Here is a 67,526-nt window from a genome sequence, read left to right on the forward strand (position 1 = left end):
TGGCTGCTTCCGAGAGAAGGTCCAAACTTTAACCTGAAAAACCTGTGAAGGGCAAGGTTTAAGGGCCACATCACCCTCCGGTGTTCTCTGTTTTGATTAGTGGCCCTTTCCTGGCTAGCCCCTTTTCAGTCTGAGCTCTAGCCTCGTAAGCCCTGACCCCTCGGACCCACCCAGCACTGCCAGGACACCAGCCTTTGGCTCACATGACTCTCTCAGCCTGGAACGTCTCCTCCGTTCCACGGAATTCCTTGAAAGCAAACACCGAGTCCGTCACCTTCACACACCCTCTGTCTCCTAGCTTTGTGCCTGGCCCATCACAGGGACCTCCTGAATATTGAACGAAGAACTCCCAGTTCTCAAATGTCACTTCTCCGCTGCTTCTCCTGACCACTGCACACCTCCCATCCCAGTGAGATATGCTTGTCCCTTCCAGGTCCATTCCCTAAACAAATATTTCACAAGTTCCTGCTGCGTTCCAGGCACTGTGCTGAGACGGATGGATAGGAAAACCTTCAGTCTAGGGTAAGAGACCATCAAGTAAACAATTGTAACACTGCGAGAAATGCCGTGTTGGGGGTCCTCTGTCATACACCTTTCCTGTAGAGAAATTAACATGGAAAGCCAAACCATGACCATCATGCTAATTGGGGAGCATGGTGTCTGGGCAGAGTGAAGAGGGTTGGATACATTGCATGTTCCATAATATCCCAGTCCATTCAGGCTGCTATAACAATGTGCCACAGACTGCATGCTTATCAACCACGGAAATCTATTTCTCACCGTCCTGAAGGCTGGAAACCCCAAGGGCAAGGCAGCAGGATGGTTGAATTCTGATGAGAGCCTTTCTTGGTTCATAGCTGACAGTCCTCTCTCTGTGTTCTCCCATGGTGGAAGGAGTGAGGAAAAGTAGGGTCACTTTTACGAGAACACTAATCCCATTCTGGAAGGTTCCAGCCTTAGGACCTAAGCACCTTCCAAAGGCCTGACTTCTGATACCATCTTTGGGGATTAAGATTTCAACATTCAACAAATGTTGGGGTGCCAACATTTGGACCATAGCACGTGATAACTAGATGGGCCCATTGCGCTAGAGGGTTGCACCTCCCACAGGCCAGAGAGCCCCTTTCCCTGAACAACAATGGGCCAGTCACTCCCAACACCTTGTTTATCTAGTCGCCTCCTTCTCTTTCCTACTGACCATCTCCCACCTGCAGAGACATTCTCCTTAGCTGTCTTAAAACAGTCTTGTAGGTTCTATGCAAACTTGCCACCTTACCCTAGTTCTGTGTGGAGCAGACGAGGAAGAAGAGTGTCTACCCATTTATAGCCTCTGAATGCCCTGTTTTCTCTTAGAGCCATTTGTGTCCTTGGAACGGGGACCTTAGTTTCCCTTGCCGTGCAGAGTGTGTTATACAACACAGACCAGCATGTTTGGTTGGACAAATCGTCATCTTTTCCTCTCTTCAGACCCCACTCTTTGCGGCAACTGGCCAGCCTCTACAGCCTCCCGTTGGAGACTCTCAGGGTGAGCGGTGCTTCGAAGTAATGTAGATCAACCATTCCTTGTGCATGGCTCTCCTCCATGACCTGCACCGAGTGCTGGTCCGGCCTGGCTTCCAATGCCCTGAGCCCCGACCTCCCTCCCACAGCAGCCTGCTTCCCCTCTGACTATCAGAGTGGGTATTCACAGAGCCTTTCCCAGCCCTGCTCTCTGGAGAACACAGCACGACTGCACTCCTGCCTCCCCAGATCAGCCCTCTGGGAGCCCAGGAAGGCTCTCCAGCCTCCTGAGGAGTCTCTGGCCGAGCTGAACCCAGCCCCACCCCCGGCCCCTCCTGCACATGATGGGATTTCAAGCAGTTTCACCATCTCGCCCCATCGCCCTTGCTCTAAATAGGAGGGGAAGTCACTGTACCTGACAGAACGGGGCTTTCTCTTTCAAGCTCTTTACCCAAAGAGAAAATCGATCAGAAGTGTCATACGAGGGCGCCTGGGTGGCTCAGTGGGTTAAAGCCTCTGCCTTCGGCTCAGGTCATGATCCCAGGGTCCTGGGATCGAGGCCCGCATCAGGCTCTCTGCTCCACGGGGAGCCTGCTTCCTCCCCTCTCTCTCTCTCTGCCTGCCTCTCTGCCTACCTGTGATCTCTATTAAATAAATAAAATAAAATCTTTAAAAAAAAAAAAAAAGAAGTGTCATATGAGCAAAAAAAGCAAAAACATTCATTGCACCTAAGGTTTGAAAGTAGGCTACTGGTTGCCTCGCTGCTCCAAACACCCTACCACCCACTCTACCCACAACACATCCCAATGTAACTAGGAAGGCAGACGGCCGTGCGCTAAAAATGTTCTCTTTAAAAAGATGCAAGCGTTCCTGCTAGAAATCCATATTTTTTAAAGGATTCTATTTATTTATTTATTTATTTGACAGAGAGAGAGAGCGGGAACACAAGCAGGGGAAGTGGGAGAGGGAGAAGCAGGCTTCCTGCCAAGCAGGGAGCCCGAAGCGGGGCTCCATCCCAGGACCCTGAGATCACGACCTGAGCCGAAGGCAGATGCTCAATGACTGAGCCACCCAGGCACCCTGAAATCCATATTTTCAGGTTTTCTGTGAGTTCACTGGAATTAAGGATGGGGCCAGCTCCGTGCATTCGCTGCCCCACCCCCCCCAGATACATGCAGTCTCCGCTTCCCAGCCTAGTGGGGCGGGCGCTGCTCTGAGCCAGCTCTCAAGAGCCAGCTCTCAAGGAGTGAGGCCTCCGGGCTGCCCCGTCCTTCCTGTCCCCTGTCTCCCATTGTCCTCAGGACCTCTTCCTTTCACTTTTAAGAACTAAAGCACGCCAGCTCCAGCTCTGCATAGTTCTCTTCAGCGCATCTCCAACAAGGACCTCCAAGAGGGTAGGAGCTCTTTCGTTCCATCCTGTAGCCCCGACCTCCCCTTCAACAACCGTTCTTCAGATAACAGCAAGTCACCTACGTTCTCCTACGGTATCAGTACCTCATCTTCCCAGGGATATTTGCATCTTTTTTTTTTAATTTTATTTATTTATTTGACAGAGAAAGAGAGATCACAAGTAGGCAGAGAGTCAGGCAGAGAGAGAGGAGGAAGCAGGTTCCCTGCTGAGCAGAGAGCCGGATGCGGGGCTCGATCCCAGGACCCCAAGATCACGACCTGAGCCGAAGGCAGTGGCTTAATCCACTGAGCCACCCAGGCGCCCCGGATATTTGCATCTTAAGTCCTATTTCTAATGACTGTCTCCAGTTAAGGGGATTATGAGCATCCGCTAAGAGGGGAGCGTGGTAAAAGGTGCAAGCCCTCCTTCTGGGGTTTCTGTGTTGTCACCTGTAAACTCAACTCAGTGGGATGTGTTTGATTTCGGGCTCTGGCACCTCTGAGACCCTGATTCGCTGATTCAGCCGGTGTTAATAAAACCTCCTTGCGTTAGTCACTTCTCCAGGGAAACACAACCAATAGAATGCACCTGGAGGAAAAGGCGTGTTACAAGGAATTGGCTTCTGGGGCGCCTGGGTGGCTCAGTCGTTCATCGTCTGCCTTCAGCCCAGGTCATGGTCCCAGGGTCCTGGGACCAAGACCCGCATCGAGCCCCGCATCGGGCTCCCTGCTCAGCAGGAAGCCTGCTTCTCCCTCTCCTATTCCCCCTGCTCGTGTTCCCCTCTCTCGCTGTGTCTCTTTCTGTCAAATAAATAAAATCTTTAAAAACAAACAAAAAAACCCAAGGAATTGGCTCCAGACTGTGGAGCCTGACAAGTCCCAAGATGTGCAGGTGGAGTTGGTGAGCCGGAGACCCAAGAGAGCCGGGTCTGAGGGCCTGAGAACCAGGAGCACTGAGGGGAGGGTCCAGTCTGAAAGCCAGCAGGCTCAAGGCTCAGCGAAAGCCGACGTTTTAGTTTGGGTCCAAAGGCAGGAAAACATCAATGTCCCAATCTGAAGGTAGTCAGGAAGAAGGAATCCTGTTTTTATGTACTGTTCAGGCCTTCAACTGATTGGACAGGGCCCACCCACATTGGCTTTACTCTCTCCAAATTTAAATGCTAATCTCATCCAGAAACACCTTCACAAACACAGCTAGAGTAATGGTTGCCCAAGCGTCTGGGCGTCCCATGACCCCGTCAGATGGACACGTAAAATTAATCGTGAAAGTAGATGATGGATCAGGTTTGAGGTTTGAGAGGCTGGGGTGGCTGTGAAGGGCATAAAGAGGTGGACGGAGCCCCCGGAGGCTGTGAAGGAGCTTCCCTGCCATACGCAGGAGAGTCCGCTGAGGCTGCTACCCCCCCCACCCAGTGGGGGCAGTGAGTTCAGCGCTCTGGGGAGGACGCAGGCGAGGGCCTTCCCAGCAGCGAGTGGGTGGAGAGAGGCCACGGGACGGTGGCAGTGAGGTTAGCGGTGAGGTAATCAGCGTGAGCACACTTAGGATGCAGGATCAATAAGACTCCGTGGTTTTCTTTATGACTAATGCATGGAGACCGAGAAAATCCATGTGCGATTGATTGAAATGTGCATTTCACGTGTTCATTAGGTCAAAACCACGTTGAACTTGTTTCATAGAAGGAACTAGCCTTGTCCTGATGGTGCTTTCTCCTCCTCTCCTCTATACACTCCTACGCTTGGATGGTTCTTGTCAAACCGCCTGCGCCGTTAACGCCAACTTCGCCGAACCCGTCTTGTCTTCCCGTGGGCAGACCTGAGCGCTCAAAGAGCAAGGACCACACTTCGTACGTCTCCAGATGCCCCCACCCCGCCCCACGTTGTATGCCCCAGGGCGCCTCCTGCCTCTCGGGTGGTCTGTAAACAGAAATGGTTCATTAGTTGACTGGTGCGTATCAGAGGTGATGAGTCAAAAGTCCTTCACTTTAAAAAAAAAATAATAGGGACGCCTGGGTGGCTCAGACATTAAGCGTCTGCCTTCGGCTCAGGTCGTGGGATCGAGCCCCGCATTGGGCTCCATGCTCGGTGGGGAGCCTGCTTCTCCCTCTCCCTCTGCTGCCCCTGCTTGTGTTCTCTCACTCTCTCTGTCAAATAAATAAATAAGACCTTTAAAAAATTAAAAAATAAAAATAATAAATAATCATGACCTTTTTATTTTGGAATACCATTAGACTTACAGAAAAGCTTCGGGGATAATGCGGAGGCTCCTTGTGGACTCCTCACCTGCACATTTTGCAATCAGTGATAGAATAAACCCAGGCCTGGAGTCAGTGAGCCCTTGGACACATCACACCTCCTAGCTGGCCCCAGTTCTGTCACTGGTGAAAGAGGTTACAAGTGTGTGCTCTGCCCCACACCGTCCCCATGTCACTGGAATAAAGTCACTGGGATGAGGCCAGCCTGTGGGGTGGTCTGTGGGTCCAGCCTGCTGACCCCAGATCCTGCTGCCTCCCCCCACCCCCTGGGACCTCGGGCTCCTGGCAGCCAGCGGGCGGCGCCTAGGGCGCGTCCTCACCTCCCCGTCTGAGCTGCCACCATGTCTTTCATCAGCACAGCCCAGGGCTAACATAGGCCCCAGCACACAGGAAGGTGGACAAACACTATTTGATGAAAGGAAGCGAGAACATTACCTGGGGGCCGTCCAGTGCTCAACAGTTTCCGGGAGAGGGGGGGACACAGGGCAAAGCATGATGGAGAAGTCAAATGCCGGGTCAGGGACAGATGGGGTCTGGTGACCCTGTCTCCGGGGCATGCCTCCCACTGTGTGCAGAGATCCAGTGACAGTATTGGGTGTCAGAAAGTCCCCTTCTCAAACGGGCCTCCAGCCAGTATGGTGACGAGAGGGCCAGGCTGCTGTAATCAAATCTGACCCTGGAAACCAAGGGTTTTTTCCCCAATGGCACAAGCGGTAACCCGAGATCCCAGCCGCCCACCGGCTGTTCCCCACTCTCCTCCTTCTGCTCCCCGATCCCACTGGAACTGGCTCTTCAACCACAGGCACCCCAAGCCCAAAAGAAGACCCATGAAGGCACAAGGGACGGGGCACCACCCACCTAACCCCATCCCCGCCCCCCTTTCTCCAATTCCTAGGTCAAACCACAAGCTAGCACCCAGGGCTCCGTCCCTTTCTGCGGGGGAGCCAGCTGTGGAATAGTCCAGCCCTTCCTCTCTCCACCCCAGAAAAGATCTTACTTTTCCCTCCTCTAAACTCTCCGGTTTCTGCTCTGTATTTTCCACTCATATCCTGCCCCATACATGGTGGTACATCTGACTCACAAGTGCTTGTTCCTCTCACCTAAATTCAAGGGTCTTTTTTTTTTTTTTTTTTAAGATTATGTACTTATTTGAGAGAGAGAGAGAGAGAGAGCAAGAGAGCACAAGCAGGGGGAATGGCAGGCGGAGGGAGAGAGAGAAGCAGACTCCCCACTGAGCAGGGAGCCTGATGACTTGGGGACTCAGGTCCCAGAACCCTGGGATCAGGATGCTTGACCGACCTAGCCACCCAGGTGCCCCCCAGTGGTCTTTACGGGCAGAGCCAGACTGCAGTTGTCTAAGACCCCCAGTGGAGAGGACTGGGTGACTCCGGTGGGGAGGTCTTTGAGGCTACTTGCTGCGTCCTCCTCCGTCCACTCCAGAGTCCCCTTTCTCCCTGCTTCTCTCCTCCCCTGGCCTTCCTAGCAAGTGTGTTTCTGCAAGGAATGTAGTTGAAAACCTGAGGAACTCCCAACGCAGGGCCCAGGGCCTGAGAGCTGGCGTGGCCAGTCCCAGATATGGAATACTTCAGCTAGAAAAGCCCCGCAAGGGCGCCTGGGTGGCTCAGTGGTTAAAGCCTCTGCCTTCGGCTCAGGTCATGATCTCAGGGTCCTGGGATCGAGTCCCGCATCGGGCTCTCTGCTCAGCAGGGAACCTGCTTCCTCCTGTCTCTCTCTGCCTGCCTCTCTGCCTACTTGTGATCTGTCAAATAAATTTAAAAAAAAAAAAAAAAGCCCCGCGAGCCCCGGTCTCCTGCTCCCAAGTGTTGCAGTCTCCTCCGGTGTACTCTGGAACGGTTTGTACCAGCCAAGGAGGGCTCCCAGCCGGTGGGCCAGGCTCTGCGCTCCAGCACAGACAGGCTGACATGGATGGATGGGCGGTTCTTTCTGCTTCTTCCTACATCCCCCACACACCGGCAGACTCTAAAAGCCTCTGGGCCAGGCCTGTTTCAGCGTGGGAGAAATTAGAGAAGTAAATCATGCGGGCGTGTGCGTGTGTGTGTGTGTGTGATACAGTCTTGAACTTGAATTGGAAGTATCAGTATAAACTCGCAATGTGTTTACGTTTTAAAATTTTCCCCAGCTTTGTCCACTGGAAAGGCCTAAAACCAATGATGCACCCAGTAATGGGCACTCCTGAGGCAGATATTATGGTCCCCAAAAACCTTACCCCACAAAAAGCAATCAGAGACCCTCAGAAGAGATAGCTCATTCCGAGTCGTGGCAGGAAACATACAAGATGAGCCTGGACATCTAATCAGGCCTGAAAACGAAAGAAGCTTTTGGGGACCAAATAAGATGGTGTGGAGAAAGGACTCAGAAATCGACTTGGAGAGGCTCCCCCCGGCCAACAGTAGGAGCAACACGGCCGTGCACAACAGCTGTGGGGGGCTGAAGGCCGGCAAACATGCTTAAACCCACGAATGAATAATGACACGAAGGGAACAGACCTCCCTGGCGGCATCCGGGAAGTTGGGGAATCGATTCATTATTTTGAAAACTGGTAAATACAAGGGAGGAGTCAAGCACTTTTTGAAGAAATGTGATTTTCCACTGTCTGTGAAATAACGGGCATAAGTAAAGAAATCAGGGACTATGAACATCAAAAAAGAAAAGACAGCCAGACAGCCCGTGCTCCCTTCTGTGGAAGTACACACAGCTGTTAGGTATTCTTTTTTTTTTTTTTTTAAGATTTTATTTATTTATTTGACAGGCAGAGATCACAAGTAGTCAGGGAGGCAGGCAGAGAGAGGGGGGATGTAGGCTCCCTGCTGAGCAGAGAGCCCAATGTGGGGCTCGATCCCAGGACCCTGAGATCATAACCTGAGCTAAAGGCAGAGGCTTAACCCACTGAGCCACCCAGGCGCCCCCCTATTAGGTATTCTTACAAAAACAAACAAATCAGATCTGATCTGGTCTCTGACTTTACCAATTTACAGAAAATACAGGGGCAATAACATGTGAAATGTCACTCTGGGAATGTAATCCACAAAATCCAGAGGATCTGTAGGAAAATAACCCGGTTTCTCTAACAATTGACAAGGAAAAAAAAAAGAAAACTTGGAGGTACCTGCGGATTACAAGAGATCTAGGAGACACATCAGCCAATTGGAACATCTGGAACTTAATTTCGGTTCCAATTTGAGCAAAAACTCTACAAAATCATGAGACAGGGAAATGTGAACGCTAGATATTTGATTACACTAAGAAATTATTTTTTTGGTCTAATTATAGTAATAGGATTATATTTTTTGTTTTAAAGTCCTTACCTTGTAGAAAAACTTTTTTTTTTAATTTTAGAAGATTTTATTTATTTGACAGAGAGAGATACAGCAAGAGAGGGAACACAGCAGAGGAGTGGAAGAGGGAGAATCAGGCTTCCCACTGAGCAGGGAGCCTGATACGGGGCTCGATCCCAGGACCCCGGGATCATGACCTGAGCTGAAGGCAGACACTTAATGACTGAGCCACCCACGCGCCCCAAAAACATTCTGATGTACTTTAGAATGAAGTATGAGTGAATGGAATGAAATCTGCTTCAAAATTATGTAGAAGTATACAGAGGTATTGTTAAATGAGTTAAATATTTAAAGGCCTGTGTCCTTTTGATGCAACAATCAAACACGCATCTAATCAAGCCTTTGGATCTTGTCACCAGCTCAGAAGGGAAAAAAGGAGAGAAAGAGGAACATCTTCAATAACACCGAGGATACAGTTACCCAACATAGAATGTGGACAACTCTGGCGGAAAACATGACGCTTTCTTCACAAATGCATGGCATAAAGAAAAAAATTAAAAAGAGGGAAATTGTTACAGTTGAAAAGAAACCAGAGATACGGCTGCTAGACACACGTTTTCCAGTTTGGATCTCAATTTGAACAAACCAACGGGGAAACGCCATTTTTTGAGCAAATGGGGAAAACTATACATGGATTGGGTAATCAGTGATAATAAGGAATTGCTGTTTGTTGGCTATGTTCATAGTATTGTGAGTTGCTAAAAAGTCCTACTTCTTAAAACACATGCTGAAGGGGCACCTGGGTGACTCAGTGGGTTAAAGCCTCTGCCTTCAGCTCAGGTCATGATCCCAGGGTCCTGGGATCAAGCCCCGCATCGGGCTCTCTGCTCAGCAGGGAGCCTGCTTCCCTCTCTCTCTCTCTCTGCCTGCCTCTCTGCCTGCTTGTGATCTCTCTCTGTCAAATAAATAAATACAATCTTAAAAAACAAAACAAACCACACGCTGAAGTATTTACAAGTGAAATGAAATTGTGTCTGCCGTATGCTTTAACACTACCTCCCCCTCAATGTGTTGGGGAGGGAGAGTAGATAAAATTAAAATGGCAGAATGCTAATAATTGTTAAAATTGGGTTCATTGTACCGGGCTCATTATTCATGTATGTTTGAGATTTTCCAGAACACAAAGTTAAATATAGAATATTTTAAAGATTTTATTTATGTACTTGAGAGCAAGAGCACGGCTGGAGGCAGGGCAGGGGTAAGGAACCGAGGGACAAGCAGACTCCCCACTGGGCCCCAGGACCCTGAGAGCATGACCTGAGCTGAACTCAGACACCAACTGACCGAGCCACCAAGGTGCCCTCCCACTTTTTAAAGATTTTATTGATTTGATAGAGATCACAAGTAGGCAGAGAGGCAGGCTCCCCGCTGAGCAGAGAGCCCGATGTGGGGCTCAATCCCAGGACCCTAAGATCATGACCTGAGCTAAAGGAAGAGGCTTAACCCACTGAGCCACCCAGGTGCCCCGGTGCCCCCCCCTTTTTAAGATTTTAATTATTTAGGATAAAATATAGAACATCTTAAAAATAAAGCTAGTCCTTAAAAAAAAAAAAATGTAACTTCTGCACCCAGTGTGGGGCTCAAACTCCCAACCCTAAGATCAGGAGCCACGTGCTCTAACCACTGAGCCAGCCCAGTGCCCCGAACACAGATGCTCCTGCACACGGTGTTAACTACACTGAGGAGGTGTTAACTACACTGTTCCAGGAGGACTGGGAACAGGAAGGCCAGCCAAGTCTGGAAAGGTGAGAGAGATGGCGTAGCAGGGAAGACTCTGAATCCACCCTCAGCCTGGCAGGAAGGGTGAAGGAGACAGGAACCAAGGCTCAATGACGTTGAAATCCGAGCCCGCACAGGCCAGGTTCCTTCCTTCTTCCTATTGCTGCTGTTGATAGTGGGTGCTTGTTCCAACTTTTGGCCACATTATGAGCCCTTTGAGAAAGATAATGCTCCCACTCTCCTGCACTCCATGTTTTCCCTGCCCCCCACCCCCAAATTCCCAGCAACTCTCCAATCCAAGGGGTAGCACATCCAAGCCCAAGCGCCAAAGATAGGACGAGTACTGGTCTATGGCTCCATCTGCTGGTGACACTGGGAACTGAAGCTGCCCACACAGAATCCCTATTGAGAAGGAAGCTGAGGATAATTTGAGAGAGATCTGATCCTTCCCCCTCAGGAAAGATAAACACAGGCCAACGAAACATATAAGAAGCCTTTAATTTCATCACCATAAACATTATACTCTGATTGCTCACAAACAGTATAAAATATTTACTCCACTAAATAAATAAGACATAACATTATTGCAAACGGCACTTAAACCCCCCAGAGATAAGACCTCCTCAGCCCAGGCAGGGGGTACTCCTGAGTTTCCGTGCAAGATTCCCCAAGCACGGATATGCCCTGGGGGCTGAGACGGATAAAAGCTCGAGGAGCCACACTCTGTGCTTCCGGTCCTGGAACAGCCCCAGGGAGAGGGTTATGGAGTCAGTGGGGAAAGGGGGTGGAGGGGTGAGCAGCTCCTTCATCAGTCCAGCCCTGGAGAGAGCAGAGGGGAGGAGTGGGGGTGGGGGGGGGGCTGGGCCAAGAGAGGAGGGGAGGCTAGGGGGGCTGCTGAGACCCGGAGCCCCACCTTCCACTCACCCCCAGCTCCCCCAGTCTTGGGTAACATGATTTGGGGTATCAGCTGGGTAAGCAGAGCTTCCAAGCTCCTGGGTTAGGCAGTTTTAGAGCCAGACTGATCACCCAAGGGAAGATGATTCTGGCAATGCTCAGCCCTATAAACCAGCTGTCTCCCGGGGCCCACTGGGGATCTCACCTCTGAGACACCAAGATGGCAGAGCTGGGAATTGATTCCCCTCTAGTTAGTTAAATAAATAAGTTAAATATTTAAAGGCCTGTGTCCCTATGATGGCACCATAGGGGCCAACAAGCCATGTCCTGATCAAATGTAGTTGTTGGGGGATGGGAGAAGGCAGTGCCATGCGGCCAGGCGGCTTCCTCTCTCCCCACAAATAACTTTCATAGTCTCAAATCCTGCAGAGGAGTTTCATACTAGAAACTTCCATGCAAGACAACATCAAAGGAATCTATGGGATAAGAGGGCTTGGAGATGAGAGACCAGGTGGTCGAGGTTACTGAGCTCTCCAAATCCCTTCTCTGGGTATGTCTTCACCAGGACACTAGCAGTTAACCCTGCCTGGGTCATCTCCCTGCAGAGTCCCGCATTCCAGTGCACGGAGCTAAGGAAATGCCCTACCCTTCTGGCCTCCCTGGAGAAATCCAGACTGAAGCCCGTTTGGACCAACAGTCAGCCAGCCCGGAAGACTGGAGAGAGAGAGAGAGAGAAAGAGAAGCCCCAGTCCCCTACCTGTGCAGCTCTGCACCTCACCGCCACGGGGTGGCAGCAGAGAGCCACACCACTTTGGCAGGGACAAACTGGAAGGCCCCCCCAGGGGGCCACCTGGATCCACTGTGGGGGGTGGGGGAGGGGTTGGGACCCAGGGAGGCAGGGTCCTCAGTGGGTCACAGGGATTCTACACCGAGTATTTGGTCAAATCGCTCTTGTCAAATACCACCTGTGTAGCAAAATAAATGGCCACAAAACCAAGGCCCGCAGCTGACACCATGTAGGCAGTCACAGACTGGCTGAGCTGAACAATGGAGCCCATAAACAGGGACGGGGCCACCTGCGACAGCAGGAAGGCACTGTCCAGGATGGCAAGGTCCAGGCAGATGCCCCGGCCCGGGATGACCCTGGTCTCAGGCGGCTCGCCCACCACCACCCGCGTGGAGATGTCGCAGGCAGAGGCCCCACAGAGCACAGGTGAAGAAGGGAGGAGGCCGCCGCCTCCAGCACCCATGTGTCCATTGGGGAAAGGAGATCCGGGCTTGGGGCCAGGTGGAAAGCTGGGCATCAGGCTGTCCTCACTGACACTGCTTCCGGCATCTCCTCGGTATTTGGGCAGGAAAACCTGGGGAGGAGGGGAACAGGAGAGGTAGGAATCCAAGCACAGGATCCCAGCTCTGAGAAGAGACCCCAGCATTCACACCAGAGGCTGGAAGAAGCCAGGCCACCAGCCTCAATGACAGTTGTGCAGCAGGCCAGACCCTCCTTCGTCTGGGTCTAATGAAGACTCTCCTTCCAGGGCAGGGGATGGGGGGCACAGATCTGAATCCAGAAGTCTAGGTCTCCTCTAGCCTCTCCTGGAACCAGAAGGGGCAGAGAAACTTCAATTGCAGGTCAGGAAGAGAATGGAACCCCAAGGTAGAGGGAAAAGACAGAATGAAGACAGGTGAGAAGAGAGATGTGTAAGAACAGAGGAACAAAATCCAAAAATGGGACCCCTGAGGGCCCAAATGCCCACACACGGGGTTAACCCTCCTACTTTCTGCCCCTCACCACTCTGCCTTGGGACATACTCCTCAACCTCGCAGAGAGATGCTCTGCTCCCACTGGGGTCCCAGGCCGTACTGTGAGGCACATGGCCCCAGACTCAGGACATGGAAGGTCCAACAGACTCAGCCTGGAGGAAGAGAGGAACAAGAAGAATCTTCCAGACTTCTTCAGCCTAGATGGGCTAATGTTGAAGCCCTTCTTACTTATTTCTCACTGTGTGTCAGAACCCCCTACTTAAGGATAGGGCCAGAATTCATCCCCTATGTCCCTGTGCCCACTAGCGCCTAACGTGGATGGGTTCTTGAGTCGGCTGCACTGAAGCTGGGACCCCTGGCAGAGCTCAAAAGGGAAGCAGACACCTCTTGGGGTGGCCAGAAGTAGGCAAGGCAAGTACAGACGGCGTACGTGGCCAAGTGTGCCATCAACTGCTTCTTGGAGTGGGCGTCCCGGGACCTGTCCTCCCCGCCTGCCACCCCCAGAAAGACCAGTGGGCCTGGAGCCTCAAGAGGCCCCAAGGCTAGACACACTCCACGGTTCGAGGGGAAGACCAGCCCGAGCATATTCCCTGAGTACGAGTGCACGTGCCTAAGCCTGGCCTCTGGACACCAGCCCCAAGCTCCCAGCCGGGGCAGCAGCAGAATGGGGGCCAATGAAGGTCATCCGTGTGCTGACAGGGGCCTCAGAGACCGGGCTACCCCAAGCAAAACCCTGGCCCCTCCGTCCACATGCCCCACCCCTGCAGCTGCCTAATCAATTAACCACCCCCCTAGCTAGCCATTTCTCCGCTACCTCACTCATGTCCTCCGGTGGACAAACTTCCTCCCTATGGTCTGGAAGCTCTAGGAGGGCAGGCCTGCATCTCCTCCCTCAGGACACTCCAACTTCTTACCCTCTGGGCAGAGCTCCCTGAGGCCTGTGAAGGGGACAAAGGTGACCACACAGCTTTGGTCGAGAGGCTTCCCACAGAACGGGGCCCCTGGAGGGGCTGGCTGGCATGGGGCCAAGCAGGAAGGAGGCCCCCAACTTACAGTGGCCGGGTGAGCCGTGCCAGGTGCATTGGGCTCAGAGACCCGCTGTCGGGGTGGGGCAGGGGACAGAGGCAAGGGTGTGAGGCAGGAAAAGAAAAGAGAGAATTAGGCAGAAAAAGAAGATAAACCAGAAAGAGAAGGGGTAGTATGGACACTTCTCCCTCTTGGAGACCAAAGCGGGGCAGGGCCCATCACAGTGCCCCTCCCTGAATAAAGAGAGCCGTTGCCCAGGCCAGACCAGCACCACTCAGGGCGGCTGAAGCCAGGAGCCCAGGAGGTCATCTGAACAGCGCCCCCTACCCCACCTCTGCCTAGAACAACCCAGCCCAGACTGAGCGCCTCCCTCCGCTAGCCCAACTCTTCTGGATCCCCAAAGAAGGAGTTAGCATTTCCTGCAATTATCCACTCAAGTGCTTTATAGTCCTGACACCAGGAAGTCATTCCCAGAATCTAATCTACACCCTCCTTCCGTGCAGCCCACGTCTCTGGCCCAGGGCTACACGGCTTCCTCTCCAGTCAAAGAAGGACTTTTCCTCGCTCTCCAGCTCTCCGGCCGGACACTGGCCAGGATCCTCCGGCTGCCCTCCACCCCCGCCCCACCCAGCGGCCAGCGTGAGTACCTGCTTCTCCCGGTGGTAGAGGGAGGCCAGCGTGTAGGGCAGGATCTGCAGGGCGGAGAAGGTGAAGCCGGTGAGGGCAGCCGACGCGGTCACCACGGCCACGCTGCGTGACAGGCACATGGTGCCGGCAGCTACGGGGAAGGCCACCACACTGGCCAGATAGACGGCCCGGGTGCCGAATCGCTGCACCAGCCGGTCCATGACCAGAGAGAAGAGCAGGGAGACGGTGCACTGCAGAAACAGCCCCAGGCTGCCCATCCGGACCCCTGTTGGGGGGCGGGGGGAGGGAAGAAGTCGGCCGAGCAGGAAGAGGCTGGTACAAACTGGGGAGGGCTCAGAACTGTGGCCAGGCCCGTTCCCCCGGCATCAGCCCACCCGACTGCCACCCATGCAGTCTAGGTTCCTCCACGGCCGGTCGTCCAGCTAAGGGCAGGGAACCACGTCCTGAGGGTGGCTCGGGGCCTCAGCTAGTGCTCGGCTCTCTAAGACGGTACGAGGGAACCCAAAGACAGCTCTGCCCTTGGCTCCAGGACAGAGCTCGGGAACGCTGAGCTGAAGGTCTGGCCAGGGAAGGGGGAGAGTCAACAGGGGGAGCAGAGGGCACGCTGAAGTTGGGGCCAGGTGGACCTGAGACGCGGCCTGGTCTCCTCTGCCCCCTCTGTTCCTTAACTAAGCTGAGCCTTTTCTTCTGGCAAATGGAAGCAATGACTCTGAGCAAACTCTCCGTGGCCTGAGGCGCTGTGACCGCAAGCCACTGTGGCGGCCTCGTGCACAGACAGGCCCGTTGTCCTGACCAGGAAATTGGGAACAATCAGGAACCTAGATGCACAGCGATGGGCCGGCTCAGACTGCACAGACTGCAGGCCTCCCCCGACACCGGGCTGTCCCCTGGAGTTGGAGGTGGGGGGGATCTCTCACAGCAGCCCCCTCCCCGCCCCCCGCTGCTGAGGACTTACCTTCATCATAGTGTCTCCGGGCCTCGGTGCCCGGCTCAGCCCGGGGCACGCCCTGGTACAGCCCCTCGCCCACAAAGTCCGTGTAGAACAGTGTGAAGGTCATGAAAGCCATCCAGCTGCACAGCTCGGCCACAAAGAGTCTGCGCAGGGTGCGAGGCACACGGCAGCAGAGCTGGTGCACCCGGGGAAACAAGGCGCCCAGGCTCCGGAAGGCCAGGCGGGTGTGGCACGGGCAGCAGTGCGGCCCCGAGGGGACAGCCAGCCCTTCCGCCGGCTCAGCCGGACCCAGCGCGGCCTCCTCGGCCACAAACAGCGTGGCCACCACGCAGGTGAGGAAGATGACAGTGAGCAGGCCGAAGAGGCACTCCTCCTGGGTGCCCAGGTAGGGGGCCAGGGCGCTGGCGTCCCAGTCGATCGCGGGCAGGAGGTAGCCCAGGCAGCCCCCAAGGCTGATCATGAAGGCGTAGACGGAGAAGGCCTGGCGACAGTGGTCTGGGTCTCGGAAGAGATCGGAGAGCAGGGCCTCCAGCGGGGTGAAGCACACCTGGCCGCAGAAGTCCAGCAGCCCCACGCCCAGGATCAGCAGGGCCAGCTCCAGGGGCCTGGCGTCCGGGCACAGCAGCCCCGCCAGCCAGCCGGCCCTCGGGATGAGGAAGAGGCTCAGGAGGACGCCCAGGGACAGGGCCCATATGAAGGGCCTCCGGCGACCGTAGCGTCCACGCCAGTGGTCACTGGCCGAGCCTAGGAGTGGGACCGAGATGAGGCCCAGCACTGGACCAATGCCTGCAGGAAGGACACGTCGTATGAGCCACAGGCTGAGGCCCTCGGGAGTGGTGGGGAAGGGGTGGCCCTCCTCCTGGAGGAGGACGGAAATGACCACCACACGCAGGGCCACTTCTTTGCTCGACATGGTATGGGATATGTCACACAGACTCTAGGTTAGCCCTCGCAGCCAGGACCACTAACGCCACATCCTCAGATGGGCACAATGATAGACGGAACAACCGGTAAGTGAGCCTGGAGCACAGGGGCCGAGGGAGAGGTGGGGGGCACGAGGCAGGGTTTCAACAGGCAGTGTGACCCCACCCCCCAAGCCCGGGCATCCTGGGAGCCGCCCCAGGGTGACCTCTTGCCTTCTGTGGCTTTTGCAGAACACATCCGCAGTCGGGGCCCAGCCTGGGCCCTAGGGAATAAGAAAGAGCCCTAGCTGGGAGACCCTGATCTTCCTAATCGGTAACTAGCCCTCCAGCCTGCCTAAGTCACCCAACTGCTCATCAGCCTCCATGACTGATGAAGCAGGGGACCCCAAAGGCTATTGCAAGGATTAAATGAGTAACAGATAGAAAGGGCTGAACTAAGGGAAGAGCCGTGTCTGCTACGTGCCAGGCAATGTGTAGGGGTCTGGGGTATTGAGGGGCCCATGGAATGTCCCTGTGCTCTTTTCCTACTGGGCACCCACTGCCCCACCCCTGCCCACGGTCACCCATCCACCCAGCAGGGCCCAACCTGCTGCCTCCACTGGCTCTTCCTGAGCCAGCAGCCGCCTCTCCCTCTTTGGGCAGAGGCACCGTCACCCTGCCTCCTGGGTGTCATGGACCTGCAGCGGGACGCAAGGAGGCTGTGCAGCACTCACCGAGCACCATGGTCATGAACTTCTCCTCGACCCCCACCTCCAGCAGCAAGGGTGGCACGTAGGTGATGCCAGCGGCCAGGCACACTTCCAGGCCGAAGGTCAGCAGGTTGACCAGCAGGAGCTGGGCCTTCCGGTGCCGCAGCAGGCGGCCGGCCCACAGCCTCTGGACCATGGCGGGCTTCACACGCTCCCTGGCTGCCGTGGCTCGGCCCTGCTCCGGATGCCCAGGCCTCTCCTCCTTGCTGCCACTGAGTGCCCCGGCCTCTGCCAGGAGCCCATTTCTGCCAGCCTTCCGCGCAGGTCCGGCTTCTCAGGCCACGCTACACGCCTGTGGGCGTGGGGAGCCTCGGTGGGGACATAGCTCATCCCTCAGATCCTGGAAGGACAGTAACAGTCAAACCCAGACTGCGCAATCCTGGGAACCAGGCCTCTGGGATTTGCTCTGAGTTCTCTGAATCCTGTTCACTCCCAGGCTGACAACGGAGTGGCCGTGCCACCCCCGCTGCCAATCAGGAAATGCATGTTAATATTAGCCTAAGGCTGACATAACTAATAAGGTAAATATCGTTTTTAAACCTCAGCACACTCCAGAGCCAAACAGATGTCCATTTTTCTCTGTTTTGGACTATCTTTGCCATTGCCCTTGCCTGCCGGTATGGAAAAAAGAAAAAAAAAAAAAAAATCAGACCACTTGAATTCCCAGTTCCCCAGGCCCTGTTATCAAGGTGCCTCTGGAGACCCTCTGCCCAGCCTGTGTGTTTGCTCTTCTCTCTCCACTTCCCAAAGCTGGGCTGGTCAACTCCCCTCTGTTAGGAGCAGCACTTCCTATCCCGAGCTGCTGGCCACAAGCCACGTTGCATCATAACCCTGGCCCCCAAGAACGAGGACAAGGGGGTGGGGAGGGCGGGGAGGCTGCGGTTTGTTGGGTTGAGTTTTAACCTGTCATTGAAACCACTTAAAGAGGGCGCCCCTGGAGGAACCTTGGCCTGCAAACCTCTCCCTGGAGTCTCGCCGTAGAACGTTCCCACGTGTACTGCCCAACTGTCATGGGACAGTGGGGCCTGCTCCCAGGTCCCCACCTCACGGGGGCATCGAACGGCACCAGCCCGTACTGACACCAGTGACCGGGAGCTGCTGGAAGGCCCCACCACTTTCCGCGCAGCCTTTATCTGCTCCCCAAATGGCTCCATTCTCGGCAGAGATGTCCCCACGGCCCTCCCTGCTAGGCCTGCCTCCTGGGCATAGAGAACCCATTGGGGCAGCCACGCCACACTGTGCCCCCCAGCCCCAGGCAATCGGCCTCCAGCTCTTGCTTCCTGACAACAGGACCCAATGCGGTCTGCTCTGTTTAGGGGTGACCACGAAAGAGGGAAAATCAAGTCAGCCACAAAGAGGAGTAGAGAAGGTGGGTCTTCCTGAGAAAAATCCCCTAACTTGTCATTCATTCCTCCCAAAGAGGTGCAGACAGAGCTTCATGCCACTCCCAGTGGGAGTCTAGATGCCCTCCCTGCCTCACCGATTCACCCCCACAAAGGCCCAGGAATAGCATTGGGTCCACAGCCCCCAGGGCCCCTCGCCCGCAGTGGCCTGGTTCTCTCCACTACAAAGTTCTCTCTCTCTCTGGGCGCTACAAAGCCTGTGGTAGGTGCTCTCTGAGATATGCCACAGGGAAATCAGGTGGCTGCCAATCCGGGGAAGATGTGTCCTTCCCATAACTGCTTTCCAAGCCCTAGTAGACCAGAAAGGAAAGCCAGGCAACTTGTGGCCTCTTCCCCAAAGCTCTGCTCAGACCCTGACGATCCACTTTGGGAAGGGGCATGCACTCCTATGGGGGTGGCATGGGGAGGAGTGTAAAATAGGGGGTGGCATGGCTGGGAGGGGGCCACACATCAGTCCCCGCTGGGCAGTTCTGAGCCAAGCCCCTCCCCTGCCACAGCATCCCTGGGGAAGCCAGGAGCCTGCACACAGACCAAGATAGGGAGCTGTACTCTCCAACCTGGAGGGTGGGGTTCTGGGTCAAAAGGCTTCCAGCCCATTCTACTCCCTGCCCCCAGTCTGGGCAGGCCCTGGACATTCACCTGCTGTTGGGTCCTCCCTGAGCAAACTGTCAGACCCAGACTCACCCACAACCTGCCCACATTCCCAAGCTCTCATTGCTCCCTGTGGTTGCAAGTAAATTGCAGCCCTGCGACAAAACACCAGGCACCCCACCTGCCTCCTTCCCTCCCTAAGCCAGCCCCTCGCTCCCTGGAAGACGCAGGACACCCTTCTTAGCCCACAAGAGAGAAAGACAAAAAGACGAAAGAGGGTGAAGAGAGGAATTTCCCTTCATCCTCCTTCAGTCCGGATAGCTCAGGAGGGGCCTCCCCCTCCCTACTTTCTCCTGCCCCTTCCCCCCTGCTGCACCAGGTTAGAGGGGGCAGGTGAAGAATTCATTGAAAGGAATTGGGTAGGAGGTGGGCCGGCTCAAAGCCCAGCGAGCGCCTCTCCGTTCTTAGGTTGCTAAGCCCATCCTCGATCTTTTGACTTCAACTGTGCCCCAAGGTCCAGGGCACTCTTGCCCCACCTAGACTAGAGTTCATTCTTTCCAGCCCAGAACTGCCTAAGGAATTCCAAGCCCATAAGACTATTCTCCCTTCCAAAGATCCCCCACCTGGACGTTCCCCAGAGCCCCAGTTTCACCCCACGGCATCCCCACTCCAGGGTCCTCAGGGTGGAGGGCACCACAAAGGACTCTCTCAGTGCTAACCGGCTACCTGCCGTCCCTCCAGGGCGGGAGCACAGAAGCCCAGGTTCACAGCGGTGGGGAGGCAAGTGGTTCCCTGCCACTTTCCCACTTTCTTGGCCACCACTCCCTCCTGCAGCCCGAGGGCACGCTGCCCAGCAAAGCTTCTAAGTGACCAATGACTGTCAGCCCCCGTTTGGGGCACCCCCTGTCTTCCTCAGGAGTGCAGGCACGGAGACCGAACTCAATTCTCCCCAGTACCCTGCCTGTCCCACTGCTCCTGGAGCACTGGGCCCATCTGGCAAACGGAAGATCCACCGGAAGAGCCGGCCTCCTCCAGAGACTCACCTGGTAGGGAGGGAGCAGGAAGAGGAGAGCAGCGGGGTACAGAGAGGGGATTGTGGCCTGACCTCCAGAAAGGAGCAGCAGCCTTCGGGGAGGATGAGTCCCTCTCAAGTTCTAGGTATCTGTCCTCCAATGACTTGACAGCAAGAAGGCTGGGAGAAGCCCAAGACCTCCAGGAACCTCCATGGAGCTCTGCCCCAGGCCATCTTTCCTCATCCCTGGGGGAGCAGAACGCAAGCCCGCTGGCCTGGTCAGTGAGCCCAGCCCCGGAGCAGGAGCCCTATGGGCAACCTTCCTAGCTCCCTAGCACCTGGGAAACGTTTCCCCAAAGAAGGCACGGCAGAAAGCAGTGTTGGGGTCGGGGCTGGGCAGTGGGAGAGATAGGAAAGACCGAAGGGCCCCTCCACCCCCACCAGGGAAACCCTGGCCAGACCCCCAGAAGGGGCAACTCCTGAAGTTTCAAACGTGGTGAGGGGACCCACAGCCCACTGAGCAGGAAGCCCCATGCTGGGTTCGGCCACAGGCGAGCGTGGGGAAATGAAACTGAGCAGCGAGAACAAACTTGGCCTGAACTTTCGCCAAAATTCAAAAGACAGAGTGAAGGCGGTGGGAGGAAAGGCGAGAGCCCACTTCTGGTGGCTCCCTGCGGGAAGGGAGGGTCAGAGGGACGCATAAAGAGGCCTTTGAGGGCTTTCAAAGGGGCTCCTGCCCCCCTCGCGCCCTAGGTGGGGCTGGGGGAGCAGATTCCCTGCGCTGACGGACAGAGGCCAGAGGAGCCGGGGCTGCAGCCCGCCGCGGGCCAGTGTCAGGCCACAATTCTATGGGCTCTTTATGCAGAAACCAGCGTTCCCCACCCGCCCAGGCACATCAAACAGCTCGGCCCCCATCCACCCTGACCCCAGCAGCTCGGCGACCCTGTGTCCTCCCGCCACACTCATAAAGCCTCCCGGCTTTCTCACACGCTCCTCTATCCCTCACAGCCCCCAGGCGGCCCCTCCCGTGGAGAAGGAAACGGGGTGGGCTGGGCTCCCTCCAGGAATAATGACTGGGCTGCAGGAAAGGGGTGGGGCCACTCCTGGCCAGTCTCCCCCACACAGGAAGGGGGGGACCCCCATTCCTCCACACCGAACTGGATCCTAGGATCTCATTCCAAACTGAGCTCTCCCAGTTCTCTCAGCCCTCCAGGTTGGGGGCACGGAATAGGACTGGGGCGTTCACCAGCCCCGCATCCCCGTGACCCAACCCCTTGCCTCAGCCCCAGGGGACCAATGTCCTTGGCCTTTACTGGTAAAACCTAGCACACTCCCGAAATGAGCTCTGCCCTCCTGGGGCCCAGTGCCGCCCCAGAAAGAGGCTGTGCTGGCCAGCCAGGGGCCCTGCAAATGAGCATCCTTTGAGGCACCAGCTCTCACTACAGCCCCGGGCCGGGCCAGGGGCTCTGGGAATTGCTACCTGGGCAGCTGGGGGAGGGGCGGCACACAGGACACAGCGCCTGGGGCGTGCCTTCATACCCACATTAGGTCTTGGATTCTCGGGCTCAAACTTCGCAGGAAGGGCGGGTCCGCTCTCCTCCACCACCCCCTACAAAAAAGGCAGTGATCTGCAGAAAGAGCCCAGGCCTGGGCTTCGCAGGGCGCCCCTGGCCACCTGACCGCCCAGCTCGGGATGCAACCTCTCCACCTCGAGGGAATGGGCAGAAAGGAGGAGGGGGAGGGCTGGAGTGAGGGGAGGAGGGCCCCACCCGTAGCCCAGACTGGCTCCCCAGCTCCGGCCTCCCCCAGGGCCTAGGGGCCAGGGATTTGGAGATGGCCCTGCTGCGCTGCCTTTTCTTCGCTCGGACTGGAAGCCTTCTGCTTAGCAGCTTGTCAGAGAGAGCGAGGGGGCTGCAGGCCGGGACACAAAGGGGGATTAGGGAGAAACCTCTCGGCCTGCAGAGTAATCCATCAAACTCTCTCCCGGCTGCCAGCACTGGCCCCTTCCCACTCAATTCCCCTTCCAGCTGCCGCAGGCCCCCCACCCCCTCCGGCTCCGGAGCCCTGTCACTTCGGGCAGCACAGAGAATCCCAGGCCCTGGGGGGGCAGAGGGGGCACAGCGCAGACACTGGGAAAGGAGCAACGGCCCCCTCCCCCCACTCACCCCCAATGTGTGAAAACCCAACAGGTGGCAGTGGCTTGGAGGAAAGTTGCTTTTGTTAAATGCGAAGAGGTTGGGGGAAGGGGAGGGGAAAGGACCGGCGGGCAGGGAGTCCCCAGAGCCCACTCTCTTCTCCCCTCCCCTCTGCAACCCAGTGACAGGAGTTCTGGGGCTGCTCTGACCCTCGCCTTGGCCAGTCAGTCCTGGCCAGCCTAAGTGGAGGTGAAGCACCTTCCCAAGGGGTCACCTGGCAATCCCGCAGTGACCTTCTGCACAGACACACATCTGGCTCCAGGCAGAGACCTCCCAATCAGACTTCCTTTCGGACAAGTGGCGGCCAAGGGTCATACTAGGTCACCGTGACCAAGTGCCCTCCGACCCCAGGTGACCAGTTACTCTTCACCCTCGAGCTCTCTTCTACCCCCCCGGGAGGGGCCCCCGGTCTTTGAACCCTGGGGGGTTCGGCAGGGTGCCCCTGCTGCTGGCAGCCTGATCTGGGTGTGCATGCCAGCTCCCCCACTCACATGACCTGGGTAGTGGCCCTCCGGACCCTGCATGAGGTGGAGATCATGTGTACACTCATTTGCAGGGTGAGGACACGGAGACGAATGCCATCCCCCTCGCAGAGACAGCTCCGTGGAAGTTCTGGCGGGCCTCCACAGCCGGGACACCGGGCAGAGGACGCTCACCGCCAAGGGGGAGCAGCAGGAGCAGCGGCTGTCAGAGCAGGACGGACTAGCAGCCCTTCTTCTCAGGTAGCATTCCCCTCTCACCCACGTGCTGCCCACACCGCCCCCACGGCCGCCACTCACACCCCTTTTGGCCCCCAGAGGCAGAGGAATGCCAGGAATGCAAATGCCTCCCCAGGTGCTGGCCCGGACAGGTGAGGAGAGGTCACTGCTGCAGACCTAGCGGGTGGTGGCTGAGAAGGAGATGGAGGGTGGAGTCAAGCTTCCCGGGTTATGGGACGAGGGTGGATCCCGGCGTTGGCTCACAGGGACAGGAATCACAGTGGCTGACAGCCGCTGTCCGGAGGTGTCTGGCACGTGCTGGATACCTGACATGCCTTTCCCTCTAATTCCAAGCATTCGAAAATGCTGGCAAGTGCTCTGAACTGGGAACCAGGACAGAATAGTCCAATTTCAGCAACTTTTGCTGCTGTATAGCCTGGACAAGCCATTTTACACACACACACACACACACACACACACACACACACACCAGGGACTCACAGGTGTAAAATGAGAACGAGTCTATATAAGGTCTAAGGTTCTTTACAACTGAACGGCTAAGTGATCCCGGGCCCACCCGCCGCCCATCCCACTCCCTGCCCAAGCCTCGGGTATGGTGCTCTCCCTCGGGTAAGTGCTCACTTGCCAAGGCCACATGGCACTGGGGAGGGGGCTTTCCCAGCCTTCCATGGTAGAGAGGCCCCCAGGTGGAGAGTGCCAGCAGTTAGCGGCCACCCAAGACTGAGCCAAGTAACCAAGACATCTGGGGGCAGAGGTGCCCTCTTCCCTACTCCCTCCCAGAGCTGGACTCCAATTGCCTGGCAGAAATTGGTAAATTCTTTCTCTACTTGGGCCACAAGAAATGCTTCCCTACAACGTGGAGTAAAGGTACCAAGAAATCCTCTGGTCCAGGGTGGGGAGAACAGGGAGCTTGGCACAGTCTCCAGGCCGCTGGGAAGTTCTCTGCCTCTGATGCCTTCTCAGTTCCTAGGGCCCCTGTGAAGTGAAACTTGAACAGCCTCCCTCCTAGTGAATGTGAACTTTGCCAGCCAGCCAGCCAGTCCGGGCAGCTCTCCTCATCCCGCACAGCCAACCCTTGCCCCCGCCCTGCAGACTGACCTCCCTCAGGAGGTGCAAGCACGCAGAAAAGAGGCAGGGGATAGAAGGTCTGGACAGACCTACGGAGGAGCAGAACCCCAGACTGGGAGGACCAGGATGCTGGTCCTAGCTCTGCGATGTCCATCTCTAAGGTCTCAAGTTCAACGGTCTCGGGCCCTTTCAGCCCTGATATCCTACAGTCTGTGACCAGTCCTATTTATCATCAGAAGGCTCTGGGCCAGAGCCAGCCCTATGGAAATGTGTTCTCAAAACCCCAGTCACTCAGTAGTGAGCAGGGTGCAGGGGGTTTCCAAAAAGGACTCTTTTATTAAAGAGTCCTAGTTTGCCCACGCTTAAAGGAAGTATGCCTCAGTGCATGCAACCTAAGCTCCCCCAAAGGAATGTCAAAGAGCACAAAAATTAACTGGCTCACTCGTTCACCCACCCACCCATCCAACGCTCACTGAGATCCAATCACGGGCAAGCCCACCATGAAGGTGCGGGGGATACAGAGACCACCGCCTGCAGCCCCCTTTGGGAATGCTAAGACCCAAGTCCCTAGAGTTGGGGGCCCATGGTGTAGGGCATGACCGGTTCTCCCAGGGCTTCCTGGAGGAAGAAGCCATGTTGCAGAGCCTTGAGCAGGTCAGACCTATGCAGAAAAGGGCAGATACCTGCAAAACACAGCCACTGGAGACTGGTACTTCTACACACACCGACCTCTCCTTTTGGCCCCTCCCCAGTGAGGCATGGTGGAAAGAACACCAGACCCAAAATCGTGGCAATGGGTTTCGATCTCAGATCTGGACCAAGATGGGGGAATGTATCAGCCCCAGGGCCTTCCAACGTATGGCCATACGCCAGTTACTTCCCCCTGACATGTCCTCATTCACCTGACTCCTGTCCAGCTCAAGTCCCGTATAGCCTCTAGGGCTCCCTGGAACCCAAGCCGTCAAGGATCCCCTCTTTCAGGGGCACCTGGGTGGCTCAATCCATCAAGTGTCTGCCTACAGCTCAGGTCATGATCCCAGAGTCTTGGGATCAAGCCCTGCATCCAGTTCCTTGCTCCTTGGGGAGCCTGCTTCCTCTCCCTGCCGCTCCCCCTGCTTGTGCTCTCTCTCTCTCTCTCTGTGAAATAAACAACTAGATATAATCTTAAAACAAAACAAAAAAGGATCCCCTCTTTCCTCCGAAACTTATTGCGCTCAACAAGCAGCTCTCAGGGTTAGATGCTGCTAGTGGTCCTTCCGGTCTCCTTCCCTACCCTCTGCCCCATCAGCCCTTCAGCTCCTGGAAAGCAAGGACCACAGTCCCCGTCCAGGACCTAGAAGGAAGAGTCCTCAACAGAAGGCCTTTAAGTGAGGCTGAATCAGGATTTCTGTCTGCTGCAACATGAACGGCCTGCCAGGGATTCAGGCAGGGCCACGCTCGGGGTATCTGGGCGCCCGGCTCTTCGCAGCGACAGGAGCCAGGAGCAGGAAGCTAGATTGTCACATCCCTAGGGATGGGCTGTGTGGTTCCAGCTCGGAAACTATTCGTGCCAGCTCAAAGGATATTCGAGATTAGAGGCTGGGGTGAGAGGTAACAAAGAGCATTGGGGAAGGAGGGAATTGTCTCTGGCTCCTGAGGGCAAGGATCCCGCTGGGCATTGGGTCTGGCCTGAAACTGGTGACCGAGGGACTATGGGACTATGGGCCATGGGACCAGGAGCTGCTCTCCAACCCTTTCTTGCTGGCTCATCCCAGCTTCCCGGAGAGAGTGATCTCCAGAATCAACAAAGAAGGGGAAGGGAACAAACACGTACTGAGCCCCTGACCTGTGCAGGCCCTCTGCAAAACATGCCTATCTCATGTAATCCCCAGGGTAACATTGCGCGGTGAATATTATCCTCGCCATTTTATAGACACGGACGCCACGGCCAATAGGTGAGGCAGGCCCATCTCCAACATCAGAAGCAAGAAGACCTACAAGTCATTCGGGGGCAGTGGCAAAACTGTGGACTTCCTCCCATGGAGGAGGAAACATAGACCTCATAGTAGGAAAAGGGATTAAATAGGAAGTTCTGGCCAGATGTCAGGACCACCCCGTGACAGCTCGGTCAGCTCCTGCCCCCCCCAGCAGGGACACTTAATACACTAGACAAAGCTCCACACTCCAGCTCTAATGCTGGGAGTCAAGTGGCATCAGTGATCGTGATGCTGGGCCTGGCACCAACTGGTCCAGCGTCTGTCCTTGCTGCCCAGCAAACAGGGCCACTGACTATTCAAAGAAAGGCAAGCTGGGTTTTTCTTCTGGCCATCAGAGAGCAAAGGGCTTGGGGGCCGGGTGCGGGGGGGGAACAGAGTAGAACCCCATCTTCAGTATGCCCCCTCCTCCTCATATGGTTTCCCTAAAAATCACAGCAAATAACCTTTCTGCAGAGGAGGCTCTTAATCTTTCAAGATACATATTCACCTCTATTATCTCCTGGTACTCTTGCCCACCTTGAGGAGATAGGCAGGGCTGGAGTTTCTGGACTGATTAAAAAACAAGTCACGCACAGTACTGATGGAGAACAGGCCAGGATGTCCAGTCCTGGTGTGTTCTTTGCACTAGACCACAAGTTCAACAGCAAGTAGGTCATTCACAGTTTACATATACTTATATATGGTCTCACTCCCCTGCTCAGAAACTCCAGTTTCTAAGCATAAACCACAAATATTGCCTCCACTGTCACCCGATAACAACAGCTGACATTGATCAGGCTCTGTTACACCCCCTGCCGTGCTCAGAGCTCCACCTGTATCAGCTCCTGCAACCCTCAGAATCCGGTGACTCCGTGCCTTACAGAGGAGGAACGGGAAGCACAGAATAGTGAAATAACTTGCACAAGAGGAAACGGGGTTGAAATCCGGGCACCTGGGTGCCGGAGGCCAGTCTCTTCACTAGTTATACAGACTCCCCGAGGTCGGGGAGACCTTGCTCCCAAAGAAACAAGAGCAGAACCCAAGCATGGAATCCCAGGCTGGGTGCTGCTGTCCATTCAGTCCTGGGTAATAGACACAGTAAGTACTAGCTAACGTTTATTGACCACTTACTATTACCTAAGGCACAAAGTCCAGTGCTCTGTATGCATGATTTAATAAAGCTCTACATTTTTCCTATTTTATATATTACAGACCATTAGCTATTCACATTTAAGAAACAAAAAAAAAAGCTACAGGGCACCGGGCTGGCTCAGTCCGAAGAGCGTGCAACTCTTGATCTCGGGGTCCTGAGTCTGAGCCCCAAACTGGGTGTAGAGCTTACCTAAATAAACTTAAAAAAAAGAAGCTGCAAAGTATTGTCATTATTATTATCAGCCCCATTTTGCAGCCAGGGGTATGGAGCTTGGAAGATGTTAAGTAACTCACCCAGTGTTTCCATAGCCAAGAGAGCAGCCAAGGTAGAAAGCCTTTCTGACAATCTAGGTTCTTACCCATAATGCTGTGTTGTGGGGTTCTAATGGTCCAAATGATGGTATTTAATTTCACCTTCAGCGTCCTCAGACCATCCCCATGTTTCTGCCTTATCCCTCCAGAGCCCTGCTCAGGCTGCGAGAGGGGTCTCCACACCAACCCACCACCACCTGGTGGCCTGGAAGGATGTGGGTGGGCCACCAAGAATCAGGAGCAGCTCTTTCTCCTCCTCCTTCGGGATAACCCGAGAGCCAGGAGGGGCAGGGAAGTTCACCACAAGCTCCATGAGGAAATAGGAAAAACTTCCCCTACACCCCACACACATACTCTAATTGGGGCCTGTATGTCCACAGCTGTACATTCAGCCACAGCTGTATTTTCCTCTTCAGACTCATCCTGCTGACTCAAACTCCATTTTTCTGAGCACCTTTAGAAAAACAGAGTCCTGGCTCCATGACAGGCCTGGGGGGAGGAGATAAGGGAGGAATGAGGGGATGGGACCCATCCAACAGAAGGGCCTGTGACCTCAAATACCGCAGCACTCACTCCCTAGGAGAAGCTGGGCTGCACATTTCCCCGGGGCTTCCCTTCCTGCCTGTCCCTCCTGGGCCCTCCCTTCCCCACCCCCAAGGCCAGTCTGCTCCCCAAGCCTTGGGCAGGTGAGCCCTACACCAAGGCTGCTTGTTCTGAAAGGAGATCTGCTAGGTGCATCAGGAAAGGCGGCCAGAGGCCCCCAGGGCCTCACCCCCAGCCCGGAGCAAGGCTTCCAGGAGCAGTAGTGAAGGTGGCCCTGGGCCTGGGTGCCCGGGCTGTGCCCCGCGGCAGACTGCAGGGCAGCAAAACAGCAGCTGGGCTATTCTTAGTGTCCGCTCCACTGGGATCAGGTCCGTGTAACAGCTGAAGGGCAAGTCCTCACCAGGTACCCACCATGCCAAACCCCTCCCAACCCCAACTCTGGCCCCTGGAGAAAGGAGGAAGTGGGGTGGCACGAGCAGCCCAGGGGGAGGAGGAAAAGCTGAGCAAGTCAAGAGTGTCTGTGAGGAAGATGGAAGCTGCTTCAGAGGTCAAGGGCAAAAGCAATTCACGGGGGGTGGGGAACAAAAGACTAGGTGAAGGGCTGGCTCGCACTCAGGAGAAACGCCGCAGGTCCCCGGGAGCTCCTCCAGCAGGCCATGCCGCTGCCTAAGCCCAGAGTCCTGAGAAGCCAGAGCGGATGCCCAGGTACCATCTCATCACACCTGTTTGCTGATTTCAGCATTGTCACCGTCCCTACCGGAGGCCCCCTGGGGGCGCGGAGAAAAGGGCCTCTCCTTTTCCTCCCTCCCGCCCCCGCAAGGATGACCGAGGCTGCGGGGCAGGGGGCAGAGGAACCCACACACCCACACACTCCAGCCTCAACTCTCTGCCCAGAGCCCGGCCCCAAGACTAACGTCCGAGATCGCTCGGTCACCTCTCCCTCCCTTCTCAACCCCCGCACCTCAGCCCAAGCAAGCTGGCCCGAGCCCGGGGACCCCACGGCATCCCGGCCGCCGGCCCCTTTCCCGGCTCCCCAGTCCCGGACTGTGAGCGCCGCGGTGACTCATCCCGTCCCTTTCCGGCGAAGCCGCGACAAGGGAAGAAAATAAATGCAACTTTCCAAAGAAAACTCTGACGCTGGAGCTGCAACAGGAGCGAGCGGCCGGTCCGCCCGCCGTCCACCCGGCCCGGGGCTCCCGGGAGGGCCCGCTCCCCGCCCACCCGCCGCCGGGCCCGGGACAGCGGGGGACCCGGCGCTCCAGCCCAACCCGCCCCCCGCGGAGGAAAGCCCTGCTCCGCGGGGACCGAGCGGCAGGACAGAAGGGACGCGCCCGGGGCCCGCCACCTCCCCCGGGAGTAGCGCGGGGCGCTGAACACGCCACCCCGCGGAGCTCCGCCGCGCGGCCCCGCTCCCTCTCCCGCGCCTGGGGGTCCCCTCCCCCGGGAGACGAGGGGGCGCGCGCCTACCTGGCCGAGGTGTGCGGCTGTCACCCGGGGCCGGCGCGCACGAGCTTGTCCCCCCCGCCTCCTCCCAACGCGCGCCAGCCGGCCGCTTTTAAATCTCCAGGTTGCTCGGCGGGGGGAGAGAGCATGCGCGCTGGGGCTGCGGGAGGGGGAGGGGCGAGGCGAGGCAAGGCGAGGCGAGGCGGGTCGGGGGTGGGGGGGTGCGGGAGGGGTGGGGGGGTGCGGGAGGGGTGGGGGGGGGTGGGGCTGGTCCCGGGGGAAGAAAGCGGGAGGTCTCGGAGCGGTCTTTGTAGCCGCGACCGAGACGGGCAGCCCCCGCGTGGCTCCCCGCCTGCCCTGTCATTACCTAGGGCCGTGCACCGCCCCCTCGCCGCTCGCCACCAAAACATTTAGGTAAAGACTGCCCGGCTCCGCGGGGCACCTCCCCTCCCCGGAGCCAGTCTGCGACCATTACCCGCACGTGCTATTCTGGCCGTCCGCCGGTCCGCGGGCGGAGCTGCACCCCACCCAGCCGGGACCAGCCGTTCGAAGGAGATGGCACCCTCTTCCCCCAGTCGCTCTTCCTGCCGTTCGCCACCCTCTGAAGCAGAAAGCGCTTCCTAACTCAGTCCTCAGTCCCTCTGTTTGAAGTTAAGAGCCGAATTTCAATTTGGTGTCCCCTGAAAGATGTGACTGGGGGAGAGGAGTGAGGAGCTGAAGTGAAATGTCCCCTTTGTCGGCTGCTGAGCAAGTTCCCAACAGATCCCGTGTTTCCAGAAGGCCTTTGACAAAAGCAGAACAATGCAGGTGGGAGACAGAGAACTGGAGGCCCAGGCTGGCCTTGGGGTGGGGGAGGCCCAGCTGTGCCTTTTTCCTTCGTGGCGTTGTATTGGGGTGGAGAGAAATCACACGTGTGTGGACTCTTCGCTTGAATACCACCGCATCACAGCAAGATGCCTCTGAAGGGGAGAGCCTAGTTGGCTGTAGCCTGGACTGGGCACCTGGGTCACTGGGACCCAGTGCTGGCCCTGTCACCAACCGGGTGTGATGGGAAGCAAGTCCCTTCCCTACCGGAGCTTCTGTAAGCAGTTGGCCAGAACATCTCTAAGGAAACGGGAGCTGGGAGGCTAAGAAAAGCGGGCAGTAGGCGAGGGGGCCAGGCGCAATGGAGCCCCCGTGGGGTGGCCGTGGGGCAGGGGTGCAGGAGAGAGCAGAGCAAAGTTGAGAACTTTCAAAGTCACTAGACACTTGGAAACTGTCTCAGCACTCATTCCTCCAACAGGTGACCCTCTGGTGCCCCGGTGGCTTTCCCAAGCCTTTGGCATACCCAGGTTGCAGAGAGACTAGGGTAGAGTTCTGGGTCCCTGAGCTGGTGTCCCCTCTGCCCCAGAAAAGATGGCTGGAGTCAGAGGGAATCCCAGGTCAGCTGGAAAATTACAGAGCAGGAGAGAATGGACGATGGTATTTTCCAGGCTTGGGGAAACAGTTCTGGGAGCAGGACAGACAAGTCTGTCCTGCCTCAGAGGAGAAGCAGCCCCTCTCTGCCCCCTTGACTTTTGGCCAAGAGCCGACATGCTTCATGCCTTGTGCTCAGGGCAGTGAGCAGACAGCATGGTCTGAGATCCTGGGCCCTATTCAGCAGTGGTCACCTTGAGTGAGTAAGTACAGGTGAACTTCTTTACCAAGCCAGGTAGAAGCCCTCACCAGGGCCTGCCCACCGGGCACAGGGTCCCGCTGGGCCATCTGCTATGAAGATGCTCCCTCCTCCTCTTTCTGCTGGTACAGCCTCATGTCATGATAATAATAACGGAATATTACTGATGGTACCAGCTACGTTTCTACATGCTGCCCATATCTTAGCTCACTCCTTCCTTATGACAGTTCAAGACACCAGTACCATTTTTGGATAAAGAAGCTGAGGCAATCCTTTGGTCCAATGACGACTCCCCAGCCACACATCGCCATCATCTCTGGGCTCCAGAAACAAGGCAGAGGCTCACCAGCGACTTCCGAGTCTTAGAGAACGTCCTGACACCCATAGTGCTTCTCACACTGCTGGGTCCTTCTGCATAAGTGGAAGCTTCTATGGGCCTCAGTTCCCCTGGAAGTCTACTGTAGGAAAACCGCCATGTCTCTTTCCTCCCTCCCTGCCCCCCACCACACACACACACACACACACACACACACACACACACACACATACAGCCTACTCCCTAGCCACTTCCCATTTATAGGAAATGGGGGATGACGTGAGGAGCAAGGCCATCCTTGGGGAATGGCTAATAGTCTGGCTGGATATTGGAGAAACCAAAGATGCTGGCAAAAATGCATTAGCAGCTTGGGCTCCACCCCCACCACAGTCCCTTCCCATTATCCCTGGACTCAGAAGAAGCATCATCTTCTGTCTACAGAGATCAGATACCCAACTGGGGCTGGTTAGCCTGGAAGAAGGCTGAGAAGGTATGGAGGCTCTGGCTCCCCTTGATGTTCTGCCATCTCCACCATCCAGTGACTGTGGTCCGTTAAGGACCTCTTTGCTTTTTCCCCTGCCTGCCTCAGGATGAGGGGTGAGCAGTCTGTTGAAGTATAAAGGCCACCAGCAGAGCCAAATCTTGGCTGTGGACTGGGAAGGGAGAGGGATGGGTCTCCTGGACACAGTAATTTCATTTACGGGATTTCTTTTGTGGCAAAATAATCAGAGATTATTTTGTATCATATAATGTATCAGAAATATGCACAAGGTGTTCATCTCATCATTCTTCATAATGTGAAAAACTAGAAACAATTTTTTAAAAGATTTTATTTATTTATTTGACACAGAGAGAGAGAGATCACAAGCAGGCAGAGAGAGAGGGGGAAGCAGGCTCCCAAGAGAGAGAGCCCAATGCGGGGCTTGATCCCAGGACCCCGAGATGATGACCTGAGCCGAAGGCAGAGGCTTAACCCACTGAGCCACCCCGGCGCCCCTAGAAATAATTTAAACAATGGCAGAATAATAAGCCACTGGTAAGCAATTTAAGGCAAATCCCTATAGTGGAACATGATGCCACCCTTAAGAATGGCAATAACATAGAAAATTTTTATTTTATTTTATCTTATTTTATTAAGATTTTATTTATTTGACACGTGCATGCACACGTGAGCACACAAACAGGGGGAGCGGCACAGAGAAGGAGAAGCAGGCTCCCCAGTAAGCAGGGAGCTCGATGCAGGGCTCAATCCCAGGACCCTGGGATCATGACCTGAGCTGAAAGTAAAGGCTTAACCAGCTGAGCCATCCGGAAGCCCTTATTTTTTATTATTTTTTAAAGATTTTATTTATTTATTTGAGAAAGAGAGCATGAATGGGGTGAAGGGCAGAGGGAGAAGCAGGCTCCCTGCTGAGCAGGGAGTCCACTGTGGTGGGGGTGGAGGGGTGCTGGATCCCAGAACCCTAATACCATGACCTGAGCCAAAGGCAGATGCTTAACCAACTGAGTCACCCAGGAACCCCTGAAAATTTTATTTTTAGGGAATCTCCACACCCAGTGTGGGGCTCGAACTCATAATCCTGAGACCAAGAGTCGCATAGTCTACGGACGGAGCCAGCCAGTTGTCCCCACATTGGGGAATTTTAACTGATGATATATACCAATGGAAATAGCAGACTACGAATTAGCATGCACAGGGGGATATACATTTTTTAAAAAATTAGGTATATACTAATACAATGTGGCATCTTGGATTGGATTATGGGATAGAAAAGGGAACTTAATGGGAAAAACTGAATAAAATCTGCAATTTAGTAAATTGTACTCCACCCATATTAATGCCTAAGGTTTGGTAATTGTACTGTGGTTACATTAACGTCCGAGGAAACTGGTGGAAGGCTATATGGGAACGCTGTATTATCTTCGCAACTTTTTTGTAAATATAAAATTATTTCAAAGTAAAAAGTGTTTGGGGGTGGGAGGTTGGGGGAAGCAGGTGGTGGGTATTAGAGAGGGCACGGATTGCATGGAGCACTGGGTGTGGTGCAAAAACAATGAATACTGTTACGCTGAAAAGAAATTTAACAATAAATAAATAAATAAAACAATGGACTTGGGGAAAAAAAGTAAAAAGTTTTAAAAATTAAGTATATATTGGGGCAGTAGAGCATGCAGACTCTCAATCTCAGGATCATGAGTTCAAGACCCATGTTGGGCTGGAGCCTACTTAAACAAACAAAACAAAAACCTTAAGTATATATCTAGACAGAGAAATGATTTAAAAAAATAGGGGCACCAGGGTGGCTCAGTCCTTAAGCTGTCTGCCTTCGGCTCAGGTCATGATCCCAGGGTCCTGGAATCGAGCCCTGCGTCAGGGTCCCTGCTTGGCGGGAAGCCTGCTTCTCCCTCTCCTACTCCCCCTGCTTGTGTTCCTTGTTGAATAAATAAATAAATAAAATATCTAAAAATAAAAATAACAACAACAACAACAACCAGGGATGCCTGGCTGGCTCAGTAGCTAGAGCATGTGATTTGATCTCCAGGCCATGAGTTCAAGGCCCACGATGGGCATAGAGCTTACTTAAAAAACATAAGTAAATAACCAAAAGGTGAACACTGGTTTTCTGTAGTTGGGAAGGGTGATTTTGATCTGGGGCTGGGCATGTAGGGAAATCTCCATATCTCCACATTCCCTATATGGATCTTAGATTGCTTTTGTAAATAGACTCAATAAACACCATTTTTAAAAGGAAAAGTATAAAATAAGATGAAGGAAGGAGGAAGAAAGAGGGATGAGAAATCACCAGGGAGGGGCGCCTGGGTGGCTCAGTGGGTTAAAGCCTCTACCTTCGGATCAGGTTGTGATCCCAGGGTGCTGGGATCGAGCCCGCATCAGGCTCTCTGCTGAGCAGGGAGCCTGCTTCTGCCTCTCTGCCTGCTGGTGATCTCTGTCTGTCAAATAAATAAATAAAATCTTTAAAGAAAAAAAAAAGAAGAAGAAGAAGAAATCACCAAGGACCTGAGCAGGAAGACCAGCCCCAGGGCCTCCTGCCCCTAGACTGTTTGGGCGAAGAAATGAGATGGAGCAGAGTTTGAGAAAAGTGAACTGGAGGGGTTATACCCACACATCTGGGCCACATTTCCACCCAGAACGAAAACTTCATGGGCGCAGAAGAGGAAGAAATTGAGCCCAGTGAAAGAAGAACTGGGCAACCACGTCTTCCTCTCAAGCTCAAGGTTGGGAATGACAGCAGCTTCTGGTTCCTGAGGCCACTCGTGCTCCTCTTGGATCGTCATTGCTAGAAGGCAGAGCCTTGGAATCACTGGCCAATGCAGCCCCCCATTACACCACAGGGGACAGTCCTATTTGAGTGGTGCCCCATGCAGGGAAGGTTCTAAAACGACAACAAAACACCTTCAAGGGTACTTCCTTCACGAAAATTCCCTCTGACCTTGAAAACCAGAAACCCTTTCACGAAGAGAACTTTCCTGTGGATTTAAACTTCCTTCTGATTTATCTGCGCTCCCTCCCTCCCTCCCGACCCACCTGGGCCCCCTAGGGAACCAGGGGAGAGACCAAAACTGCCTCCAAAGCAGGGAGATCCAGCCGAGCAGAGAACAGAAGAGGTGGGGAAACGTGGCGCCCGCCCAAGGTTCCTTGCAGAGGTGCCGGCTTTTGCAGCAAAGTCAGTGTCAAAAAGGAATGGCTTCAGAGGGCAGACCTACAGCAGAGGAGAGAGTTACAGCAGCCAGATCACAGATGAGTTCACTAAGCGTGCGGTTCCCAAGCAGCTGGAAGCAGGTTAAGGACGGTAGTAGGGACTGGGGCGTCTGAGTGGCTCGGATGGATAAGCGTCTGCCTTCAGCTCAGGTCATGATCTCCAGGTCTGGGATCAAGCCCCATGGGCTCCCAGCTCAGCAGAGAGTCTGCTTCTCCCTCTCCCCTTGCTTATGTGCTCCTGCTCTCTCTCTAATGAATAAGTTAAAAAAAATTTTTTTAAATAAATAAAATCTTTTAAAAAAAAACTTGGTGGGGCCATTGCAAGGCTTTGAGGTACCAGGTAGAGGGTGAGCCTGGGTGAGCACAGCGGCTCTTCCCAGCTCCGAGAGCCGGTGAAACCCGTCCCATCCCACTCTCCTCTCAAAGGCCAGACCTGAGTCCTTTAGCCTCCCCCATATTTTAAGGGCATCGGCAGAATGTTCAAGTCCAGGAGACTTAGAACTGGAGCGGAGAGAGCTCAGTCTGAGAAACCAAACAGGCTGGTCGGGACTGGGGCTAGAGCCTGGACAGGACTCCTTCGGGGCAGTGCGGCAGAGGTGAGAAAGGTAGCACAGTCTTCCCCGAACGGGTTTCAGGAGTGAACCAGGCAACTTCCCTGTAAGGACCTAACTGGGAAAGACACTTGTTAACTGGGCTGGGTTCTAAAATGCCTGAAACAACAAGGTGATTAAGTCTCTGTGAATGCCAGGGATTCTACTCCAGGAGCTCAGACCTCCTGAGGGGCCAGCTACATGGAGGGGGGCGGGGGTCGGAGAATGGGGAGGGACAGCCGGAGGCAACCCGACTCCCAGGCTCCCCGCCCCGCCCTCCCTGAGCTCTCCCACCAGCTCGTCTCTGAGAGGCTGTGTGCTCCAGTGGAAAAAGTGTGGGCTCTCCGAGGCTCCTCACCAGGCGTCCAGTCATTCATTTCTCATTCAACAAACATTTGTTAAATAACAATTACAAATCAGGCTCTGTGCTGGGATGTAGTAATTTGATGCCTGCAAGCAAGTCCCTTAACCTGGGATTCTCAATTTTTATGCAGAAAGTTTGTCTGTAGGAATGCAGGCCGTTGCCTAAATAAGGGAGAAGCATCCAGGCCTACCTGCGGAATCCTCCCGGCGGCGCCGTGCAGGGGTGAGAAGGAACGGAGGGGGCGTGCTCCTTGCCCTCGCATGCCGTGCGGTCTTCACAGGGAAACAGAACGGGCTGCAAAACTCTGATTCAGCGGCAGAACAGCAAGTGCAGGACCCTCGGGGCTACACGGCAAGTCCAGAGGTCAGATGCGATCGCAGGGTTCAGCGCGGTAAATCCGGGGAAGCCGGGCAGAGCTGGCAAGTCCCCAGCCGGGGTTCTGAGGCCAGTGTGCTGGCGACAAGGAATGATAATTACTTGCTTCTGTGCTATACTTAACGGCTTACAAAGCACTTTCTCGCAGACATCGGGTTTGATTCTCACAGGTCCCTCTACGGTAGGCAGGTGCCGACCTCCTTTTACAGATGAGGAAACTGAGGCCAAGAAACTCGCCCAAGGTGGCAGAGCAGAAGCCAGCGAGAGCCCGAGGCCCATCCTGTGGGTGTGCTCAGAGCCTCGAGTTCCCTGCCTGGTGGCTGGAGCAGGGATCCACTCTCCCCCTCTCTGCTCTGCGCCTGGGTGCCGTGTGCAGGCCCAGACAGAGCCCAGACCAGGAGGCCAAGCGGCTTGAAGGGGATTTGGTTGCTGGCTGTGACTCCATGGTCTTCAGAGCGGGGGACATAGAGGGGTCAGGCAAGAGGTAGGAGGGTGCAAGGGAAGAGGCTCCAAGCAAGGTCTCGCTCGTTCCATTCTCCCTGTGGGGCTGACCTGTGGCACTGCAAGGCAGGACTGCAAGGAGGAGGGCTCAGCCATACCCACCATTAAGTGCTGTGATGCAGAGGCGGGGAGGGGTCACGTGAGGTGGAGGGGGGGAATGCTAGGACTACAGCAAGAGGGGTGGGAGTCAGACTAGAGGAGGGACTTCCCAGGCATCCCAGGTAAGGTGTGACATAACTAACCTCCTTTCCCTAAGTGTCCCCTCAAGCTGAACCCAGAGCAGTAGATCGACGGGCTAAGGAAGGATGGCCTGTGGCAGGCCCCATCGTAGGGATCCGATAGGGGGAATCCTGTCAGCAGGGCAGCTTTTCCTCTTCTGTGAGGGATGACCTAAATGGACCAGGAGTTTTGGGGAATAGGCTGGGTTGGAGTGACTTTTGGCAGGGTTTACTACTGTCCCTGGATCTGTGTGCGTGTCTGCTGGGTGAGGGGAGCTGATACTAATTTAAGTGGCTGTAAAGCCATTCTCACGGTCCTGATGCAATGCTCAGTAAAATAAGCAAATGAGTAATTAGTAATTAGATGGTGAACTAACCTCTTGCCTCTAGGTATGGTACCACTTTTGCACAATCCATCCCCAAGCCTACGGGGAAGAGAGGCACAGGCCTGAGTCTAGGTCTGGGCAGGGCCACCAGTCCCCAGACTCTGCAGTCCCAGAGAAACAGAAGGAATTGGTAGGAGGGGCCCTTCTTCTGGGCTCCAAGGCCAGGAAAGGGCGAGGGATCAAGCCACAAAATCTATATCCTAGCTTTCGTTTGGTTCTTCTTTTCCTTTTCTTTCCCTTTCCCTTTCCTTTCCTTTCTTCCTAAGTAGGCTCCACACCCAACGTGGGGCTTGAACTCACAGCTCTGAGATCAAGAGTCACATGCTCTACTGACTGAGCCAGGCAGGTGCTCCTGGTTTTTCTTTACTTTAATTAATTTCAGAGGCCCTTCCAGGGCTGCCATGTACAGTTGTACATGTTATTCACCCCCCAGGCACAAGTGAGGGAGGCTCATGGCTCCATCCCCCTTTCTCTACATTGCATAAAAGCTCTGTACGGGCTGGCCATGGCCCTGGCATCTTCCGTGGACCAGGCTCTGTGCCCCAGTCTGAGAAATACTTCCTGACTCTCCCCTCCTCAGCTTCGGGTCATTTCAGTCCTACTACCCCTGTTTTGTTTGTTTTTTAAAAATTTTATTTATTTATTTGATACAGAGAGAGATTACAAGTAGACAGAGAGGCAGGCAGAGAGAGAGGGGGAAGCAGAGAGCCCGATGCGGGGCTCCATCCCAGGACCCTGAGATCATGACCTGAGTTGAAGGCAGAGGCTTAACCGATGGAGCCACCCAGGCACCCCACCTACCCTGTTTTTAATCTTACACCCACAACCAGAATAGGGTCTCCAGAGACTTGGTAGGTGCAAAGATCATGGATTCTGGTGTTAGACTTGGGCTTGCTGGCCAATTGTGCCCTTACTAGAGGTAAACTTGGGGCAAATGATTTAACTTTGCTGAGCCTAGGTTGCCCTGTGCAAAATGGGGAATGTAGTACCCATCCCATGGGGTCGTGTGAGAAGTACGGGGCACTTCGCTTAGTGCCTGATGCAGAGCAGTAAATAATCACTGTCCTGGCCCCTTTCCCCCCATCCCCTGCCTCCTACCCCCTTCTCAGGGCCATTGCCAGTTTCTGTCCCCCTCGCCCTGCCAGTCTGTGTCTTTGACCCCTGCCCCATCCATGAAAGTAGCAGTCCCTTGCACGCGAATTGCACTGTTTTCAAAACCCTTGCCCAGACACCTCCCATTTGCTTCTGACCTTTCTGAGCAACAGACAGGAAAGGTGTCATTTCTGTGTTTCTAGGATGAGGTCACAGGACTAGAGAGGTGACTTACCAAGGCTACAGAGTGGCAGAGCTGGACTAGAATCCAAGGCCACCCCCTTTGTGCTGCGCTCCCCAGGGGTCACGTGGGGGTTTCTAGGACTTCACCAACACATTCCAAGAATAAAAGAGGCAAGTGGCAGGCGCCACCTGAAATCCACACTTTTTTTTTTTTTTTAAGATTTGACTTATTTATTTGACAGACAGAGATCACAAGTAGGCAGAGAGGCAGGCAGAGAGAGAGGGGGAAGCAGGCTTCCTGCTGAGCAGAGAGCCCAATGCAGGCTCCATCCCAGGACCCTGAGATCATGACCTGAACCAAAGGCAGAGGCGTAACCCACTGAGCCATCAAGACGCCCCTGAAATCCGTACTTTCAAAACCTCTCTCTCCCCCACCTTCTCTACCCTGGGCAGGTGAGCAGTGGGGGAGAGCCAGGGACCAGAGGCGCTGTTGCTCTAGGCCCAGCAGGAAGCAGACTGCCGTCTCCCGCTAACTGCCAGGGCAGGCACCGGAAGGCTGGGCCTTATCAGAGATGCTGAGATCAGACCACATGAGGTGGGCTGCCTGGATGTGAGCTGTTGATAGTGTCCGTGAGGCCTCCCAGCTCTGAAGCAGGCCTCCCTCCCCTTACTCACACCCCTGACAGTAGAGAGTGTCTTGGCCTCCAGCCCCCTTCCTCCTCTGCTTGGGACATGCTAGGGACATGCTAGGCCTTGGTGATTTCAAAGTCACTCCGCCACTTTGGGCCTGTAGGCTCAGTCTGTGTATTGCAAGGGGTGGGCACGAAGATCGTAGCTCATTCCCGGGAATATTCCCTCCCAGGCCTTATGGCTTTCATGCTCGGCATGTCATTTGGTCCTCACGATGACTTTGGGAGACAGGTATTATTAGAAGAGGGTATTGTCAACTTCAGAGGTAGCAGGTGACTTGCTAGGGCTACACATCTGCTGAGTGTTGGAGCCTGGCCCCAACCCCTAACCCCCTGACCTTGATTACTTGAATGGGAGGCCACCTAAGCAGGAGGAGGGTGCTGGGACCTGAGCCAGGGAGGCTCTGCGCCCCCAGCAGTCTTTGGTAGGACGGGCCTTTTCTTCCTTAGAGGGCACAGGGCAGCACTGGGGGGGGCTCTGCCCTGCCCTCCAGACTCCCCAGAGAGGTGGAGGGGGACCCGCCGAAGGACGAGGGGGGCACAGCAGGCTTCTGCTTCTGCCCTGGGCTGCGGCTGCACGGCCCTGCCATCCCCCGCGCCCAGGCTGGTTCAAGGACTGAGTCTCCACATTTGCATTTTGATTCTTCTCCCTTCCCTGCACAGCCTAGGGGACTGCATGCCCCTCCCCACCCCTAAGGCCACCGTCTCAGCCGCCACAGGGACTGGGAGCCTCCCGAGGTGATTATAAGCTCCCCAGGGAGAGAGGCCTGTCATTAGGAGCAGACTTGCCACTTCCTAGAAGCAGCTAGCACTCCTGGTTTTTTTCTAAGAATCTACCCGGGCTCTCACTGGCTGCCTCCTACACGGGGCCTGCGGTGTGGACGTGGCCCAGCTTCTGAGGAGAAAGGGTGCTGGGGGCTCTCCGCCTTTTACAGTTGCTGTGCCTGAGGTTAAGCCGCTGGAATCGCCGCACCCCCTCCCTCCCCCCAGGGAACAAGGAAGGGGAAGGGGAGGCGTGGCTGCCGCTGCTGCAGGGCAAGGGAGCTGCTGGGGGGGGGGGGCTCTTCCCCAAAAGGCTTAGCAGGTGCAGCCCCCTCTGTTTCTCTGGCGGGGGCAGGGGTGGAGCAGGCCTTCCAGGGCAGGCCACAGGGAGCCCTGAAAGAGGAGGGGTCCCCCCCACCAGGTCATGCTGTCCTCCTCACTGCCAAGCAGCCTCTGAGACAAGCCCTTCACTTCTGACCATCAGCTGCGGGGGGGCCACGCACTTCTTCCGGGGAGGGCCAAATAGTAAATTTGTGGGGGGGCCACGTGGCTCAGCTCTTGCCAGCGCTGAAGCGGCCACAGATGCCAGGCCTGTGAGTGGGCGTGGCTGTGTTCTCATTTCATTTCATTTCTGGACACTGAAATTTGAATTTCATACAATTTTCATGTGTCGCGCGTTAGTCTTGTTATTTATTTTATTTTTTTCCCACCTCGTATAAATGTAAAAACCCTTCCTCCCTCGCGGGCCTCACAAAACCCAGAGGGGGCCTGGATTTGCCCGGTGCGGGGAGGGGCGGTTTTCTGTTTGTCCCTCCCTTGCCATCACCTTGCGTGTCACCCTCCTTAAATAAAAAGAACGATAATGTTGATTAAAGGAGTGGCGAAGAGATTGGTGCGTACCCGCACCTAGGGGCTATTTTACTGCCTTTGGATAACCATATGGGTTTATTTTTAAACCAGTGCTTATTCCGGATCTATTTTGTGCTTTCACATGATTCTCTCGTCCTCATGGCAGCTAAATGGTAGCACTTGTGTTTTACATCCGAGGAACACGAAATGCAGAGAGACAGGGTGACTTGTCTGGGGCTGTGCAGTGAGTATGGCAAAGCGGGGATGTAAACCGCCACTGGGTTGTCCAGTATCCGGAGCCAGTGTTCTGCCCACATTATGGGCCTTTTCCAGCCCCAGGGCAACCTCGGGAGGATTCATCTGCCATCCAACAAAACATTGGCTCAGCCCCTTCTAGATACTGGGGACACACAGGTGGAGAGGACAGGCAAGGTCTCCGTGTCTCATTCCAGCAGGGAAAGCACACAGATTCATATCTAAATAATTTCCGGTGGCTGTGAAGGAAGGAAAACAAATGAGGAGTTAGAGGGCCTTTGGGGAGGGGTTGGGGAGGGAGGTCAAGAAAGAAAGGACCCTCTGAGGAGGGGAGGTGACACGTTTGGGTAGATCCTGAAAACTAAGGAGGAGCTCACCCCTGGAAGATCTGACAGGAAAGCCCTAGATAAATGGAACAGCAAGTGCAAAGGCCCTGAGGCAGGACCTGCCTGTAAGGCCGACAAGTGCCAGGAATGGAAAGAAAGCCAGAGCAAGAGAAGGAGGCAGAGATGGGGTGGGGAAAAGTGAGTGGAAACCAGATGACAGGAATTTCATTCTTGCGCAGCCAGAAGACACTGCAAGGAGTCAGGCAGAGGAGGGACGCGATCTAATTTATGTTTTTAAAGATCGCTCTGGAGGTATGGAGTTGCCAAGAAGAGGTATCAATAAATCCAGTGAAAAAAGAAGTTTGAAACAAAACAGGGTGTTTGGTGTGAGCACAGGAGCAGCATAGGAGGGCCTAAACAGGCTAGGAGATATATCCAGGGAGAACTCTATGTCTCCACCTTCCCTCTCCTATCTCCCCTATCATCACCCTTGACTTGAGGAAGTCAGCCCTCTGAGACCCAAAGGGAGATGGGAGGGACAACTGGCAGAGAGAAGGAGGCATTTGGGAAAACAGTGTCCTATTGTCCCCTGCCACCCCAGAGACTGGCTTCAAAGGCCAGGGGCTCTTCCAGGCAGGTCCAGGTCGCTGGACCCCAGCCTGCACCTGGGAGGCACTGGAGGCAAGAGAAGGAGATAAGAATGGGAACTGGGTGTCAAGAGTCTGCGATCTCCTCTTCCAGAGCAGAGACCCAAAAGGAGCTAACCCTTGTTCAAAGAAACAAGAATGGCAACAAGTAAGGAAGGTTCCGTTTCTCCCTTTCTTGGGTACAGTCCCATGATGGGATCAAAAGGTTAAGCATCTTGGTCAGATCAAAGTCTCCACGGAGGGAGGAGGGCCATGCAGGGAGGTTTCTGGAAGGCTCTGGAGGCATCAAGGACTTTGGCTGTTTGGGGTTTGGAATTTGAAGCGGGGAGGGGAGGAGGTTGGTGGACGGTTGCTTGCGGTTGGCAAGGAAGGGATCCTACGCAGCACAATCCCGCTGCTGTTCCAAAGCGGGACAACCACTGTCAGTCTCAGGCCTCTAACATAGCAAGGAGAAATCGAAAAACGGCACCAGCCGAGCAGTCGTGGAACGGACGACCCCTTGGGCCGGAACCCCAATGGCATCGGCTCTGTGGTGAGGCAATGCCCAGCCACAACGGCGGAGAGAGGCGGCCTGTGTGGAATCCAGTGGGCTGCGGAGTCCAAGCTCCCCACCCTTCATCACACTCTCCCTCTTCCTCTTGTGCCTCTGTGGGCTTCCTTTGAACCAGATTTCTGAAGTCTTCTCCTGATGAGCCCGTTCCAACGTCTATTGGCCCTCCTTCCCCTTTGGGAAGGGAGAGGGGAAGGAAACTAACATTTATTCAGGGTCACTTGGAGTCAAGAACTCTGTGCGTACTGTTTTATTCATTCTAATGACTCCTACGAGAAAGAAATTTATGTTCCTTTTACAGAAAGGTTAGGGACCTTGCCCAGAACACAGCTGAAATGGGGTGCTGGCAGGATTTTGAATCAGGTATGCTTCCAAAGCCCCCTTCTCTTCGCTCTTAGAGCCGCCTGGGCATCTCTGGGACTTCTCTGCGTACCAGCGCGCACTGCCCTGTGCTCTCTGTCCGCTGTTCTCATTCTCTTCCGCCTGGAGACTGAGCCCTACCTTTGGGCTCCTCCTGCCGTCCCGGCTGCTTCCCTCTAATAATGACCTTGCCTCCTCTGATCGATCTTTTCTCAGAGGTGTCTTGATTTTTGGCTGGTTGTTGGAGGTCATAGCATCACGCAGGGTAATTCCTGTGTTCTCGTTCACCTGTCCCTGGATAGAAGTGCTGTTTGTCTTCTGTCATTTCCAAGAAACGGTAACTGAGGATCTCCGCAGGATGCTGTCACTGGATAGAAAACCACTCAGTGTTCACCTAAAACCTGGACGCCAATGTCCACAGCCGCCTTATTGGTAATAGGACCCAAACTGGAAACGACACGGATGTCCTTCAACAGGCGAGCAGTCAAGCAGACTCTGGCACTAACATGCCACAGATTACGACTGGAGAATAAAAAGGAATGAACTATTGATACACATAACAATTTGGGAGCCACCTTCAGGGAATTGGGCCGAGAGGTAAGCCAGTCCCACAAGTCACATGCTATATGACTCCTTTCATATAGAAATAAAACTTGAGAAATGGAGCCCAGTGTTGCCAAGGGTCAGGGGTGGCCTGTGGGGAGCCGGGTCAACATCAGGGATCCTGTTCCCTGTGGGGTAGTCATTCAGAATCTGATTGCGACAGCTCAGGTGTACATAGGCGACAAGACTGTAAGAAAGTCAACACCCAGGCAAACACACATGCATGTCACAGGTGAGTCATGGGCCATCTACATGAGATTAGTGGAATGTATCCACGTCCATACCCCGGATGTGATATTACACTAAGTTTTGCTAAAAGTTACCATTTAGCAAAGTGTATAATCGCTCTGTATTATTTCTTTTAACTGCATGGGAATTTACAATGATCTCAATTTTAAAAAAAGATCTGAGAGATTTCCTGCCCCCAAGGGCCTCGGAGTCTCTGTGTGTCCCCTGTTCCTTTTCTCTGTTTGTGTCCGCCTCCCGCTAGGGCCTGAACATTGTTGAGACATAATAAATGGGTGGTCTGATTTTTCTCAGGGAAGAAATCACTGTGTGGTCAGAGAAGGGCCATCAATTCCGGTTAATTTTCAAGCCTCTTCCTGATTTTCCCAATCCGGAGCTCCTGGACTTTGCATTTTGTTAAGGGACAATTGGGAGGGGGAGTCACCTAGAACCTTGGGGATCCTCGCCCTCAGATCAAGGGTGTCGGAGGAAGGCCACAGAGAAGAGGCCAGAGAATTCTCTCTGGCTCGGTGCCTCTCCCAGAATCCGGAATCCCCCATGTGGGGCCGAAGGGACTGTGGGGCGGGTCCCCCAGCCCCGCCCTCTCCCTCTCTCCAGCGGTGGAAAGAGGAAAGGTGCCCAGAACCCTCACATCCTGGAACAGGCTTCATGAGTAACCCTTCCAGCACAGCTGTTTCCTGCTCCCCTCGCTGCTCCCGGCACGGCCCCCTCACCTATGCGCCCACGTGGCACCGTGTTCTACCACCGCCTCCCGGGGACTGGGCCGCCCAGGGAGGCCCCGGGGGAGGAAGATCCTGCCGGGCTGCCTGGGCCTGCCGCCAGCCTCCCCTGCCTCCCCGCCCTGTCCGCCCTCCCGCCCCCCAGCCAAACTGGAAGCAGCCGGCGGGTCCCCAGCAGCTGGACACAGCAGGGGTGGGCCAGCCACACTCCTCCTCACTCCGAGCTGCAGCTGAGGGACTGTGGATAAACAGTCCCTCGGGGACTCTCCGCCAGGCAGCCACCACCTAATCTCATCCTCTGCTGGGCTCCCCCCCCCACCCCCCAGCATCCGTGTCGCAGCCATGCCCAGCGGCAGGTTGGGACAGAGGCCTCCGCGGTCAAAAGGAAGTGTCTTGAGTGCAGCCCGCCGGCACCCCTGCGTAGGGGTGTTGGGGAGGCGCGGAGGACAGACAGCTGCTTGCTTCTTGTACCTCCCATGATACCCACGAGGAGGGGGCATGGGGCCTGGGGTTTCCCAGCTCAACTGAGAAACTATTTCCTTTCACAAAGAGGCATGTAATTACCCTCCGGGGAATGGGGGGAACCTGGAGATCCGGCATCCGAGCCTCGGTTGGCTACTCTGACAAAAGAGGGACTACAGAGTGATAAGAAGCCCCCCTTCCAGCCTCCCAGCCTCCAAAACACACAAACACTGGGTCTTCTGACTGTTTCTCTTGGACCCTCACCCAGGCCACACTCTGGGTGCCTGAGAAAGTGTGGACTGCCTTCCTCATGGAGGGGGGCAGGATGGGGGGTGGGGGGAGACAGGCAGAGGCAGGATCCCCCCTCCCCCCTCCCAAGAGGAGGGGGGGCCTGTGCAGCCGTCCTCCCTGCTCCACCTTTCAGGTTCTCTTTCCACTCACACCAGCCATCCCAAGAGACCCCTTAGGCATGGATGTCCTTTCCAGGCTTCCCCACCACCCTGCCATCCCTCCTTCATGGGGACCTACTGTAGCATGAGAGAGGGCGAAGTGGGGGCTCACGCTACTCCCAGCCACCCCGACCTCAGCCCGCATTAGCACAGTCCTGTTTCCTAGGCAGAGCGCCCTTGGGAACCCTTTCCCCAGGGGCACTGGTTACCTGTGATGGGCCCCACAATCCACCCACCACCACCTAACCATGGAGATCTGACCCGCGGGGAGAACGCTGTTCTGAAGCAGGCCTGTCCTGTGCCCATCCAGAATGCTCGAGCCTTCCAACACAGATCCTGTCTGGCTCCATCCGCAAATACCAAAATGTACATAAGAAGCCTGTTGTTTGCCAGCTACTTTGTACGACAAAAATAAATAAACAGATAAGGCCTGAAGCGAGGCCTTGAGGAGGGTCTCGGAGAATCAGGCGCCAGGAGCAGCCAGGAGCGCCCCCCAGGCAAGGAGGCGGGGTGGCTCCCATCCTCCCACCCCCTCACTCACACAATTGCGCCATCACCCGCCCCTCAAGAGAAAACACAGAGAAATGTGACTTGCCTTGCAACAAGAATGAAGGCCCTGTGGTTCCAGGGCTGGGCTCCTTGCTTACGCTACGGAAGCATTACTAACCTGTCATCCCCTGGGGGGGAGTTTCGCTTAGGATCCTCTCTCCAGCTCTGAGAAGTAGACCTTACTGCCATAGTCAACAGTCTGAAAAACGGACCAGGGAGGTGAGGTGTCTTGCCAAGCAAGGGCCCAGCCGGTGGGTTCGTGGAGAACCAAAACTCAAGCCCAGGTCCCTGAATTTCTGTCAAGAGCTTTCGTTTCCTCTTCATTGGATCTCTCTTTTCATCTGTTTCCCATCAATCCATTGCTCCCCGATGCTTCTGCTAGAGGCTGGATATTCTGGGAAGCCAATGAAGAGAACCAAAATACAGCAGATCAGCATTGACCTTAGTTACTAAAAAGCTTGCCGTGTCGTGGTCGTTGGGTTATGGGATCTGGGGTACGTGGTTCGAGTATGTCAAGGCCTCCGTGTCTTCCTCTGTAAATTGGGGATAGCGGTATTACCTGTACCTGAAGGGACCATCGTGGGGATTCAAAGAGAGAAGGCGTGGTGAATGTTCGAAACGGTTCCTCCCAGTCAGCAACGGGAGTTACTGTTACGATTCACACAATGTCAGAAGAAGTAGAAGTCGACAGCCAGAATGAGTTTCCCAGGGTGAGACGGACATTATTAAAAGATGTTACCATGTATGTTCTCTTTGCTCCATTCTTGAACATGAACGTCTGTGGTTTGTCGAAGACGTTTTCAGGGTCCAGCTGTCTTTCCAGGAGGAGAATGAGAAAACCCTCAAAACCAGGGCCTGGAGTCAATAGCAGGCAGCATCCTTAAGTCACAGGATAAAAAGCAGAGGTGCCAGACGAGGTCTGTGACAGTGCGATTCATCGAAGGGAGAGCAATGGGTTTTGTCTCCATGGATTCTTACAGAGATGAGGCATCCAAGTATGGGGACAGTTATTTCCAGGAAAGGCAAATAAGGATTCATCTATAGGATTTCACTGGGGCTGTTGAGCCAAACCCCAAAAGGATCCAATAGCTGCTCGGTCTCAGTATCATCCCCTCGGCCAAGCTGCCTTTTCCAATCAGGAGAAAAGGGCAAAGACCCAGGCAAAGGACCGGTCCCACTGATCCTCTGGCATGATTGAAGCCCCCAGTGGTTCTCAAATGTCAGTGTGCTCCAGAATCACTGGAAGCTTGTGAAACCCATTCTGTTGGGCCCCACCCCGGGGGGGGGGCGGTCTGCTTCAGTAGGTCTGGGATGGTACCAGAGGTTCTGCCCTTTGAACAAGTTCTCAGCTGATGCTGAAGCTGTTGGTCCCAAGATCACGGTTAAGGCCACTGGCTGAAAGCACTTTCCTATGGGCGGCAAAGGATATCAAATTGCAGAACCCTTAATGCTTTGCTTTCCAATGCATGTAACAGTTGCATGGCAGTATTAATTATTACTCTCTTCTAGGATTAATTAGAAAATAAAGACGTGTATTATCAATTAAGAATTTTATGTTGAGGGGCACCTGGGTGGCTCAGTTGGTGAAGCGTCTGCCTTCGGCTCAGGCTGTGATCTCAGGGTCCTGGGATCGAGCCCAGCATCGGGCTCTCTGCTCAGCGGGGAGCCTGCTTCTCCTTCTCCCTCGGCTGCTCGCCCCGCTGCTTGTGTGCTTGCTCTCTCTCTCTGACAAATAAATAAATAAAATCCTAAAAAAAAAAAAAAAAAAAAGAATTTTATGTTGAAAACAAACAAAACTCAGCCGAAGAAATCTCTTTTGAAAGTCTGTTTGACACTGTCGAGTGAGAAGAGCTAAAGGCCTCCAAAGGCAGGGAGGGTTCCTTATTCCTCCCTCTGGTCCTTTGCCATCAGATGCCTTTCTGTGGAGACCCTTGCCTTGTGTCCCTCTCTGTGACCAATCTAGTGTTATGCATCTACAAGAAGGCTGTGACTTCCTCGTCTTCCAGACAAGAAGGCTATAAACTCTCCTAGTTCACAGCTAAATTTTCTTAATACCACACTCCTAAGAGGGAACAAAAATCCAGTTCTCATGACCTTAAATGCCGACACTTGTCCAAAATGCCTAACAAGGAGGAAGCATGTGTCATGTACTTTCACAGAGCTCAGTGATGGTAATTGGGTTGAGAAAAGCAAAAAATTTTACTGAAGTCAAAATGACCAGTTCTAGCTCCTCGAACACGATAACGTGACAAGAGGAACTTTCGGCTTCTGGGGGTTATCTTATCTGCACAAGAAGCACAAGGGATGTTCTTTAAGATATGATGGAAGAGATTGTTACAAGATGACAGGCTCCTGACCAGAATGTCAGGATTTATAGTCTGACCATTACTGAACCTACATAAACCAAACTTAGTTTTTTTGGGGGGGGGGTTTGTTTTTTTGTTTTTTGTTTTTTTTTTTAAAGGCCTCCTTACTCTCTGTTGAAATTGGGTCTTTCTTCCCCAAGGCTGAAGAGAATTTGCGGGGGAGGAGGGAGGCGTCCATTTCGCTGTCGCTTATCCCTGAGGTTTTCAGTTGCCAAGACGGGCTTCGTCCATGAGAGGCTCTCCTGATAGGGGCTGTCCAGAGAACCAGAACAGTGAGGCTCCAGGATCGTGAGAACATAGGCAGCCACGCTGCATCACGAATACAGTCCATTTGAGGTCTCTGGGTTCTGTCCCTGATCATGGCTCCCGGGGACAGTTTGGTGGCTTCCTCTCTGGTATGAAACTTGAAAGACCGAAGACACAAAATTATGCTGATTTCATAGCCCCCAAATATGCAACTGACAAGTATTTTGAGTCCATTTTCTCATCCAAATGAGTGTGCCCCCGTTGACTTGGCGTCCCCATACCGTTGGTAACCACTGGATAAAATTTTTTTCCCCTCTGAGAGGCTGAAGAAACATTCAACTCCAATCAGCTCTGTGTACTTCCACTACTAAAAACACACCTTTGTTGTTTAATTTTTTTTCAAAGGTTTTATTTTATTTTTTTGACAGAGAGAGAGAGAGATTCATAAGCAGGCAGAGAGAGAGAGAGACGGGGAAGCAGGCTCCTGGCTGAGCACAGAGGCTGATGCAGGATGCGGGGCTCGATCCCAGGACCTTGAGATCATGACCTGAGCTGAAGGCAGAGGCTTAACCCACTGAGCCACCGAGGCACCCCTACTAAAATCACACTTTTAGGAGTGCTGGTGACCCAGGAGATGCTGTCCCTCTTCCCTCCCTTCAAAAGCTGCTCTATATTGTGGCTTGGTTAAAGTTTACCCTTCTGCAAGAGTGTTCTTGCTAATAAATAACTCATTTGTACTTCAGAGACAAAGCTAAAAGGATTTCGGTTCTGCAGGAAGGAGGTTTTCACCCCCACATACCTTGCCTGGAGGTACATTGCTGCTTTTGTTTGAGGCTGGTTGGTCGCCAGTGCCAACAGGGACCAGAGTGCACAGGGAGCGCTTTCCCAGGCGTTAGGTGCACAGGGAGAATCAGGCCCTTATTATTTTTTTTTTATTAACATATAATGTATTATTTGCCCTGGGGTACAGGTCTGTGAATCACCAGGCTTACACACTTCACAGCACTCACCACAGCACATACCCTCCCCAATGTCCATAACCCAGCCACCCTCTCCATCCCCTCCCACCCCCCAGCAACCCTGTTTGTTTCCTGAGATTAAGAGTCTCTTATGGGAATGGGGCCCTTATTATTTCCCTTCTATAACAGGGGGAATCAGACAGGAGGTGGGGGGAGGTGCGGGGGCAGGTGGGTAGGTGACTTGTGTGAGATCACCCCATAAACTGATCTTCTGCTGCGGCCACCATCAGCCACAAAGCTTTTCTGAAGCAGGTCACCAGAGGAGGAAAGATGATGGGGGTGGAGGGGTGGGGGGGTGGGTTTCAGTAAAACAAAGGACTGCTCATGCTAGAGTGGGCATGACGTGTTCTTCTCAACTCTGCTGCCGGACGCATACAGTTTCTGAAAGAATCCAGTTTTCACTATCTCTCTTTTTTTTTAAAGATTTTATTTTTATTTATTTGACACAGAGAGAGAGCTCACAAGTAGGCAGAGAGGAAGGCAGAGAGAGGGGGAGGCAGGTTCCCCGCTGATCAGAGAGCCCAAAGCGGGGCTCGATCCCAGGACCCTGAGATCATGACCTGAGCCGAAGGCAGAGGCTTAACCCACTGAGCCACCCAGGCACCCCCAGTTTTCACTATTTCATGCTTTAGTTCCTTAAACCATACCGATATCCCAGAAATGCCACTGAGATCCAAAGTGCATCTTTGACTGGGTTTCTTACCCGGGAGTAGGACGAAAGTCTTTGCTATACCACAGGTCCCAATTTTTGGTTTGGGATATAGTCACCATAATTTTCATTGTCAGTAAATATTACTAAGGGCATCTCTAGGTGACTCAGTTGGTTAAGTGTCTGTTTTTGGCTCTGGTCATGACCCTGGGGTCCTGGATCAAGTCCCACACTGGGGTCCCTATTTAGTGGGGAGTCTGCTTCTCCCTCTCCATCTCACCCTCCCCTCTGCTCATATTCTCTCTGTCTCTGTCTCACTTGCACGTGTGCTCTCCCAAATAATAAAATCTTTAAGAAAAAGATATTATTAAAAAAAGATTTATTTATTTGACAGAGAGAGAGAGAGAACACAAGCAGGGGGAACAGCAGAGGGAGAGAGAGAAGCAGGTTCTGCGCTGAGCAGAGAACCCGATGTGGGGCTCAATCCCCGCACCCCAGGATCATGACCTGAGCTGAAGGCAGACACTCAACCGACTGGGCCACCCAGGTGCCCCTAAGTAAATAAACTCTTAAAAAAATATATTGCTGGCGAATTTGAGGGGATCTCTAGAAGCAACAAGTGTTCTGGAATCTCCCATTTGCATTGTCTGGCATTATTTATTTCTTAATTTTTTTTCTAAAGTAATCTCCATGCCCAGTGTGAGGCTTGAACTCACAACCCTGAGATCAAGGGTCACATGCTCTACTGACTGAGCCCACCAGGGGCCCCTCCGCTGTCTGGCATTTTTACTGTCTGCACTTAGACTTGAATCTCCCAGAGTGGGGCACCTGCTTCTCAGGGACTGCTCGGTGTTGTGATGCCTGGAGAAGACTGAGTGGCCCTTGAACCAAATAGGTCTTGTTGTTTCACTTGAGGGCGTGGGGAGAGAGTGAGGGAAAGCGAGATGAGAGGAGGAACCTGTTTCTCCCATGGCCCAAGACTGGCCCATTGTGTAGGCCTAGGACAATGGCTGATCTCTCTACCGAGATGCCCGGGTCTACCCTGCATACCGCATTCACACCAGCGCTTTCCCTACAATGAAGCTTGACAAGCTCAGCTCTGCACTGCTCCGGGTTTGCCAGGAAATGCTGTTGGTCTTGTCCTTGAGCCAGCGCTGTGGCTGTCCATAGGCTAGCAGGTTCCCCAACCACTTGTAGGCATACCTGGTTCATGGATAAACAATATTTTTGCCCCAGAAACAGTACCCCATAGAAACCGTTCATTCACAAAAACAAGAGAAGGCGAGGAGAGATGGTGGTAAATGAGGTCAGAAGCAGGAGAAGAAGAGCAAACAGGCGGGGCTTGGAGCTTGTAACTGAGATGTGGCATGCATTAGATATGAAGTTAGGTCACTGAAGCCCTGGGCTGTTCCGAGATCGCTGCAGAATGTTGACTGAGTCCTCAACTGAAGAAGAGTGTCCTTACAGGGACCCCTGGGTGGCTCCTTCGGTTAAGTGGCTGCCTTCAGCTCAGGTCATGATCTCAGGGTCCTGGGATCCAGCCCCGCATCAGGCTCTCTGCTCAGCAGGGAGCCTGCTTCCCTCTCTCTCTCCCTCTACCTCTCTGCCTACTTGTGATCTCTCTCTCTGTTTCAAATTAAAAAAAAAAAATCTTTTTAAAAAATTAAAACATTTTAAAAAAGAGAAGAGAGTCTTACAAAAGAGCTTTGCTATGTCATTATTGCTACAAACTTTAGAAGTAAGACCACATTTTAAGAAGGCTTAATGGGGCACCTGTGTGGCTCAGTTGTTAAGTGGCCGCCTTCAGCTCAGGTCGTGATCCTGGGGTCCTGGGATCCAGCCCCGCATCAGGCTCCCTGCTCAGCAGGGAACGCGCTTCCCCCTCTCCCGTTCTCTCTCCCCCTGCTTGCATTCCCTGTCTCTGTGTCTATGTCAAATAAATAAATAAAATCTTAAAAAAAGAATATACTGTTTAAAAACAAAAAGGCTTAGTATTTTATTCCATGAGGCTGACTGAGCGAACAAGAGAACCAAAGGGAGCACGCATGTTTGTCAGCGTCACTGTCTCCGCACACCTGTTACCGATTCTGTCACTACACACGCTCGGTTCGCTGTGGATGAGAATCAGTTCTTGCCGCATAGCCAGTCAGCTAGAATTACCGAATTGGGCATCTTCTTTAGAAGCTCGGGCCATCATTGTCCTTGCTGCAATTACCTCCTACCTTTTTCAGAGCCTAACCATCCACCCTCATCTCTTGTAACCGGAGCAGCTCTGACCACATGTAGACTACGTATTCCTGTTCCTACCCGAGGTGGGAAGTGTCCCTCTATTAGACGCATTATGGTTCACATCAGCCTAGGACTTACACATTCTGCTAAAAGGGTTTGCATGTGTGTTCTCTACGTATGTCATTATCTACTAATAGCTAACACATTACCAATAGTAGTCATATATACACAATCTGCCATAACCTATTCCTTAAAGCCCAGATTTTTGGACAAATCATTTCTAGGTGCTACCTTAGAGCTAAGTCAATCCAAACTATTATTTCCAACATTTTGCTATCATATTTAAAAAAAAGACTTTATTTATTTATTTGTCTCAGAGAGAGAGAGAGAGCGAACAAGCAGGCAGAGCGGCAGGCAGAGGCAGGGAGAGAAGCAGGCTCCCTGCTGAGCAAGGAGCCTGATGTGGGACTCGATCCCAGGACCCCAGGACCATGACCTGAGCTGAAGGCAGATGCTTAACCCACTGAGCCACCCAGGTGTCCCTGCTATCGTATTTTTAAGTTATCATTTGCTTTATTAGGATGGAAACTCTGGGTGCACCCTCTCACTCCCTGACCCTGGAATTAGTAAGGCATCTGTTTCACAATATTTGTCTGGGACTTTCTTACTGAAACAACACCCATGAGTGCTGCTGATTTCTCCCGGCCAAACCATGTCAGAATGGGCACCTGTCCATTCTATTAAGATAATGGAGGGAACAAGAAGCATGCCATCAAGATAAAGGAACAAAAGGTGCCACAGTTACCTTGAAAACAAGTTTCAGTGTTCGTTTTATGCGGACATGTGTTCGTGTTGCTTGTGCAAGAGACAAGGCTTCTGAGCTGCAGGGCAATTTCAAAAGACAACACCTGTTTCAAAATAGGGCCGAGAGTTCACAGTTGCATTTTGAAATCTCAACATATCCTTTCATTTTGGGATATTATCGTAGATTTCGGGAGTTGTGAAAAGAGAACATAAGCAGACCAATGTGCGTGAATCAAGATCCCATTTCCCACTTAGAATAGAGAACAGACGACAGCTGCATACACTTGGGTGTGAAGTGGGCAGACAGATCACAGAACCGGTCTCGTGCAAGTAAGTGGGAGGGGGTCCTGATACAGAGGGCACTGAGCACAAGGGGACAGTACCTGAAAGTGACTTGGGAGGATGCCAGACTGGTTCAGTCAGTATGTGAGTCTTGATCCCCGGGGGCGTGAGTTCAAGACCCAAGCTGGACCTAGAGCTCATTTAAAAAAATAACAACAATAAGAGAAATAAAAATAAATAAAAATGAGCGGCGGGGGGGCCACAAGGCCTTTAGCTAAGTATATAGAGGGCAGACACTGCCCTCTACTGGCAGAAGATAAGGGCCGTGTGTGTATATAGAGCCAAGATAACAAAATACAGTCCTCCATAGTCACTATCTTAAGACATAATCAGAAAATAAAAGCTTTTAAATAACTTGAAGCTTCATATCTAGGGGTCACAAGGACTTTCAGGTAAATTAACAATAAATTTTCATATCTTACCGAAAAGAAATTTTTCCTTTTAAATCTTTGATGTTAGGGGCGCCTGGGTGGCTCAGTGGGTTAAAGCGTCTGCCTTCCGCTCAGGTCATGATCCCGGGGTCCTGGGATCGAGCCCCGCATTGGGCTCTCTGCTCAGCAGAGAGTCTGCTTCCTCCTATCTCTCTCTGCCTGCTTCTCTGCCTACTTGTGATCTCTCTCAAATAAATAAATAAAATCTTAAAAAAATCTTTGATGTTAGTTATTGGATGGGCTCCCGTCATCAGCGCTAGTGAGAGCTCAGCTAATGGTCCAAAGGTTATCAGGAAGGAAGCGCAAGGGGTCCACTTATACAAGATAGTGGGGGCCCGTTCTGGAAACAACGTCTGTGACCACTCAAAGCACACAGAGCTAACGACCTGATTTCAAAGCCTTTTTGTATCCCAGCACCAGCCAGGACAAACCACATCCTACCTGAACCAGTTTCTGTGCTGCGACATTGGAGGAACAACAAACATCTGGTCAGTCTGTTGTTGGGAAAACTCAGTGAAGTATTATGTAGACAGAAACCCTTCCATCTATTGCAAAGTGCTGAATATCTACAGTGTCCGATTACGGTGTGGTAATGCTCATGGACAAGAGAGGAGGGAGTGACAGGTCTATTTATGCCTCTGATGTTTGTCCTCCCGATGGTTTTTGAAATTCCTTACACCAGACTACATTTCTCCAGCATTGTACTGAAACGGAAATTTGGTATGTTAATCATAAAACACCTATATATATATATATATATTTTTTTTTTTTTTTTTGAGAGCACGTGAGGGACAGGAGTGGGGAGAGTGGGAAAGGGCAGAGGGGGAGGGAGAAAGCGAATCTTAAAAAAACAGGCTCCATGCCCAGCAAGGAGCCCTCCACGGGGCTTGATTTCATGACCCTGAGATCATGACCTGAACAGCAATCAAGAGGCGGACACTTAACCGACTGAGCCACCCACGTGCCCCACAACACCTAGAGACCATTGAGGAAAAGTGGCTGGTTCTCCCGAAGTCAAACTCTCTGTAAGAAATAAAGTTATCTAGTCACTGATTGGTAACACCATGCAGAAAACATTTAATTTCAAAGCCAAGCTGAGTTGGTATGTTAATTACAATATTTAGATGACAAGGTAAGAATGTAAACAAGGGGAAAGGTTGAAAAGAATTAAAACCCCAATAGCTAGAATATCAGCCCAATTCTAAAGCGGGATCATAAACCATGTATCTAAGTAATATTTAGCTCTAAGTTGCAGGTTAGTGTAGTTCAATCTGAAATTGACACAATGTCTGATTTTTGAGTATAAATATTATCTTCTTCCATATATTATTGTTAAAGAATTTTGCCTTCCACAACTTCATAACCTTGGATGTGAACATGAGGAAAAAATGCTAACTAGGAAACCTCGTACACCCAGTCCAGTGCTCCCTATTCATTCCACACTCTTTAAGTAATTAATTACTCCTTTTGACTTTTGAGACAAGACATGCCCCCCACCCCTTTTAAAAGATTTTTATTTATTTGACAGAAATGGCGAGAGAGAGAACACAAGCAGGGGGAATGGGAGAGAAGCAGGCTTCCCAGCAAGCAGGGAGCCCAATGCGGGGCTCGATCCCAGGACCCTGGGTTTATGACCTGAACCAAAGGCAGATGCTTAACGACTGAGCCACCCAGGCGCCCCAAGACATGCCTTTCTTGTCACCAACAACAGTGATAGTCACTGTTAGTTTCTAAAGAATTCATTCAGGAAGTAGTTTCCCCCCTAAAGTCAGGGTGGACTGGGAGCTGACAGGTCAAGGTCATCACTGTATCATCAGTGTGTTGGCTAGAGAGTGTTGTAAGAAGTACACAGAGCACACATCTGGGTTATAAAAGCCCTTTTATAAAGCCATTTTTAAACAAAACAAAACAAAAAGTTTACAAAAGAAAAAAAAAAGATACAGAAAAAGAATAACTTGCTTCATATGTCCCAAAAAGAAAAAAAAAAAAAAAATAAAGGGGACAATGCCAACATGCTCAACAATAAAGGGTTCTTTTTCTTATTTTTTTTAATACAAAATACAAGCAAAGGATACACATACTCAAAACAGAGCTCAGGAGCAGACACGCAGTCCTGGAGACCCTTCAGTAAAAGAAAGCAGGAGTTTGTTTTTTCTTTGTCTATGCAGATACATACAGAGACTGGGATATGTAAAAATTAAGTGTCACAAAAGACCATCACACAAGTCTACCAATGCACGTTGCATCTATAATTCACGAACATGGTCAACAAAATCATGTTCACTTCAACCTCATTTCATTTAAATTAAAAAAATCTTTTAAATAAAGTGGTTACATTCAAACTTGAACTTCCTTAGTACCATGCTGCAGATGTCAGCACCGTGAAGGTATCACAAGGATGCCCGTCCCCTGGCGTCTGATCATGGACCCAGCAACACTGTCGTATTAAGAAAGGGATGCCCCCGCCCCGTCTCAGCCCATGGACTAATTAAATACATTTAAACAGGTTCCTCTCTATAATCCTTCCTGTTCAGAACACAGAAGATTAAGAACTAAAATCAAGGAAGACTGGGAGTTTTAGAGATAGCCAAAACGAAGTCTGAAAGATGAATCGAGGCAAACAATTACTGAGAAGTTGGCTGCTGCTTAACCTGGCAAGTCAAGTCTTTCTTTAAATCTTGCTTGAATTAGGTGTATAAGGTTTGCTGCAACATGTTCATGGTAAACAAACGCTACTTAAGAGCTCTTATTTACAAATCTTTTAACAAATACTTCTGGAGGAAAAGAAGAATTCACTAATTTCCCGAAGACAGAAGTTTACTGCCAGACATATACAAACACACACACACTCACACACACACACCCACACAATACTTCGGGGGGGTTGGGGTTTATACATGTTATTTAGGGCATAAGCTGAGTACTATACCCCTACACCCATTGAAAAAGAAACAACCAAAAAACAAACAAACCAACCCAATTTTACCCTCCCCCCATAAATCTAGAAAACCCTCCCTTCACCCCTGATGTACAAAGTGTATGCACAACGGTGGCATTCCACCAGCTCAGACAGATGTCACCAGCTCAGTCCCCCCATTGGCATGGCAACAGGCAGGTTGACAGGACTTTTCCCAATAGTGGTTAATACAGTCAGCACCACTGTGAATTTTGTGAATTAGGCTTTGAAAAAGGTGTAATTTAGGGATTTGGGATTCAGAGAGTCATTTTGTATCAAGTTTATCCCAAGATGAAGGGAGAATGGGTTGCAGAGCGAAACTTGGCTATAGATAGCTTGATGTCCCAATATTCAAACTAAGTCCCTTTTCTAATAAACCTAGCTCTATGCACAGAGAGGACCATTTTCTGACCCCAAGAGCAAACAGCTTGTTATATCTTCCCTATCCTGTGGCAGGAAACGTCTATTAACTTGTTCTGCTGAAGTTATCTGACTGCCATGTAAGAGCAGAGCCCAGGTTTTGCTATTCCCAAACTCCTAAGGGGACAGTTTCTTCACTGTGCAGCTACTGGTGATGCAGGAACAGAAAGAACTGGTCAAATCCAACCCCCCACTCTTTAGAACAGCAACGATGGCCACATGATCTTTTATAAAAAGCTTTCCTTGCTCCTGGTAAATTCTGCCCTCGACTACCTACTACTCTCAAAGCATCTCCTAAATGGGTTTAAAGAAAAGCACCTCCTCCCAACCAGTCAGCCAAAATCCACTCGATACTTGTATGTTCATGGATAAAAGAAGAAACTTTTTTTTTTTTAAAGGCATCAAGTTCAGTCTAGCGGACCACATTCACAAGTGTCGTTTACTGGATTATAACCTCAAATTCCACCTTGACTTGTTACCTGTAAAAAATGCTCTTTCAACTTGGGCCAAGGATAAGTACGAACTGAGAATTGAAATGGAGCAAACCAATTACCGTGGCAGGGGGGAGGGGGACAGTATCCAAGCTCCTTGGTGGGGAAATCAACCACTCTTCTTCCAGAGGGAAACACTCCCACCTTTACCTCCCTAAAGGGCACACCCATTAATTTCCCTTCAGGGACGCCATAGGGGGTGGGGCTATGAAAGGGAGAGATGTTTCAGAAAGCGGGACAAACCTACTATGGCTGAAATTGACGTGCGTCCTGGGGGGGCCGCTCCATTGATTCCAATCTGAGATGGGGAGAGCTAAAAGCAGCAGCAAGTTATGGATTTAAGATCCAAGCTACCCATTTCTAGCTGTGGACGTTGGGGAAGGGACGTCTGGAAATACAGAATGGTAAGAATGTAGTGTCAGTCAGCATAGCAGCCGAGATCCATGTTCCAGAGGTAAACCTAAGAGCTAAGAGAAATCAGGTACCACGAACAAGCACCTTGCCAGTGAACTTCCCACTTCCTGAGCACTGCAAACAAGACCGTGAGTGACGCTCTTGCCACTTCACCATAGGCACGCTAGAGGGAGAAACGGGAGTTGAGTCAAGGGTGGTGCCAATGGCTAGTCACTGTCGGCTTCTAGCTTGTGACCCGGTCCTGATGTCACAATCAAGCCTATTGAGCACCTATTTCCAGTTGAGACACCACAGCTGTCCTCCTGCATGCTTGCATGATTGGAGGGGAAGACCAGAGTGTTTTCAGTCATCAATAAAAAGTGGAGAAAACAAAGGTCATTCAGAGCCTGTCTCACTCGGGGACACAGATCCTTCTGTCTAGTCCATTAGAAATATAGAAGACCTTTTTCAATCTCATGAATTAATTTTAAAAAAAGGGATCGCAACCAAATGCACACAAGTCACCTAGAAGACAGGATTACCTCTAAAGAATGAGTGTGTATCACGGAGATGTTAGTGCAGATTAACATATTAAAGACACCAAGTTACATAAAATACCGAGGCTAAAGTTTTAAAAGACCCCCCCCGCCCCCCCATCTTCACGAAACATAATCTAAGAAAAGTCCAAATGTTACTAGGAATGTAGGACTTAAAAGTTACAAACCCCTAAAAACAGAAGTGCATGGTGGAAACACTGAGAGGTCTTTTGTTACTAGATGAACACGAACCTTGTTGTTAAAATTGGATACCCGAAAACCCACTAAAGCAAATAGAATAATCTTTATCCCCCTCATTACAAAGTTCACGACTCTAAAGTTAACCATCATGAAAGATAATAATCCAACTGCAACATACGTTCAAGTTTCGCATTTTTGGCCAAAGTACTAAAGTCTCCAAATTCATTCTCTAACACACGCAAGTGTGCAACAGTGAAATGACTCTGCCACTGGGTGTTATTTTTAAAAAGTCACAGAGTAAGGACAGTCTTTAAAGTGTCTTAAAAATCAGAGTAAAAATATTCCTTAAATAACCTTTTGTCCTAGGAACATCTGCAAGAAAGCCACGTGGTCTGAGAGAAAAACATGCTCTAACATAAAAGACAGAAAGAAAACCGCTTAAGATACCGAAGCAGCACACCTACATAAGAAGGCAGAGGTTAAATTTCACTATTTTTTTTTTCAACATATTAGCACACTAAGCCCCTTAACTCTTGCTCCCATGAGCTCGTGGTTATCAGGATGTGGAGGATCAAACCTACAGAACTATCTCCCGATTACTTTCATAAGGCATGGACAGTCTGTTCTCAGCAGCACATGGGCTCCTAACTACATGTCTCCCTGGCCTGGAGCCTCTGGAACTTCTGCTTTAAGCAAGGCGAGCAGGAAAGCAGGGGCACAAGGAGAGGGACAAAAGCAAACTGAAGGGTGTGGGAGTGGCCATTTACCACACTCCCTCTTAGTCAAGCACAGAACGTGAAGGGAGCAAAGGAGAGAGCTGGGGGAAATCATGTCCCAGAGCAGAGCTGGCGGCCTCTGGGGATGGGGTATGCAGTGGGACCCTAGGCAGGAGCAGGAAGCTGAGATGCACTGCATGTGTCTACAAAGAAGTGGGAGGATAGGTATGTGAAAAGAAAAATGTTCTATCCCCAAATAAAAACAGAGCATGGTTCATGGGATCGGAATGCACATTTTTGGCATAAAAGAATTTCAATTTTCTGTTTTCATAAAGGAAAAATCTCAAGTCTTTGTGATTGAGTTTCACATTAATTGGTACTTTATTTGCTTAAAACCTAAACATTGTCAGTTAAGAAGAAATCCACTCTGGTGTATAGATCTTGCTGTTTAAATCCTAAAGGTTTTTTTCTTTTCTTTTTTTTTTTTTTTTTTTGATCCTTGGTAATTTTATCCAAGAAACAGAATAGATACATATATACTTAAAAACATGAACCATTAAGAGAATGAAATAGGAAATCAAGACTGATTTAAGTTTTGGTGGCCCTGGCCTTTTTTTTTTTTTTTTTTTTTTTTTGTTCTTTTAAAGTTCCTGAAAGACTGTAGCAGGATAAAAGGATTACTGGCTCCGGGTCTCTTTAAGATAACAAGTGATGAAATTTACAAAAAAAACCCAAAAAACAAAAAACCACACCCTCAAACAAGGTCAGGTAACACCATGCCCTGCCTTGCCCCCAAGGTAAAAAATAGGAATACTTTTAGTAACAATTCAGAATTCATCTTTATGTCCTACCTGCCCCATCAGTGGGAAGTTTAACATCATGATTTTTTTAGACATCTATACTTATGTATATAGACATATAAACTTGTATTAGATGACAGCTGATTTTTTTTAAGTCCAGGTAGAGAGAGAAGCAATCATTTTTAACTAAAACCCTTCTATGTTTTTTTTGATTACGGTTCATTTTCTACCATTTAGCAAAAAAGCAAAATTTCCGTAGTGTTCATCTCAAATCTTATTGCTTTCCAACTGTGGTATGCCTTCCGTTAAAAATAAAAAGGTGAAGCAGTCAATCCAGTGATTATTCTGACATGGCTTTCATTGGGAAGGGGTGGGAAAGACGGGTGATGGCGAAGAGAGGACCAATAGACAAAAAGGTAAATTAAACTTACAATGGTTTTCTTAAAAAAAGAGAGAGAGAATGTTATTTTCAAGAAAAGGAAAAAAGCACTGAAAGCCCATGAGTCAAGCCATAGCCAAAACCATGTTCTATCTTAAGTAGGTTTTCTTTTTTTTCCCCCCTTTTTCTTTTTTCTTTTTTTTTTTTTCTCTTTTTTTTTTAATAAAATCTCTCCCCAAACCATCATCACTTTTTTAATCCTCCCCAGACTGGGCTTCATCTTCGGACCCTTCGTCCCCTGATTTCTCAGGTGGAGGGCTTGCCGAGGGCTTCTTCTCTGGAGGGCTCTCTGGTTCCTCATCTTCTTCTTTGGGAGAAGGAGTCTTTTCCTTTGATGCCTTTGAAGCTGTGGGGCGCCCCACCTTCCCTTTGCCTTTCACAGGGCTTGGCGTCACTGGAAGAAGAAAAATACCAACATGGGGAAGAGAAGAAAAGATCTTAAAAAAAAAATCGGCTACAAAACAAAACTTTAAGAACTAAATGTACAGGGGCACCTGGGTGGTTCAGTGGGTTAAGCCTCTGCCTTCGGCTCAGGTCATGATCTCTGGGTCCTGGGATCAAGCCCCACATCGGGCTCTCTGCTCGGAAGGGAGCCTGCTCCCCACCCCACCCCCGCCTGCTTTTATGCCTACTTGTGATCTTTCTCTCTCTCTCTCTGTCAAATAAATAAATAAAATCTTAAAAAAAAAAAAAAAAGAAATCTATAAGGATCACAGCCCAACTGAAGACAAATCAAGGTGGGCACTGGTTCCCAATCACTCTTGCCAACACTATGGTGCTGTGTTAGCAGTGATGTTTATAATAAAGAAACAGGATGCTACAGAAACAGCATACTATCCTTAGTGGTTTGTGAACACAGGTTGTTTATGATAAAACTCAGGTTTAACAAGTGGGTCCAAAAAAAAAAAGGTGGGTCAAAAAGCATGGATACAACAACATGAGTAGAAACTGAAGTCATCAGATTTTTCAAAACTTTTCTTCCAAGGATGTGTCATTTACTTATTTTTTTATTTTTAAAGTAAACTCTATGCCCAACACGGGGCTCGAACTCCCAACCGAGATCGAGAGTCGCATGCTCTACCACTGAGCCAGTCAGGTGCCCTCCTCAAGTCACTTCGGACAAGCCCGTGATTCCCAGCAGTAAGAAGTAATGAGTGAAAAACGTAAAAAATCACCAGTTCTATCTGTCAGAAAAAAAACAAAGCAAATCTAGCCTTCTGACTTCAAGCTGTGACTAGGAGACTGGCAGCACTCACAACAGCTCCCAGAAAATGAATCCACGCTGCTAAGTGTGGTTTTATTCTAGCACAAAGGATGGGGTTAAGGATCAGATCCGAGGCCTGAAATCTGTGATTACGGGTGTGCATTTTCCCCATTTCGGGTCTTTCCTAGTTGCTGGGGTTGTGATATGGGCAGGAAAAAGCACAGGCACAGCTCTACTATTGGTGTGTTTCTACCGCCGGGCAATGGGTCGCTGCAAACCCTGTGCCGTACCGTCCCCTCTCTTGCAGGGGCCACCGTCCTTCCTAACAAGTAAGAGATCCCTCCCAGTGTGGAAGATGGGATCCCCGCAGAATTCTTATTCTTGTGAGGCGTGTGGTCCATGCCAAGGCCTAATGAAGGATTTCTGTAGAGAAAGTTTACTGCTCCTTGAAATTTTTCAAAGCAGCCATTTAACTGTACTTGTAGACAACTCACCTGTGGCCTTTAGCCGGGGTTTGGGCATTTTCTTTTCTTTTCTCTCAGGTTTGGACTTCTTGACCATCTTTTTGTTTTTCTTTTTTGAACTGCCATAGTCACTATCGTCATCATCTTCCATTAGGAAATCTTCATCACTGCCGGAATCTTCTGAGAGGAAAGAAGAAGTTCAACGTCCAACTTAATGTATACATCCTTCCAAGGGAATGAAGGGAGACAGCGCTAAGCATGACGGGAGGATGGGATCTGGGAGTCAAACACTCTCGGAGTCTGGGGGCAGCTGGGTCGCCGGTCGGGCTGGAGTCCTCACCAGCCCCACATGTAGGGCGGGGCTTAGCGCACATGCACGCGTGCACACACACACACACACAAACACACACACACAAGCTGCATAACTGACTTGTTTAAAGAGTCAAGGTTGAAAACAGCGAGAGATAAAACTTAATATGAATAAAAACCGAAGATATCACCGAACGTTTTTTTTCATCAAACAACTTTTGGTAATTCCCTCATTCCCCTACATTACTGGGGAGACCAGGGAAATCAAACAGAACCAATTTAGTGTCTTTGGTCCAAGTATGAATAAATGAAACGAGAAAGCTAAAGACAAAGCAAAAATCATACAATTTATTAATCCAAGTAACGTGTGAAACACCTAAATTCTACTATTAACACTTTTTTGTTGTTGTTGCTGGGGAGGGAGGTCTACCCCTTTGGCTCCGAAGCCAAAAGACAAATCTTCATCACAACACCCGCCATATAACTGTTATTCTAACGATTGCTGGTTTAGTAGTTGAGTCCCAACGATGGACATCAAAATCAAGAGAATCCCTGAGCCTCTTAAAATATCAACCAGTATCAAAAAGAGCCATCTCTTCTGACAGCAAATATCGAATTTAAGGGACTGGCTGTAACGTTTGGCAGCCACCAGAACGCAGAAGTAATCAAGGTCACGGTCACGAACTCTGGTCCCCACCCAAGTACCAAGCCAGCGGCACGTACTCTCCTGGAATGGCGTCTCGTCCTCTTCCTCTTGTTCTTCTTCGCTGCCTACATCTTCCATGAGCATTTCTCTCTGCTTGGAAGCTGCTTTAGAGGCTGCCTGCCGTTGCTGACGTACATTTTTATGATCTTCTTTTTCATCTTCGCTGTCCTCTGTAATATCAAAGTTACAACGCAGCGATCAAGGAGTTGTGCGTTTATCGGAAGGCTGACTAGAAAAGCCAGTATGAGACAGAACCTGCAGCTTTATTTCATTCAAATGGGGTAAAGTCTATCCTTAAAAATGCCTACAAAATATACAAAAGAGGAGCTAAAATACAAAGAATGAACTTGAGAAAGATTATGTCCTCATTACTGCACAGAAAAATAGCGTAGGCATGGAGTTTTAAGTAGTCATAAAGCTGAATTTAGGTGTGAATATATGCTTCCTGCAATGTATTTTAAACTTGTATCACTGTGTTGCCCTAAAATTATCAATTACATTTCAATCTATATTCACAGTTTTTAGAAACTAAAGCCAGAATTTTTGGAGAGAGAGAATGCACGAGTGGGGGTGGGGCAGACGGGGGGCACGGGGGTGGGTGGAGGCGGGGAAGGGCAGAGAGGCGATCTAAAGCAGGCTCCACCCAGACTCGGGGACCCTGATCTCAAGACCCTGAGATCATGACCCGAGTTGAAGGCTTAATTAGCGGAGCCACCCAGGTGCCCCTAGAAAAATATTTTTATTTTTATTTTTATTTATTTTAAAGATTTTATTTATTTATTTGACAGACAGAGATCACAAGTAGGCAGAGAAGCAGGCAGAGAGAGAGGGGGAAGCAGGCTCCCTGCCAAGCAGAGAGCCCGATGTGGGGCTCGATCCCAGGACCCTGGGATCATGACCTGAGCTGAAGGCAGAGGCTTTAATCCCCTGAGCCACCCAGGCGTCCCTAGAAAAATATTTTTAAATAGAAGAGGGGAAGACTGTCTTCCAATGATACTATTCTAAGTTACAAAACACATTTCTTTACAATTTAGGCAGGCAGATAACAGGCTAGAAAAGGAATGAAAGCAAACAGCTCAGTGGAGTGAATTCAGTGGAACTCTGTCTACCCCTCCATGTATCGGCTCATTAACAGTGATCTCATTTAAAGGGGGACGCAGGACACAAAAGCAGGGGAGTGCAGGTCAAAACTAAAATAAACCCTCAGTACTGAGAAGAATTAAATTCAGAAACAGAAATGCCAACAGGCAATCAGGATTTAACATTTTATTTGCCATGGAGTCTCTATTAATTCTTTTGAGTTTAAATTCTTACCAAGAAAGCTTTCTCTGCGGCTACTGTTTCGAAGGACTACTTGCCAGCTGGAACAGGGAAGGGTGAAACTAGCCTTTGCTTGCTCTTTACCCCAGAGTTCATCTCCACCCCCTCCCCACTTTAGAGTGTTACATCACTTTGTATTTTATATGCTCTTTTAAATCAGTTTAGTTTGATATCTGTTAACGGTTCACATAAATTTTTTTTTTAAGATTTTATTTATTCATTTGAGAGAGATACAGAGACAGAGATGGAGAGAGAGAGCACAAGCAGGGGGAGAGGCAGAGGGAGAGGGAGAAGCAGAAGCAGACTTCCCACTGAGCTGGGAGCCCACCATGGGGCTCGATCCCAGGACCTGGAGATCATGACCCAAGCCAAAGGCAGACGCCCAACCATCTTAGCCACCCAGGCGCCCCACTTAAATGGTTTTTAACGTTAATTATGCAGGAGAATCATCTGTAAATATTTTTAAACAATAAAGCCCCAGTGTCCCACTGAGACCTACTAAATCAGAAATCCTGGGGTGGGACAGGGCGTGTAAGCCTGCTCAGAAAAACCCTTACAGAAGATTGCAGTAAGCCGCCAGCACTTCAAAGTTCTTTGCTCTTCAAAGATAGAAAGCGCTTCGTCGTGCCAGTATTAACAGCAGTGCCCGGCATTATGATGAAACCACTTATTAAAACGTCCAATGAACGAAGACACAGATCAATGACGTATTACATTAAAAACTGTTTACTACCTGCTGAGTGAGAATCGTCCTTCTTGGTTTTCACATCTTTTTCTTCGGAGTCCTCGCTAGAAAGGGAAAGACGGGAAAAGTTTAAAAGTCTTAGATCCAAATCTAAGTGAACACAGATCCCCAGTGTCTCTGACAGGTAAAGAACACCTCTTCTGTAGAGGAAATATTCAAACAGATACCGAGGACTGAAACTGCTTCCGTTATTTCCCTAACTTGACAGGGATGCTAATGACTAAACACAATTTGATCTACTTTTGGAAGATACTGCTTCCAAAGACCCAAAGGAAAAAAAGAAGGTATCTCAAACATGGGCTGAAAAGGTCTCACCTGTGGATAAAGCCTGGTTCACAACAACACTTTTTTTTTTTAAGGTTTTATTTATTTGACACAGAGAGAGAGAGAGAGAGAGAGAAAACACAAGCAGGGGGAAGTGGCACGTGGAGGGAGAGGGAGAGGCAGGCTTCCCACTGTGCAGGGAGCCCGAGGCAGGGCTTGATCCCAGGATTTCGGGATCATGACCAGAGCCAGAGGCAAATGCTTAACCGACTGAGCCACTCAGTCACCCCTCACAGGAACATTTAGTAATAAAAAAACAATTCTCTGTTGTCAGAGGCGGAGTATAAAAATACAAAAAGTAAATTACACAATGTGTGAATGGTGCAAAAGTAGGCAATTAAATGGATAGCACCGATTACAGATGGAAAAAACACCTAGAACACAATTATTAAAGGAAATTGGAGTGCAATTATATAAATTACAATGGCCTTAAAAATTTATCTGAAACAAAATGAAAATAAGTCAACTATCTCCTTATATTTTTTGCCTCCAATATTTCTAATATATCAGAAACACCAACACACAGACCCACCCTGTACCATGGAGAAAATAAAAGTCAGCTCAAGATCACTGCGAAGTAAAATAATAAAAGAAGGTGCTTCACAGGCGCCTCAGTTGGTTAAGCGTCTGCCTCTGGCTCAGGTCATGATCCCAGGGTCCTAGGATCAAGCCTCACATCAGGCTCCCTGCTTGGTGGGGAACCTGCTTCTCCCTCTCCCTCTGCCTGCCACTCCCCCCGGCTTGTGCTCCCTCTCTCTGTGTCACATAAATAAATAAAATCCTTAAAAAAATAAGAAGGTGCTTTAAAGGTCAATGGAAAGTTTTACAGAACAGTTTTTTTTTTTTTTTTTTTAGATTTTATTTATTTATTTGACAGAGAGAGATCACAAGCAGACAGAGAGGCAGGCAGAGAGAGAGAGAGAGAGAGGGAAGCAGGCTCCCCGCTGAGCAGAGAGCCCGATGTGGGACTCGATCCCAGGACCCTGAG

General features: G+C 51.7%; 3 protein-coding genes across 7 annotated transcripts in view; 1 reads left to right on the forward strand and 2 right to left on the reverse strand.

The window, feature by feature from the left end:
- Window positions 1–10,690: 10,690 nt before the first annotated feature.
- On the reverse strand, window positions 10,691–29,644 carry LOC111151017 (solute carrier family 45 member 3). Of its 4 annotated transcripts, none has more exons than XM_022508718.1 (5): window positions 29,587–29,644; window positions 17,134–17,509; window positions 15,501–16,283; window positions 14,545–14,810; window positions 10,691–12,471 (listed from the first exon to the last, which is right to left on the reverse strand). In XM_022508718.1, the coding sequence occupies exons 2-5, from the start codon at window positions 17,303–17,305 to the stop codon at window positions 12,034–12,036; spliced, it is 1,659 nt and encodes a 552-aa protein (XP_022364426.1). In that variant the 5' UTR covers window positions 17,306–17,509; window positions 29,587–29,644; the 3' UTR covers window positions 10,691–12,033. The 4 variants fall into 4 exon arrangements, with proteins under 4 accessions (XP_022364426.1, XP_022364428.1, XP_022364427.1 ...); XM_022508720.1 differs by lacking the exon at window positions 29,587–29,644 and adding an exon at window positions 22,341–22,360; XM_022508719.1 differs by lacking the exon at window positions 29,587–29,644 and adding an exon at window positions 21,715–21,728.
- On the forward strand, window positions 17,304–30,167 carry LOC111150960 (basic salivary proline-rich protein 2-like). Its single transcript, XM_022508650.1, has 7 exons — window positions 17,304–17,482; window positions 20,080–20,209; window positions 21,041–21,219; window positions 22,964–23,092; window positions 23,168–23,220; window positions 29,207–29,686; window positions 29,977–30,167. Exons 1-7 carry the CDS (start codon window positions 17,304–17,306, stop codon window positions 30,165–30,167), a joined length of 1,341 nt encoding a protein of 446 aa, XP_022364358.1.
- Window positions 30,168–60,584: 30,417 nt separating this feature from the next.
- Window positions 60,585–67,526, reverse strand: part of LOC111151067 (nuclear casein kinase and cyclin dependent kinase substrate 1) — a 30,448-nt gene continuing 23,506 nt past the window's right edge. The window contains exons 4-7 of one of the 2 annotated variants that reach the window (XM_022508806.1): window positions 66,203–66,258; window positions 64,167–64,319; window positions 63,165–63,311; window positions 60,585–61,860 (exon numbers count right to left, since the gene is read on the reverse strand). In XM_022508806.1, the coding sequence (XP_022364514.1) occupies window positions 61,661–61,860; window positions 63,165–63,311; window positions 64,167–64,319; window positions 66,203–66,258 (556 nt within the window). In that variant the 3' untranslated portion in view covers window positions 60,585–61,660. Of the gene's footprint in view, window positions 61,861–63,164; window positions 63,315–64,166; window positions 64,320–66,202; window positions 66,259–67,526 lie in introns of both variants that reach the window. The other variant, XM_022508805.1, reaches the window with a different exon arrangement.

The sequence above is a fragment of the Enhydra lutris genome, unplaced genomic scaffold (genome assembly GCF_002288905.1).
Source record: "Enhydra lutris kenyoni isolate GAN:26980312 unplaced genomic scaffold, ASM228890v2 scaffoldscaffold25, whole genome shotgun sequence".
NCBI lineage: Eukaryota > Metazoa > Chordata > Mammalia > Carnivora > Mustelidae > Enhydra > Enhydra lutris.

What these genes read in the sequence shown, in the direction of transcription:
- LOC111150960 (XM_022508650.1), top strand. Translation starts at nt 17,304, where the DNA reads ATGGCGGGCTTCACACGCTCCCTGGCTGCCGTGGCTCGGCCCTGCTCC. An exon ending in CTCCTCCAGAGACTCACCTG is followed by an intron (nt 20,210 to 21,040) that starts GTAGGGAGGGAG and finishes CTCTTTATGCAG; the next exon opens with AAACCAGCGTTCCCCACCCG. An exon ending in CTAGCAGCCCTTCTTCTCAG is followed by an intron (nt 23,093 to 23,167) that starts GTAGCATTCCCC and finishes TTTGGCCCCCAG; the next exon opens with AGGCAGAGGAATGCCAGGAA.
- LOC111151017 (XM_022508718.1), bottom strand. Translation starts at nt 17,305, where the DNA reads ATGGTCCAGAGGCTGTGGGCCGGCCGCCTGCTGCGGCACCGGAAGGCC. An exon ending in GTTCATGACCATGGTGCTCG is followed by an intron (nt 16,284 to 17,133) that starts GTGAGTGCTGCA and finishes TCCTTCCTGCAG; the next exon opens with GCATTGGTCCAGTGCTGGGC. An exon ending in TCTACCACCGGGAGAAGCAG is followed by an intron (nt 12,472 to 14,544) that starts GTACTCACGCTG and finishes CCTCCTCCCCAG; the next exon opens with GTTTTCCTGCCCAAATACCG.